General features: G+C 49.8%; 2 protein-coding genes and 1 long non-coding RNA gene across 5 annotated transcripts; 2 read left to right on the top strand and 1 right to left on the bottom strand.

Moving 5' to 3' along the window:
- The first annotated feature begins 28,692 nt into the window (after positions 1-28,692).
- Positions 28,693-33,526, top strand: LOC116968320 (octopamine receptor Oamb-like). The gene is made up of 2 exons (XM_033015062.1): positions 28,693-30,212; positions 31,862-33,526. The coding sequence occupies exons 1-2, from the start codon at positions 29,027-29,029 to the stop codon at positions 31,933-31,935; spliced, it is 1,260 nt and encodes a 419-aa protein (XP_032870953.1). The 5' UTR covers positions 28,693-29,026; the 3' UTR covers positions 31,936-33,526.
- A 2,015-nt stretch (positions 33,527-35,541) lies between these two features.
- LOC116968319 (creatine kinase U-type, mitochondrial-like) lies at positions 35,542-67,310 on the bottom strand. 3 transcript variants are annotated; one of them, XM_033015060.1, is made up of 10 exons: positions 66,996-67,310; positions 58,766-58,936; positions 52,418-52,616; positions 50,023-50,118; positions 47,153-47,374; positions 46,337-46,422; positions 45,420-45,543; positions 38,089-38,223; positions 36,436-36,561; positions 35,542-35,782 (listed from the first exon to the last, which is right to left on the bottom strand). In XM_033015060.1, the coding sequence occupies exons 2-10, from the start codon at positions 58,912-58,914 to the stop codon at positions 35,666-35,668; spliced, it is 1,254 nt and encodes a 417-aa protein (XP_032870951.1). In that variant the 5' UTR covers positions 58,915-58,936; positions 66,996-67,310; the 3' UTR covers positions 35,542-35,665. The 3 variants fall into 3 exon arrangements, with proteins under 3 accessions (XP_032870951.1, XP_032870952.1, XP_032870950.1); XM_033015061.1 differs by lacking the exon at positions 66,996-67,310 and adding an exon at positions 61,018-61,108; XM_033015059.1 differs by lacking the exon at positions 66,996-67,310 and adding an exon at positions 61,025-61,043.
- On the top strand, positions 39,875-51,218 carry LOC116968322. The gene is made up of 3 exons (XR_004410453.1): positions 39,875-39,912; positions 41,090-41,092; positions 51,206-51,218. It is a non-coding gene; the product is annotated as an uncharacterized LOC116968322 (long non-coding RNA).
- Positions 67,311-71,500: the final 4,190 nt, after the last annotated feature.

The following is a 71,500-nucleotide window of genomic DNA, read 5'->3' as shown; positions in this document are numbered from 1 at the left end:
GATTGAGAAGGGCAAGGCAGTACCACAGACGTTAAATAAAGGGCCTGGCCCACTTGCATGCGATTGCATGCGATTTGGCGCGACCAAACGTGATCGCTTGAAGCGTACGGGCACCGTATATGGCCGCGCGGGGCCGATACCTCGTAGAAGCGCGGAGTTGTGCGGGGGCTGGTCCCGAGATCGCACGGGGCTCCGAAAATCTGACAGCGGTCGTACGCAGTGTCTTGACGGCGTACGCAGCGTCTTGACGGCGTATGCCTAGCATGTGGCGTTGCGCGATGACGTCACCGCCCGGCGTGGTGTTGCGTGATGACGTCACCGCCCGACGCCATGCGACGCTCAAATTCAGTCGGCCCGCCTCCTGCCCAGCTGATTGGTAAGTATAATGCAAATTACGTCACGCGCAAACTTAGCAAGAACTCCGCTTCCGTTTGGTCGGGCCAAACGCATGCAATCGCATGCAAGTGGGACAAGCCCTTAATGTCTTCCTCCTGTATTGGTCTATTAATGCCATGTATACCAAGATACAGGGAAGCTTTGTTGATATGCTATCTAATCATACATGAGTACAATCTTGCCATCCACAAGTACAATAGTTGATGCAAAGGGAAAATTATCAGTGTGAGAAATAAAGTGTTACAGTTATAAAGAAAAAGGTCCATGGTGCGCAATGAGGTAGGTTGGAAGATTGGAATTACACCCGAGCTGATGAGAAGGCTGATAACAGTGGGGATGAAGTTGCCACCGAATCTGATGGTATGCGCTTTTAAGCTTCTGCATCTTTGCCGAGGGGAGAGGGGAGAAGAGGGAACGAATGGGTGGGAGTGGTCCGTGATTATGATGGCTGCTTTCCCGAGGCAGTGTGAAGTGTAGAGGGAGTCGACATTGTTTCGGCTGTTCTGTGTGCTGGACTTGGCTGCATCCACAACTCTCTGCCATTTATTGCAGTCTTCACCAAAGATCCCATTAGCGGAGTAAGATAGACCACTTCTTCTAAATAGATAGATAGATAGATAGCCTTTTATTTGTCATCCAGACCGAAGTCTGAACGAAATTTGCAATGGACTGACGTGTAGTACGCAACGGAGCGGAACGTTGGCCTTTTTTTCATCCATTTCAGTAACCTGACCCGACCCGCAGTGTAATCAACGTTGCGGGGGAACAGTTTGTGTTAATAAATTATAATTCTGAAAATGAGGAGAAGATTTTTACCAAATAACTTTTATTTTTACGAGGATGTTTCTGTAACCGGCTTCCGTCTCCGCACTAGTATCTTTGCTCCGCTGTGATGGGATCTTTGGTGCGGAGACGGAAGCCGGTTACGGAAATGGGGCCGAAGATTACCCATGACCGTACTACGTCTTTTTCGACGAGTTGACTATCTTGCTCGCTATAGTCTCACATTGCAATAAAGGGCCTTCACACCGAGTCCCCGCCAACCAACAATCCCCTGTACACCAACACTGTCCTACACACTAGGGACAATTTACAATTTTTTATTGAAGCCAATCAACCTACAAACCTGCACATCTTTGAAGGGTGGGTGGAAACCGGAGCACCCGGAGAAAACCCACGCAGGACACGGGGAGAACATACAGACTCCATACAGACAGCGCCCGCAGTCAGGATCGAACCGGGGTGTCTGGCGCTGTAAGGCAGCAACTCTACCGCTGCGACACTGTGCTGCCCACTGAGGTCTTCCAACACTTTGTGTTTTGGTTACATTTGGTGATGGACAAGAGGCCAGAATTGGGGGGAGATCTTGAGGTTGCAGGGCAGGTGGAGATTGCAACGATCGAGTGTGCGATCATGGAGGGATTAAGGGCCTGTCCCACTTTCACGACCTAATTCACGACCTCTGCCGAGTTTGCCCTTGACTCGTACTCACAGCATGGTCGTCACGAGGCCGTAGGAGGTCGTAGGTAGGCCGTGATGCTAGTCGTAGGCACTCGTGGCATCAAGTAGGTCGGGGCGTTTTTCTAGCCTGATGAAAAATGTCCACGAGTAAAAAAAGGGTGTGAATTAGGTCGTGAAAGTGGGACAGGCCCTTTAGTCTGATGAAATGTGAATGTTGTGTTGTTTGATGTGCAGGGATGCCTCTGGCTGGAAACTGCAGCAGATGGAGTTTGTAGACCGACTTGCCTTCACCCTCCTGCCCGAGGACATACACAGACTGCCACAGGTAGGGGTCTCGCAGACCGGGACGGTGCGGAACGCGGGAAAGGCTGCTGCATTTCTGCTTCCCACCTCTGGACATCGAGTAGACTTGTCTGGGATTCCACCCGCTTCCTCCACAAGACGCAACTACACATCCTCCGCGGCATATCGGAAACCTTCGTCCCGATGTGATTGCTTCATTGTCACTGGGTCTACATCGTAGAACTCCCCGCCCTAGAACAGAGCTGCACGGTGGCGCAGCGGGTAGAGCTGCTGTCTTACGGTGCCAGGGACCCAGGTTCCACCCTGATCTCGGGGTGCTGTCTGTGAGGAGTTTGCACGTTCTTCCTGTTTCCTGCGGGTGCTCCGGTTTCCTCCCACGTCCCAAAGACATGCAAATTTGCAGGTTAATTGGCCCTCTGCGAATTGCCCTTCAGCGAGTAGGGAGTGGATGAGAAAGTGGGATAACATAGGGCTAGTGTGAAGAGGTGATCGGTGGTTGGCGTGGACATGATGGGCCGAAGGGCCTGATTCCATGCTGTATCTCTAAACTGAACTAATCCACACCATGGGTGACCTTCCCCAGGGGGAATGCAGCGGTTCAAATAAGTATCTCAGCACTGCCTCCACATGGGTATGTTGGGATGGTCAGTAAATGCTTCCTTTGCCAGCAGTGGCGTTAGCCTGAGAGTGGCTCTTGAATGGCAACACGTCAAAAATTCTTGTCCCTGTTTCTAAATGCTTCCCTGTTGTTCCACTGTCCCCGCCCCAATTGCTGTGAACTCCTCCGACTCAATAGACAATAGGCGCAGGAGTAGGCCATTCGGCTCTTCGAGCCAGCACCGCCATTCAATGTGATCATGGCTAATCATCCACAATCAGTACCTCGTTCCTGCCTTCTCCCCATATCCCCTGACTCCACTATTTTTAAGAGCCCTATCTAGCTCTCTTGAAAGCATCCAGAGAACCTGCCTCCACCGCCCTCTGAGGCAGAGAATTCCACAGACTCACCACTCTCTGTGAGAAAAAGTGTTTCCTCATCTCCGTTCTAAATGGCTTACCCCTTATTCTTAAACTGTGGCCCCTGGTTCTGGACTCCCCCAACATCGGGAACATGTTTCCTGCCTCTAGCGTGTCCAAGCCCTTAATCTATCTATATTACTAAAAGTCTGTTCTTGACCGGTTTTGGCCATCTGTGCTGCGATTTCCGAGAGAACGCTGCCACCTACGGCCGTCATTTTTGGCCACCTTGCTCACAGCCCCCCTCCACCGCATGTGTGCCGAGGATTTTTCCCGTCGATTAAAAAGGACAGAGATATTAATGTTTTTACAAAATTCCCCATTCTCTCTGCTGCCCCCGCTGGCGGCAGGGGGGAGGGACTATAAAACCAGGAAGTGGTGTGCCTCACGCACTCTTCAAGATGGAGGAAGGCAGAGGGTCACGTTTCTCTGAGCTGTGAATAACACTGAACACATGTCTACTCAAATGTAAGTGCCCTTAGTGGTTCTAAAATGCTTGCAGAATGTGTCTATTGGTTCTAAAGCTTGCAAAAAAATGTCTATTGGTTCTAAAGCTTGCAAAAAAAATGTCTATTGGTTCTAAAGCTTGCAAAAAATGTCTATTGGTTCTAAAGCTTGCAAAAAATGTCTATTGGTTCTTAAGCTTGCAAAAAAATGTCTATTTCTATGTCTATAGAAAGGCACTACTTACTGCAAATGGTGGCTTGGTTGCTTTGGCTTGAAGTTGAAAGGCACTACTTACTGCAAATGGTGGCTTGGGAGCTTTGACTTGAAGTTGAAAGGCACTACTTACTGCAAATGGTGGCTTGGGTGTGGCTTGAAGTTGAAAGACACCACTTACTGCAAATGGTGGCATGAAGTTGAAAGGCACAACTTACTGCAAATGGTGGCTTGGGTGTGGCTTGAAGTTGAAAGGCACTACTTACTGCAAATGGTGGATTGGTTGCTTTGACTTGAAGTTGAAAGGCACTACTTCCTGCAAATGATGGCTTGGGTGTGGCTTGAAGTTGAAAGGCACTACTTACTGTAAATGGGGGGCGTGGGTGCATTGGCCTGAAGTTGAAAGGCACTACTTACTGCAAATTGTGGCTTGAAGTTGGAAGGCACTACTTACTGCAAATGGTGGCATGAGGTTGAAAGACACTACTTACTGCAAATGGTGGCTTGGGTGTTTTGGCTTGAAGTTGAAAGCACTACTTACTGCAAATGGTGGCTTGGGTGCTTTGGTTTGCAGTTGAAAGGCAGTAGTTACAGCAAATGGTGGCTTGGGAGCTTTGGTTTGAAGTTGAAGGGCACTATTACTGCAAATGATGGCTTGGTTGCTTTGGCTTGAAGTTGAAAGGCACTACTTACTGCAAATGGTGGTATGAAGTTGAAATGCACTACTTACTGCAAATGGCGGCTTGGGAGCTTTGAAGTTGAAAGGCACTACTTTCTGCAAATGATAGCTTGGGTGTGGCTTGAAGTTGAAAGACACCACTTACTGCAAATGGTGGCATGAAGTTGAAAGGCACTACTTGCTGCAAATGGTGTCATGAAGTTGAAAGGCACTACTTACTGCAAATGGTGGCTTGGGTGCTTTGGCTTGAAGACTGTAAATGCACTTCCTGTTTGCACTGTATATTGATTTTAGATAAAATGCTACCACATACGGCTGTGATTTTTGGCCATCTTACTCAGTCCCCATCCGCTGAGCAGGTGCAGAGAATTCTTCCCATCAATGAGAAATAAAAGTGTTATTAGTTTTAAAAAAAATGTTGAGAATCTCTCTCCTGTTAATCACTCCATGAAAGCCACACCTTTTCCGGTCGGGGGGGGAGGGGTTATAAAACCCGGAAATGTGGGTGTGGCTCAGTCTCTGCAAGATGGAGGAGGGAGAGGTCACGACTCGCTGACTTTAGTGGCTTTGCACCCTACTTCAAATGGTATGAAACTGCACTTGAATTTGGTGGCCTTGCACCCTGCTAGAAGTGGTAAGAAACTGCACTTGAATTTGGTGGCCTTATACCCTGCTTGAAATAGAATTTCAAGGATTAGCCGTGAGTCAACTACCAGCCCACCAGCCGTGAGTGAGTGAGTTGCCAGCACAACAGGCTTGATTGACTCAGACGCCAGCCCAAGAATCCATTTGGCGCACAATTTGCATATTAGCCCTCTGGAAACCAGTCCCTTCAGCCCATAACACCCATACTAGTGCTCCAGAAAGCCCCCCCCCCAACTGGCCACCAATATTAGAATTGGTGGAGAGGTGGAATATTGCATTGGATGACCAGCCCTCCTGTGTGTTGCTGGGACCCGACGGGTCCCACTTAGTCTAGTAATCTTATATGTTTCAATGAGATGAAACTCCTTCGCCCTCTGAGGTTTTGGTGGTACCCAACTGCAGCATGGGACAGGCCCTTTGGCCCACGTTGTCCATGCTGTCCATGCTGTCCACACTGAGGTTGCGAGGTATGTGTTTGGATTGTTTCCCCCTGTGATTGTCTCCCCCTTTCCCTCTCCCGGCAGGAGGTGCTGAACCCGGAGACGGTGGAGCTGGTGGTGCGTGGCGAGGGGCGGTGGGGGCGAAGCGAGGTGGGCAGACTCTGCCGGGGGCAGCAGAGCCACTTGGCGCGCGCCTCCCTCCTCAGCAAGAAGCAGAGCCTGGCCGTGAGCGCCATCAAGAGCATCGTGAAACAGCGCCGAGGTCAGTGGGCAGCTGGATCCAGCGCTGGCAATGGGTTGGGGCTGCGATGCGCAGAAGAGTTTGGTTATCAGTAGTGGTTTGTTATTGTCATGTGACCTGCGCCATTATCTCCAAAGTAAACTCTAAAGACTGGAAAGCAGTCTTTAGATTTTATACTGTACACTCTGGAGTTTAGAAGGATGAGAGGATATCTTATTGAAACATATAAGATTATTAAGGGATTGGACACGCTAAAGGCAGGAAACATGTCTTACAGCTCTAGAGACCGGGGTTCGATCCTGACTGCGGGTGCTGTCCGTACGGAGTTTGCACGCTCTCCCTGTGATCGTGTGGGTTTTCTCTGGGTGCTCAGGTTTCCTCCCACACTCCAGGTTTGTCGGCTAATTGGGGTCGGTAATGATTGTAAATTGTCTCTGGTGTGTGCGTGCAGGATAGTATTAGTGTGCGGGGTGATCGCCGGTTGGCATGGACTCGGTGGGCCGAAGGGCCTGTTTCCACACTGCATGTCCAAAGCCTAAAGGTGAACCTCACTTTTGCTTTTCCCCCCGTCTAGACGGCAGCCCCGACTGCATTGACATCAAGGCGACCTTCCCCGCCGCCTGGAGCAGCAGCCAGCTCGCTGGGATGGCAGATGACCAGTTTGCCGATTGTCTGGAAATTCTGGGCAGTGACCAGGACCTGTCCGTGGAGCAGCTGAAGATCCTGGTGTCAAAGGCCAAGCAGGTGGGTCAGTGCCTCTACAAGCACCCTGGGGCAAGGCTCCAGGTAGGGTTCATGCCACCAGGCCCGAGGGTGGCCTGCTGCCCAACCATGGGGGTGGGAGAGAGAGGTAAAGTGTGGGGTGGGGCTGAGGCATTTGGGAGGGGGGCCCAGGTCATTGGACACCATATCTTTGAACAGACATATTGATTGAGAGGGTTTGGAGGGCTATGGGCCAACTGCAGGAATCTTTGGAATTCTCTGCCACAGAAGGTAGTTGAGGCCAGTTCATTGGCTATATTTAAGAGGGAGTTAGATGTGGCTCTTGTGGCTAAAGGGATCAGGGGGTATGGAGAGAAGGCAGGTACAGGATACTGAGTTAGATGATCAGTCATGATCATATTGAATGGCGGTGCAGGCTCGAAGGGCCGAATGACCTACTCCTGCACCTATTTTCTATTTTTCTACGCAGGTAACTGACAATAGACAATAGGTGCATGAGCAGGCCATTCGGCCCTTTGAGCCAACACCGCCATTCAATGTGATCATGGCTGATCATCCCCAATCAGTAGCCCGTTTCTGCCTTCTCCCCATATCCCCTGACTCTGCTATCTTTAAGAGCCCTATCTAGTTCTCTCTTGAAAGCATCCAGAGAACCTGCCTCCACCGTCCTCTGAGGCAGAGAATTCCACAGACTCACCACTCTCTGTGAGAAAAAGTGTTTCCTCGTCTCCGTTCTAAATGGCTTACTCCTTATTCTTAAACTGTGTGGCCACTGGTTCTGGACTCCCCCAACATCGGGAACATGTTTCCTGCCTCTAGCGTGTCCAAGCCCTTAACAATCTTGTATGTTTCAATGAGATAACCTCTCATCCTTCTAAACTCCAGAGTGTACAAGCCCAGCTGCTCCATTCTCTCAGCATATGACTGAGTCCCAGTCCCGCCATCCCGGGAACTGGGGGCTAGCCCAGAATGCCAACTTGTCGAGCATGGTCAAACTGACCTGAGGGGTCTGTTTCTATACTGTACCCCCTCAAACACTACCTCCTATCTCCCCCTGAACATCAGACAGTTACCAACATCATTTCATTGGGAGATGTCCTTCCACAGCTCCCATCCCAACTGTGTGGGCTTCCAGCCCCCACCATGGTCTCCTGCCCTCCTGTCCAATGTCCACACACAGGGACCTTGGGCCAGGCCCATTGCTTCAGCCCATTCTCTCTCCCCTCGTTCCTTCCCGGCTTGACTCCACCCTTCCTCCTCTATCTACTCCAGTTCCTGGGTCAGTGAGCTTCTGCTCCCGTGAATGTTGTCCACTTTCTGCAAACCAGCACGAACGCCAACCTCTCCAAATGACAGGAAGCAAGTTGCTGCAATTAGCCGCTGATCGCTGGCGATAAATTGTCTGTACGTCTTTGGAGTGTGGGAGGAAAAATCTCGGAGGAAACCCACGCAGGTCACGGGAGGAACGTACAAACGCAGATGCCGCCTCAAAAAGGCTGGCAGCATCATCCAGGACCCACAACATCCTAGTCACACACTCATCTCCCCGCTACCTTCAGGTAGAAGGTACAGGAGCCTGAAGACTGCAACAACCAGGTTCAGGAATAGCTACTGCCCCACAGCCATCAGGCTATTAAACTCAACTCAAACAAAACTCTGAACATTAATAGCCCATTATCTGTTTATTTGCACTTTATCTGTTTATTTATTCATGTGTGTATATATTTATATAATGGTATATGGACACACTGATCTGTTCTGTGTTCATGCCTACTATATTTTGTTGTGCTGAAGCAAAGCAAGAATTTATTTGTCCTATCTGGGACACATGACAATAAACTCTCTTGAATCTTGGACGTCGTACAGACAGCACCCGTAGCCGGGATTGAACCCGGGTCTCCGGCGCTGCATTCGCTGTAAGGTTCGCTAGTGTTACACACTAGGGGCAAGTTTACTTAGGCTAATTAACCTACAAAACTATACGTCTTTGGAGTGTGGGAGGAAACCAGAGTCCCGGACAAAACACACGCTGGTCACAGTGAGAACGTACATAGAACATAGAAACATAGAAAATAGGTGCAGGAGGAGGCCATTCGGCCCTTCGAGCCAGCACCGCCATTCATTGTGATCATAGCTGATCATCCCCTAGAAATACCCCTTGCCTGCCTTCTCCCCCTTGATTCCACTAGCCTCTAGAGCTCTATCTAACTCTCTCTTAAATCCATCCGGTGATTTGGCCTCCACTGCCCTCTGTGGCAGGGAATTCCATAAATTCACAACTCTCTGGGTGAAAAAGTTTTTTCTCACCTCAGTCTTAAATGACCTCCCCTTTATTCTAAGACTGTGTGGCCCCTGGTTCTGGACTCGCCCAACATTGGGAACATTTTTCCTGCATCTAGCTTGACCAGTCCTTTTATAATTTTATATGTTTCTATAAGATCACCCCTCATCCTTCTAAACTCCAGTGAATACAAGCCTAGTCTTTTCAATCTTTCCTCGTATGATAGTCCCGCCATCCCAGGGATCAATCTCGTGAACCTACGCTGCACGGCCTCAATCACAAGGATGTCCTTCCTCAAATTAGGAGACCAAAACTGTACACAATACTCCAGATGTGGTCTCACCAGAGCCCTATACAACTGCTGTACAGACTCTGTACAGACAGCATCCGTAGTCAGGATCAAACTCGGGTCTCTGGCACTGTGAGGCAGCAACTCTACCGCTGTGTCGCCCGTCCACAGGTCGACAGGTCTAAAGTAAAACGAGTTAAAATAAATTAGAATTGGTAAAAAAAAAATGAATGGGGAAATTATTGGAACTGAGAGGCAACAGATCCGTAGGAGTTGCAGAGGTTTGAAGAAGGCTGTGCTGAAAATTGTGGATGAACAAGTTATCGCGCTCCAAACATTCGTGGACTCTAAAGCAGTTCCCACACGTCGCAAGGTAACAAATATGACTCCGCCGTTTGCAAAGGGAGTGAGACGGAAAGCAGGAAATGATAGACCAGGTAGCCTGACCCACAGGGCTGGGAATCCACCATTAAAAAGGTTGTCCCAGTGCACTTGGAACAAAAGAATGTAATTGTGCAGAGTTATGCCCCTGTCCCACTTAGGAAACCTGAACGGAAACCTCTGGAGACTTTGCGCCCCACGCAAGGTTTCCGTTCGGTTCCCGGAGGTTGCAGGTGGTTGCCGGAGGTCGCGGGTAGTGGAAGCAGGTAGGGAGACTGACAAAAACCTCCGGGAACCGCACGGAAACCTTGGGTGGGGCGCAAAGTCTCCAGAGGTTTCTGTTCAGGTTTCCTAAGTGGGACAGGGGCATTATGGTTTGATGAATCTGTTAAAGGTCGAAAGAGGCAGAATAGGTAAGAGTGAATCAATTGATAGATTTGGATTTTCAGAAGCTCTTTAATGAATAGCCGCACAGAATTGGGATGGATGGCCTGGGGTGTGGGTTTGCGAATTGGGTGATCAGTGGGTATAAGGGAACGACTAGGGTGTTTGCATTGAGATGTGAGGGAGAAACCTGCGGGGTGGGGAGAACTCTTGGACAAGGGGGGGTAGTCTCGCTAACTTGTGTCTGTCTGTTGTCAGCTGTTCGGCCCCATCAGCTCCATGAAGCGCTGGCAACTCCTGCAGTTGGGCAGAGCAGCCTCCCAGCTCACCGAGAGAGATCTCCAGTCCCTGGATCAGTCCGATCTCTCTCTTCTGTCCTTCCTGGGGCAAATCGATGAATGGAGCACCAAACAGGTACTGCATGGCTTTCTCCTCGTCTGAGTATTCCTGGTTTTATTCCCCCCCCACCCCCCTCCTACACTCCATTGATTGAAAGATACAGCATGTAAACAGGCCCTTTGGCCACCAATTGCACATGGAACATCGATCACCCATTCACATTGGTTCCATGTTATCCCACTCTCTTATCCATGCCCTACATACTAGGGAAGCCAATTTTACAGAAGCCAATTAACCTACAAACCTGCTCGCCTTTGGAGTGAGAGGAAACCAGAGCACCCGGGGAAAACCCACACGGTCACGAGGAAAACGTACGTGCAAACTCCACACAAACAGCACCCGAGGTCAGGATTGAACCCGGCCCTCAGGGCGATGTAAGGCAGCGACTCCACCACTGCGCCACCATGCCCCTCATTTATTAATGGAACATAAAACAGCACAGCACAGGAACAAGCCCTTTGTAGTCAACGTGCAAACTCCACACAGACAGCACCCGAGGTCAGGATCGAACCCGGGTCTCTGGCACTGTAAGGCAGCCACTCGAAAGGCGAGGAGGAACTTCTTTACTCAGAGGGTAGTTAATCTGTGGGACTCATTGCCACAGAGGGCTGTGGAGTCCAAGTCAGTGGATATTTTTAAGGCAGAGATAGACACATTCTTGATTAGAACAGGTGTCAAGGGTTATGGGGATAAAGGCAGGAAAATGGGATTAGGAGGCAGAGATCCACCTTGATTGAATGGCAGAGTAGACTCGATGGGCCGAATGGCCTAAGTCTACTGCGATAACTTGGGGACGTGAATGGTTTGCCTCAATCGGTGCATTGCAGCAGTGTTGTGTCGCAGTTGTGTGTTGGCTGCAGGTTCTGGCAGCAATCCCACCCAGAGCACTCTGCACATTATGAATCAAACGCTGATTCATTCAGTCATTGCTTGTGAGGCCTGAGTGTGTGCAGAACAACTGCTTGTGGCTTTCCCCGCATCAGTAATGATGCACTTCAAGGTTAATACATCATATTTAAAATGCTTAGAGACATAAGAAGTGATTATGCTTCTGTTTAGATACAAATCCTTTTCTGTTGTCAATGACTCAGGAAATAACATTGGGATGGGATTCAAACATTGACTAATTGTTTGATCCTTGCTTTAGTTTAGTTTATTGCCGCATGTACCGAGGTTCAGTGAAAAGCTTTTAGACAATAGACAATAGGTGCAGGAGTAGGCCATTCGGCCCTTCGAGCCAGCACCGCCATTCAATGTGATCATGGCTGATCATCCCCAATCAGTACCCCGTTCCTGCCTTCTCCCCATATCCCCTGACTCCGCTATTTTTAAGATGCCTATCTAGCTCTCTCTTGAAAGCATCCAGAGAACCTGCCTCCACCGCCCTCTGAGGCAGAGAATTCCACAGTGTCAGGGGAGATGGAAATACAGAGATAAGGATGTGTGAGGTGTGAAAATGAGACAAAGGGGATGGGGATCAAGGAAAATGTAGAATAGATCATTGTTAGTTTGGAGAAGGTGACAACAAAGCAAACAGATAAAATGTAAACGAGGACAGTCAGACTGGTCGAAGAACTGGGAAGGGGGGAGGGCTGGAGAGAGAGAGGGAAAGCAAGGGTTATTTGAAGTTAGAGAAGTCAATATTCATACCGCTGGGGTGTAAGCTGCCCAAGCGAAATATGAGGTGCTGTTCATCCACTTTGCACTGGGCCTCACTGACAATGGGGGAATCTACGTCGAAGTGAAACCTTTTTAATTTTGACAAAACCCCTGCCCTCTGTTTGTGAAATAATTCTTAACGTGTCTTGCAGAGAAAAGCAGTATTTGGCAGATGGCAAAGAACCCAACTCGACGTCACCACCCTGGTAGCCCTGGGACACCACATCTGTGGAATGTCTGTCTTGGAGATGGAAAAGATCCATCCCGAGGAATTCAGGTAACAAAGGAAATCTTTCTGACACCCCCCCCCCCCCCCCCACCCTAACCCCCTCTGCACTCTATCGCTCTCTGTAATTCCTTGTAGTCTTGGGCAAAGCTGTTGTCAAACCAAACTATGTGAGATTAAAGGCATGGGCGGAAATCCCGGGGGGGGACAGGGGGGACACACGTCCCCCTCATGTTTTGAGAGGTGGGGGACAATTTAAAAAATCTCCGCTTTCCGCGTCCAGTGGGGGTGGGACTGATGATCGAGGGCGCCGATTGGACGAGAGAGACGTCGGTCAGCAGGCAGGGGGGAGGGGGGCGGGACATGGTGATTCAGTGCGATGATTGGAGGAGGGAGGAGTCGGTCAGAGGCGGAAGTGGGGGGGGGGGGGGGGACTGAGGATAGAGCGCGGTGATTGGAGGAGGGAGACGTCATGGAGGAGCAAAGATCATAGAGCGGAGCTTGAATCGGCCTGTACACGGGGCCTTTCATCGCCCGGCTCGGCTGCGGGATCTTCCACCGTCCCGCGGTCAAATTGCTGCGTCGAGGCGATCGAGGCTCCCGATGTGGAAGCCCCCGCCGGGTGATGGAAGATCCCGTGGCCGGTTTTAAGCCGCGCCGGGCGATGAAAGGCCCCGCGAACGGGCCGATTGACGCCCCACGATTCGGGGCGGACGGAGCTGCTGTTGCTGGAGTTCGGAGTCGGTCACCAACCAGGTCAGCTCCCGATGTTATCGTCCACAGGGCCCATGGCCTCGCGCGCGCGTGTGTGTGTGCGTGAACTTTGAACCGGTTATCAGCAAAGCCTTTGAGTATGACTGAGCTGTACCTGAGTCTTCCCACTGGGCTGTCTAACACATCTCCTCTCTCTCTTACTCTCTCCAGTAAAGCCGTGCTGTTCATAGGCAACTTGGAGCTGCGATGTTCTGAAAGCCAGCTCGAAGCCCTGGCCAAGCTGACCACTCGCCCACAGGCCTTTGGGCCCGTTAATACGTGGGGGGCTGAAATCTTCACTGAAATTGGCTCTGTTGCAGGTACAAGGTCTGACAGGAGAGGGATTACATGGCCAGTGTGTGGCATCTTGATCTCACTCCGCTCAAAAATCCCTGGGGAACGCACAAAGCTTTGCACCACCTGATAGTGTTGATGTGATGGGATGATGCGGGGACAGATTTATCCTGAGCAGCTGGTCGAGCTGCTGCCTCACAGCGCCAGAGACCCGCGTTCCATCTGTGTAGAATTTGCACGTTCTCCATGCAAATGTTTGGAGTTCCTCTGAGTGCTCTGGTTTCCTCAAACATCCCAAAGACGTGTGGGTTTTGCTGGTTGTTTGGCCCTCTGTAAATTGCCCCTGGTGTGTAGGGAGTGGATGAGAAAGTGGGATAATGTAGAACTAGTGTGACCAGGTGATCAATGGATGGTGAGCCTAAAGGGCCTGTCCCACTAACGCGACATAGAAACATAGAAAATAGGTGCAGGAGGAGGCCATTCGGCCCTTCGAGCCTGCACCGCCATTCAATATGATCATGGCTGATCATCCAACTCAGTATCCCGTACCTGCCTTCTCTCCATACCCTCTGATCCCTTTAGCCACAAGGGCCACATCTAACTACCTCTTAAATATAGCCAATGAACTGGCCTCAACTACCCTCTGTGGCAGAGAGTTCCAGAGATTCACCACTCTCTGTGTGAAAAAGGTTTTTCTCATCTCGGTTTTAAAGGATTTCCCCCTTATCCTTAAGCTGTGACCCCTTGTCCTGGACTTCCCCAACATCGGGAACAATCTTCCTGCATCTAGCCTGTCCAACCCCTTAAGAATTTTGTAAGTTTCTATAAGACCCCCCCTCAATCTTCTAAATTCTAGCGAGTACAAACCGAGTCTATCCAGTCTTTCTTCATAAGACAGTCCTGACATCCCAGGAATCAGTCTGGTGAACCTTCTCTGCACTCCCTCTATGGCAATAATGTCCTTCCTCAGATTTGGAGACCAAAACTGTACACAATACTCCAGGTGTGGTCTCACCAAGACCCTGTATAACTGCAGTAGAACCTCCCTGCTCCTATACTCAAATCCTTTTGCTATGAAAGCTAATATACCATTCGCTTTCTTCACTGCCTACTTTCAATGACTGGTGTACCATGACACCCAGGTCTCGCTACCTCTCCCCTTTTCCTAATCGGCCACCATTTAGATAATAGTCTGCTTTCCTGTTTTTGCCACCAAAATGAATAACCTCACATTTATCCACATTATACTGCATCTGCCAAACATTTGCCCACTCACCCAGCCTATCCAAGTCACCTTGCAATCTCCTAGCATCCTCCTCACAGCTAACACTGCCCCCAGCTTAGTGTCATCCGCAAACTTGGAGATATTGCCTTCAATTCCCTCATCCAGATCATTAATATATATTGTAAATAGCTGGGGTCCCAGCACTGAGCCTTGCGGTACCCCACTAGTCACTGCCCGCCATTGTGAAAAGGACCCGTTTACTCCTACTCTTTGCTTCCTGTTTGCCAGCCAGTTCTCTATCCACATCAATACTGAACCCACAATGCCGTGTGCTTTAAGTTTGTATACTTATCTCTTATGTGGGACCTTGTCGAAAGCCTTCTGGAAGTCCAGATACACCACATCCACTGGTTCTCCCCTATCCACGCTACTAGTTACATCCTCGAAAAATTCTATAAGATTCGTCAGACATGATTTACCTTTCGTAAATCCATGCTGACTTTGTCCAATGATTTCACCACTTTCCAAATATGCTGCTATCCCATCTATAATAACTGACTCTAGCAGTTTCCCCACTACCGATGTTAGACTAACTGGTCTGTAATTCCCCGTTTTCTCTCTCCCTCCCTTCTTAAAAAGTGGGGTTACGTTTGCTACCCGCCAATCCTCAGGAACTACTCCAGAATCTAAAGAGTTTTGAAAGATTATTACTAATGCATCCACTATTTCTGGAGCTACTTCCTTAAGTACTCTGGAATGCAGCCTATCTGGCCCTGGGGATTTATCGGCCTTTAATCCATTCAATTTACCCAACACCACTTCCCGGCTAACCTGGATTTCACTCAATTCCTCCAACTCCTTTGACCCGCGGTCCCCTGCTATTTCCGGCAGATTATTTATGTCTTCCAAAGTAGTTATTCAATTGGTCCGCCGTATCCTTGTTCCCCATGATCAACTCACCTGTTTCTGACTGCAAGGGACCTACATTTGTTTTAACTAATCTCTTTCTTTTCACATATCTATAAAAACCTTTGCAGTCAGTTTTTATGTTCCCTGCCAGTTTTCTTTCATAATCTATTTTTCCTTTCCTAATTAAGCCCGTTGTCCTCCTCTGCTGGTCTCTGAATTTCTCCCAGTCCTCTGGTATGCTGCTTTTTCTGGCTAATTTGTACGCATCATCCTTCGCTTTGATACTATCCCTGATTTCCCTTGTTATCCACGGATGCACTACCTTCCCTGATTTATTCTTTTGCCAAACTGGGATGAACAATTTTTGTACTTCATCCATGTAGTCTTTAAATGTCTTCCATTGCATATCCACCGTCAACCCTTTTAGAATTAATTGCCAGTCAATCTTGGCCAATTCACGTCTCATACCCTCAAAGTTACCTTTCTTTAAGTTCAGAACCATTGTTTCTGAATTAACAATGTCACTCTCCATCCTAATGAAGAACTCAACCATATTATGGTCACTCTTGCCCAAGGGGGCACGTACAACAAGACTGCTAACTAACCCTTCCTCATTACTCAATACCCAGACATTTCAGCGACTGTCTTCGACCTTCAAGCTCGAGGGCACTCGCCTGAAAAACCTCGAGCAGGATCGACCGTCAGTGATGAAACCGCGAGTCAGATCGACCGTCTGCACACGTGCACACACACACACACACACACACACACACACACACACACACACACACACACACACACACACACACACACACACACACACACACACATACATCGCAAATGCGGGGGCCAGGGAAAGCGGGGGAGTGCCGTCTGGAATTCACACCCGCGATGAACAGGAAGGTAAAAGACGGCTGGCACAGTTATGGTAAGTCCTTTAGCGAGCACGGAGGGGGGGGGGGGGGTGGGGAGAGAAGGGGGGAGAAGTAGTGTAGACATTTTTAAGAAGCCAGACAACGTTTAATAAAGTTTAGCGGACATTTAACATTCCCGGTCGATTTACATACCTTTTTTTTCTCAACGAGCTTTACCTTCGATTACCTACGACTAACATGCCAACCTACTACGACCTACCTCGACTAAACCTACGAGTAAAAAAATATCGATTTTATTTCCATGGCGACCTTTTTTTACTCGTGGGCATTTTTCAGCATGTTGAAAAATATGCTGTGACCTAGCTGACGCGGGGACCACTCTCAAGCATGAAGGAGAGTTACAAAGACCTCCTAGGACCTCGTGTTGACCATGCTGCGAGTATGAGTCGAGGGCAAACTCTTCTGAACTCGCCAATTAGGTCGCCGCAGTGGGACAGGCCCTTTAGGAGCCTGTTTCTATGCTGCATCTCTAAACTAAAGTAAACCATCCCATACCCCAGGAGTGTGATGTTGTGGAAAGGAAGTGCAGATGCTGGTTTAAACCAAAGATAGACACCAAATGCTGGAGTAATACAACGGGGCACGCAGCATCTCTGGAGAGAAGGAATGGGTGACGTTTCGGATCGAGGCGAAGTTCTTTCCTACATATTTTGACTGCTCTGGGGAGGTTGGCGTGTACACAATGACCACCCAGGAGCAGTCACTGAACGGATGGGTGACCAGTCTGGGCTGTGGGGGGCTTGGTGTGGTGGTGGATGTTGGCTGTGCTTTGAGGGTGTGCTTGTTGGGTTACACGGCTCGCTGGATGGGCTGACTGACTCTTTTCCCCCCGGCAGCTGGATTGTCCGACATGGAGCTGTCATCGCTGGTGGAAGAACAGATCGAAGGGCTGACCCCTACCGCGATCTCCCTCATCCCGCCCAGCAAGTTCGCGGTGAGTTCCCGACTGGTAAACCGACGTCCTCGGTGGAAGTAACAACAGCTTAAGAAAATAAGGCAGGCTTGGTCAAGTGTAGGTGTTCCATGGCCAATGTGGTCTCGATGCTGTCAGACTGTGCGAAGCACTCTGACCCTTCAGCACAGCAAGATCCCACTGACCATGCAACTACCGTTTAGGTAGATGGGACTAGGGGAGAATACGTGTTCGGCACGGACTAGAAGGGTCGAGATGGCCTGTTTCCGTGCTGTCATTGTTATATGGTTATTGAAACATATAAGATTACTAAAGGTTTGGACACGCTAGAGGCAGGAAACATGTTCCCGATGTTGGGGAAGTCCAGACCAAGGGCCACACACAGTTTGAGAATAAGGAGTAAGCCATTTAGAACGGAGATGAGGAAACACTTTTTCTCACAGAGAGTTGTGAGTCTGTGGAATCGTCTGCCTCAGTGGAGGCCGGTTCTCTGGATACTTTCAAGAGGGAGCTAGATAGGGCTCTTAAAGATAGCGGAGTCAGGGGATATGGGGAGAAGGCAGGAACGTGGTACTGATTGTGGATGAGCAGCCATGATCACATTGAATGGCGGTGCTGGCTCGAAGGGTCGTATGGCCTACTCCTGCACCTATTGTCTATGTTTCTATGTAAGTGGGACAGGCCTTTACTCCAGCTTTTTGTGCCGATCTTGGTGCAAGGCCCCTGGTTCTCTTTACCGGTTACCGTTGTCCAGCCTCCGCCGCCGTTGCCGATTCCCCCCCCCCCTCCTCTCCGGTTCCCGGTCATCAGGGGGCGTGTAGGAGATGAGATTCCCACTCTGGGTGGGGGAGGTGGGTGGGGGGTTTCCCAGTTCCGCAGCGGGCAGGTGGGCGAGCCAAGCCTGTTGCCGGGGTAACCCCATCGGCGTCCGGTGCAATGGGCGAGCGTGGTGTCTAATAGCCCCCCGCTCTCACGGTAGGTGGTGTTCAGCGCCGATCAGCTGTCCTCCTTCACCGGAGCCCAGGCCTCGGCTGTGACCAGCGGGCAGTACAGGAGGCTGAGTCCGGAGCAGAGGGCCGCTCTCACCGCCGCTCAGTACGATGGGGAGCTGCACCAGGAACCCAGGGGTACGTGTGTGTGTGTGTGTGTGTGTGTGCCAACCACCGATGGAGAGTGGGAGAGTCTAGGACTAGAGGACACAGCCCCAGAATTAAAGGACGTTCTTTTCGGAAGGAGATAAGGAGAAATTTCTTTCATCAGAGGGTGATGAATCTGTGGAATTCTTCGCCACAGTTGAATCTTGTATTCAGCATTGTTGCCAATAATGCGTCCTCCTGACCTATTCGGCACTTAACGCAGAGTTTTATGTAAATTCACTTGGTATTAGGCTGTGGAGGCCAAACCAGTGGATATTTTTAAGGCAGGGATTGGCAGATTCTTGATTAGTGCGGGTGTTAGGGTTTATGGGGAGAAGGCAGGAGAATGAGGTTAGGAGGGAGAGATAGATCAGCCTGTAGATTGAATGGCAGAATAGACTTGATGGGCCAAATGGCATAATTCTATTATCACCTGTGATCTTATGAAAACGGGCCACGTTGGCCAACCCTGCACGGGCCGCCACAGTCACCGCTAACAAGGGCTCAGCCACACGCAGACTACGGGGTTGGACACACTAGAGGCAGGAAACATGTTCCCGATGTTGGGGGAGTCCAGAACCAGGAGCCACACAGTTTAAGAAGAAGGGGTAAGCCATTTAGAACGGAGACGAGGAAACACTTTTTCTCACAGAGAGTAGTGAGTCTGTGGAATTCTCTGCCTCTGAGGGCGGTGGAGGCCGGTTCTCTGGATACTTTAAAGAGAGAGCTAGATAGGGCTCTTAAAAATAGCGGAGTCAGGGGATATGGGGAGAACGGGGTACTGATTGGGGATGATCAACCATGATCACATTGAATGGCAGTGTTGATTTGAAGGGCCGAATGGCCTACTGCTGCACCTATTGTCTATTGTCGGCCAGAGTCCCTATGCTGTCCAGAGTGGGCCAGGTGATGGTCAGAATCTCACCGCTCACCAGCCTCACCTCCCCGCTCTTCCAGTGAATCCCACTGTCAGGCATTTTGCCCCTGCACCCATTGAATCGTCATCCACGCCACCACCTCCTCCGCCCGGCAACACCTCCAGACATCCGCAACTCGCTGCATGTAGAAACAACCTGGGGCGGCACGGCGGCACAGTGGTAAACTTGTTGCCTCACAGCGCCAGGGGCCCAGGTTCGATCCTGACCTCGGGTGCTGTCTGTACGGAGTTTGTACATTCTCCCTGTGACCATGTGGGTTTTCTCCAGACTGCTGAATAAGTCTCGACCCAGAAATTAATCTGAAGTCTGAAGAAGGGTTTTGGCCCGAAACGTTGCCTATTTCCTTCGCTCCATAGATGCTGCTGCACCCGCTGAGTTTCCCCAGCATTTTTGTGTACCTTCGATTTTCCAGCATCTGCAGTTCCTTCTTAAACACCAGACATGAATCTCTCCATTTCCCTTCACCCATGCTGCCTGATCTGCTGAGGTCCAACAGTTGTTTGTTGCTGATACATCTCTCTAGTTTAATTTAGTTCCGAGATACATTCCCTTCGGCCCACCGAGTCCTCACCGACCAGCGATCCCCGCACCCTAACACTATCCCGCACACACAAGGGACAATTTACAGTTCCACCAAGCCAATTAACCTGCAAACCTGGACGTCTTTGGAGTGTGGGAGGAAACCGGAGATCCCGGAGAAAACCAACGTGGTCATGGGGAGAACGTAGAAACTCTGAGCAGACGGCACCCGTAGTCAGGATCGAACCCGGGTTTCTGGCGCTGTGAGGCAGGAACTCGACCGCAGCTCCACCCTGCCGCCCCGGGCGAATAGCTGTTGAATGTCTACTAAGTACAACTTCTCTTTCAATTTACAGGCAAGAATACCTCTCCCTTATCGGCCTCGTTCAACCTTGCTGTCTTGAGCATGTGCCTCTGGGTCACCTGCTTTCTTGGGGAACGTTGGAGTGGGTGTCAGCTGGAATGGACTTGCATTCGATTTGGATCCTGATTTTTTAAAAAAAATTATTTGTACAAATAGTGAATAAAACTTGGACTGGAATCCTTTTGATTGTGAATAATCTGATGTAGAAAATCACCACTCCAGCATTCAAATTGCTATCCTGTTTATTCTCAGTGGATGCTGTTGGAATGTGCTGTTGGCTCCGACATGATTCCTGCTTTGATCTACAATTTAAGAAGGAACTGCAGATGCTGGAAAATCGAAGGTAGACAAAAATGCTGGAGGAACTCAGTGGGTGAGGCAGCGTCTATGGAGCGAAGGAAACCCTAACCCTATGCCTTGAGGGGCTGAAGGGCCTGTCCCTGGGCTGTATTGTTCTATGTTCTGCATTACTGCAGGATTGATCAGAAAGACACAAAAAAAAATATATCGGTCATGGAAACGTGGATGGGATCAGGCAGCGTCTGTGGAGAGACTGGGGTGAGGTTTCAGTGGGTGAGGATGTGAGGACAGAGGCCCGGGCAGCTGAAGGTGATCTACCAATGTGTGGAGCGATTTAAAATCCCGGCCTAAAGTTGTAGGACAACTTGTTCTATTTGATCTTATTCAATTGTGCACGCCAGGTTGATTGCATTCGTCGAAACAGGACGGACCACGTGGAAGGTTGCAATCTCCCCACCCCGGTTAAATTGGTTTGTCCCATACGGGGACCGCCCTTGTCCCGTATTTGACTGCTACTACTGTACTCTGTAATCACCTTACAGGCAGATCCTAAATCTGATACAACAGCGTGCGTGCGTGTTGCATGTCCTGTTGACACCACTCGCGAGTGATTCACCAGTCATCCACCCACAGGTACCCTGATGATGCGCATCAGTTGTATGTAGGGTTGCCAACTGTCCTGGGCATGCCACCTTTTGCCCCTTATGTGGGAGTGAGAAAGTTGGCGACCCTCGCCCTTCAGGTCCTGCGATTTCATTCAAAAGTTTATGTTCCATGAGCAGAAATAGACCATTCGACCATCGAGTCTACTCTGTCATTCATTCATGGCTGATCTATCTTTCCCACTCAACCCCATTCTCCTGCCTTCTCCACATAACCCTTGCCTGAGGCCATTCTTTTTACCCCAGCGCCATTTTACATAGGTTATTGAGAGGGGACGATCAGCCATGATCACAATGAATGGCGGTGCTGGCTCGAAGGGCCGAATGGCCTCCCCTGCACCTATTTTCTAAGATTGTCTATAATCCCATAGTTCTCATTCCTCCTTATCTGTGTAACCCCTCATTGGAGATTACAAAACTCTTCGGGAGGAGCTGTTCTTTCCCCAGGCAGGGGTATCTTCAAACTAAGCTGCCAAACTGTTTATCTTCCCCCCCTGACTCTCAGTCTGAAGAAGGGTCTCGACCCAAAACGTCACCTATCCCTTTCCTCCAGAGATGCTGCCTGACCTGCTGAGTTACTCCAGCATTTTTCTGTTTATCTTCAGACAGTGCGATGATGATGATAGATTTTCTCCAACCCTAGTTTGATGGGTGTTTGCTGAGAGGTCTGTGGAAACTTCAGGCACGTGGAGAGGAGAGGTTTAGGGGGCTCTGTTTACGCTGCGGGGGGGGGGGGGGGGGGGGGGGGGGGGGGGGGGGGGGGGGGGGGGGGGGGGGGGGGGGGGGGGGGGGGGGGGAGAGGGAGGGCTACACCCAGCACAACAGGCTTGGGCCAGGATGTTTACTAATACAAGCACCCGACTTCCCACAGGAAATACTGGAAGCAAACAGCTCTCCTCTGATGGGAGGGCAGGGCTCATCCCAGAGCTCTGAAATATACTCGGGAGAGGCTTGGGACTGGTAAACAATTGTGAACACTGCAGGCGTGTGAAGCACAGCATACAGAGAGAGAGAGATAGATAGATAGAGAGAGACAGACAGACAGACAGACAGACAGACGGAATGTACAGTGCCATTAAATTTGAACTTGAACTTGCATTCAGAAAGTATTCAGACCCCTTTCGCTTTTTCCACATTTTGTTACGTTACAGCCTTATTCTAAAATGGATTTAAAAAAATGTACACACAATATTCCTGTTTTCGCTTCATTCTGGGGTATTGTGTGCAGATTGATGATACAAAAAATGAATTTAAAATAAGGCTGTAATGTAACGGAACAAAATGTGGAAAAAGTGAAGGGGTCTGAATACTTTCTGAATGCACTGTATGAGGCAGACACACACATGCATGCATGCATTCCATGATAGCATCACTGACAAGCACACGCTGAGCACACACACACACACACACACACTCACTCCATCACGGTGTTTCTGTGGTGCACACAACATGCACACTTATTCCATGAAAGGATCTCTTCCTCTTTCCCTCTCTCTCTCTCTATCTCTCTCCCTCTCCCTCTCTTCCTCGCCTCTCCCTCTCCTCCCTATCTCTCACTCTCTCTCTCCCTCTCCCTCTCCCTCTCCCTCTCCCTCTCCCTCTCCCTCTCCCTCTCCCTCTCCCTCTCCCTCTCCCTCTCCCTCTCCCTCCCCCTCTCCCCCTCTCCCCCTCTCCCCCTCTCCCCCTCTCCCCCTCTCCCCCTCTCCCCCCTCTCCCCCTCTCCCCCCTCAGGTTATTCAACCGTGCATGTGTGGGTGTAAGAATATACCCAGTCTCCCTCTCCCCCACCCCTTCCTCATTCACGCTACCCAGAGTAGTTGCTTGTTTCCAGGCTGGAATCTGACCTCAGAATGAAATGCTTTGAATGTTCTCCTTATAAGTGAAAGTTGGGGGAGTTGAAAGAAGCTTGGTCAGATTTGCTTTGAAATAACTCGCGCTGCTGGCTGCTCCCCCCCCCCCCCCCCCCCCCCCCTCCCCCCTGCTGTGAAGGCAATGGATTAATAAAACAATTAACGGAACTGCCTTAAGACATTGGCGCAAAGCAAACAAGGAAATAGAGCTCGGAAAATTAACCCTCTCATTTCTTCTTTCACCCTCTTCCACTGCCTCCTTGTTGCTGGCTCCCCTGCACTGATCACTGATCACTGATCTCCCTCTAGCTCAGTGGTTCCCAACTTTTTTTGGCCATGCCCCACCTAATCACCTCTAAAATCCTGACCCCCCCCCCCCCCCCCCCCCCCCCCCCCATGTGGTGATATATAATTATTCCCGAATTGGACCTGGGTTTTTATCCGGTTTTTTGCCTCCCCCAGGAGATCACGCGGTTCTTGGGGTGGAGAGGGGTGATAGCGGTATAAAGGGGAGGGTAGTGTCTTGTGTTCTGTGTCTTGTGTCTACTGTTTGTGGGTAAGGGTGTCTGTTTAGTGTTCAGCCATGAGCGAATGGCGGTGCGGGCTCGACGGACCTGGTGGTCTACTCTCGCACCTACTTTCTATGATTCTATGATTCTATGATTAATTTAAAAAAATATTTACTCAAAATAACATCTGAAACATAAACTGCATATGTTTACCTGATGGAAAATCCAAAAAAATAAAAATCGAAAATTTGGACCCAGACCTCCTCAGTCGCGCTCAATTGCCCCCCTTAAAAATCAAATTGCCCCCCCTGTGGGGCGTACGCCCCACGTTGGGAACCACTGCTCTAGCTCATCTGTGCTGTTCCATTAGTTTCTCCATCCCGTTCTCTCTTTGCGCGCTGGTTTTCTCCACTCCATTAAGGGCCTGTCCCACTTTCCCGAGTTATTCACGGATTCTCCCGAGTTTTCAAACTCGCAGAATGTTCAAGACGCAAAAAGCGGCAAGAATTCAGGACGCAAAATGCGACCAAAATGAAGAGTCCGTGGATATATCGTAGCCGCTCGTTTTGCCAGCCGTAGGTACTTGGGGGTATTTCTTTACTCGTGGACATTTTTCATCAGGCTGGAAAAAACGTCCCTACTTACCTGATGCCCCGAGTACCTACAGGCTTAACGAGCCGCTACAATATATCCACGTCACCCATTCCACGACACCTTCTTTCCAGAGATGCTGCCTGTCCCGCTGAGTTGTGTCCAGCATTTTGTGCATTGTGCAAAGAAGATTGAGGGGGGATCTTATAGAAACTTACAAAATTCTTAAGGGGTTGGACAGGCTAGATGCAGGAAGATTATTCCCGATGTTGGGGAAGTCCAGGACAAGGGGTCACAGTTTAAGGATAAGAGGGAAGTCTTTTAGGACCGAGATGAGAAAATCATTTTTCACACAGAGAGTGGTGAATCTGTGGAATTCTCTGCCACAGAAGGTAGTTGAGGCCAGTTCATTGGCTATATTTAAGAGGGAGTTAGATGTGGCCCTTGTGGCTAAAGGGATCAGGGGGTATGGAGAGAAGGCAGGTACAGGATACTGAGTTGGATGATCAGCCATGATCATATTGAATGGCGGTGCAGGCTCGAAGGGCCGAATGGCCTACTCCTGCACCTATTTTCTATGTTCTATCTGCAGTTCCTTCTTAAACAAGCCTGGTGGTCATGGTTCCCCCCCCCCCCCCCCCCATTATCCCAGCTCTGACAATGTGCACAGACTGGAACGGGAATGCCCAAAGGGATTGGGCCGACTGGACAAAGGAACACGGGACAGAAACAGGAAACGGCCTGCTTCCTCCATCAGGAGCGGAGGAATTTCACCCAGTGACCACCAAACCCCAGGAACGGGCGCTCTCTCTCGGAGGACAGATCACCAGCGGCAGCGAAGCCCGGGCCAAAAACTCCCCGACCTGCGATCGGGGGCCACAAACTCCCCAAACTGCTCGCTCCAGGTGCCGTGGAGCAGAACTGGTAAGGGCACAAAGTTAACTTAACTTAGACACAAAAAGCTGGAGTATAACTCAGCGGGACAGGCAGCATCTCTGGAGAGAAGGAATGGGCGACGTTTCGGATAGGGCCCCTTCTTCAGACCAAAGATCCTATAGCGAGCATAGGATCTGCCTGTCCAGTGAGTTAAAGAATGTAGACTCACGAGTCACCACGGTAAACTCACGGGCTGCTACGTTCTGACAACGAGTTTAAAAGTTTAAAATGTTTACTTCAAGAGTATATTTGACTCGTGGAAATCTTTCATCATGTTGAAAGATTTTCACGAGTTAACAAGTTTCCCGAGCGCCTGCCGTTACCGTTAGCTTCACGAGTCCCGACGTTCCCGCTGCGTTAATTCTACGTGATTGCCACGAGTTTGATTTGTTTTAAAGTGTTTAAGAAGGAACTGTGCAGATGCTGGAAAATCGAAGGTACACAAAAAAGCTGGAGAAACTCAGCGGGTGCAGCAGCGTCTATGGAGCGAAGGAAAGAGGCAACGTTTCGGGCCGAAATTTATTTTGTTTTAAACTCGGGATCACTCGTGGGTGGACTCGCACCGTGAGACAGGTCCATTAGACTGAGAGTCAGGGGAAAGAGAAACCAGGGATTGATGTAACCCGAAACGTCACCCATTCCTTCTCTCCAGAGAGACACTGCCTGACCCGCTGAGTTACTCCAGCTTTTTGTGTCTGCCTTCAGTTGAAACCAGTATTTGCAGTTCCTTCCTGCACCAGTTAACAATAGTCGGGCTGTTCTCTTCTAAAGGTGATGTAAGATTTTCTGTTGAGCATCATGTGTTAACTTGCCCGGCTTTAGCTTTTCTTGGGGCAAGTACGTGTTTGAATAAAAGAGGGATTGTCATTGACTCGCAAGGACACAGAGATGTTTGGGACCAACTTTCCCAATTTTGGGAAAACTTTCCCAAACATTCCCCATTTTGTTTCTTCTAAAGGCCGGAACCTGGTGGCTTGACATGAAGTCTTCGTGTTGGGTTGGTTTGGATCAGTTGGTTCCCTTCACCCTGTTAGCCTCTTGCCCTGATACATGTTTTGATATACCTCTTCATTTACTTCTGGCTGACAAGTCACCACCTCCTCACCCCTCCCCTCCCCTCCCTTCCCACCCCCTCCCCTGCCCCTCCCCTCTCTTCCACTCCCCTCCTCTCCTCTCATCTCCCCTCCTCTTCCCAACCTCTCCTCCCCACCCCTCCCCTCTCCCCCACTCCCCTCCTCTCCTTTCCTCTACCCTCCCCTTCCCTCCCTTCCCACCCCATCCCCTCCCCTCTTCCACTCCCCCCCCTCTCCTCTCATCTCCCCTCCTCTTCCCAACCCCTCCTCCTCTCCCCTCCTCTCCTCCACTCCCCTCCCTCTCCCCTTCCCTCCCTTCCCACCCCCTCCCCTGCCCCTCCCCTCTCTTCCACTCCCCTCCTCTCCTCTCATCTCCCCTCCCCTCCCTCCTCTCCATTCCCCTCCCCTCCCCTGCTCTCCCCTCTTGCAGAGTGGATGTTTGTGGATTTTGAACACATGTCTGTGCAAAACGACTCTTGCCTGCTGCAGTGTTATAAACCAACACAGTAAAAGAGAGTGACAGTGGGGAATGTTGATTCCACTGTGGTGGATGTTTATGTTCAAGTTTATTTTATGAGCTGCCTGTATTTTCGCTTTCCACTTGCTATGGCTGTATGGTAACTCAAAATTCACTGCATCTTAATTGGTACATGTGACAATTAAATTGAATGTTGAATCTTAACGTCATCCACCTGTGACGTTAATGCCCCTGTCCCACTTTAGGAAACTTGAACGGGAACCTCTGGAGACTTTGCGCCCCACCCAAGATTTCCGAGCGGATCCCGGAGGTTGCAGGTGGTTGCCGGAGGTTGCAGGTAGTGGAAGCAGGCAGGGAGACTGACAAAAACCTCCAGGAACCACACGGAGACCTTGGGTGGGGCGCAAAGTCTCCAGAGGTTTCTGTTCAGGTTTCCTAAGTGGGAATTGTGGGATGATCAGCAATTCTGATCATCCCGCAATCCACATACAAATCTATCACGTAAAGCTCGATCCAGAAATGCCCCGAAATTGCAGTGTCTAGGGACAACCTCTTCAATGTGATTAAGAAGGAACTGCAGATGCTGGAAAATCGAAGGTAGACAAAAATGCTGGAGAAACATTTTTGCATTTTTGTCTACGTTCTTCAATGTGACAATGCACTCACGCACAGTCACAGTCACAGCAATTGTTACCAAGTTTCTAAGGCGCAGCGGTAGAGTTGCTGCCTTACAGCGCCACAGACCCAGGTTCGATCCTGACCTCGGCTGCTGTTGGTACAGAGTTTGTACGTTCTCTCAGAGACTGTGTGGGTTTTCTCCGGGTGCTCCAGTTTCCCCCCACACTCCAAAGACGTGCAGGTCTGTAGGTTCATTGTAAATTGTCCCTAGTGTGTAGGATAGTGTTAGTGTATGGGGTACTCGCTGCTCAGCATTGACTTGGTGGGCCAAAGGACCTGTTTCTCTACGCTGTAAGTCATTGAAACATAGAAAATAGGTGCAGGAGGAGGCCATTCGGCCCTTCAAGCCAGCACCGCCATTCATTGTGATCATGGCTGATCGTCCCCTATCACTAACCCGTACCTGCCTTCTCCCCATATCCCTTGACTCCACTAGTCCCTAGAGCTCTATCTAACTCTCTCTTAAATCCATCCAGTGACTTGGCCTCCACTGCCCTCTGTGGCAGGGAATTCCATAAATTCACAACTCTCTGGGTGAAAAAGTTTTTTCTCACCTCAGTCTTAAATGACCTCCCCTTTATTCTAAGACTGTGTGGCCCCTGGTTCTGGACTCGCCCAACATTGGGAACATTTTTCCTGCATCTAGCTTGTCCAGTCCTTTTATAATTTTATATGTTTCTATAAGATCACCCCTCATCCTTCTAAACTCCAGTGAATACAAGCCTAGTCTTTTCAATCTTTCCTCATATGACAGTCCCGCCATCCCAGGGATCAATCTCGTGAACCTACGCTGCACTGCCTCAATCACAAGGATGTCCTTCCTCAAATTAGGAGACCACAACTGTACACAATACTCCAGATGTGGTCTCACCAGAGCCCTATACAACTGCAGAAGAACCTCTTTACTCCTATACTGGAATCCTCTTGTTATGAAGGCCAACATTCCATTAGCTTTCTTCACTGCCTGCTGTACCTGTAAGCCAACTTTCAGTGACCGGTGTACCAGTCTAAGTACTAAAGTAACAAAAAAAATCCTCAGTGTGCTGTGTTTCTTTTTTGTTTCCAGGTGACCCCATCACTAAGAGGGCCAGCCAGTGTCGATAGACCACAATGTCAGTGGGAAATCCTGGAGTCAAGCACTTACCATTGTAGCCATGTGGAAGAATCACCAGACATCAAAGGGTTAAACCTAACGGAGGACTGTTATAAAGTTATCCAGTGTGGAAACAGAATCTTCAGCATAATTGGTCCATGCCAACCAAGATGCCCATCTATGTTTAGTTTGGAGATAGCACGGAAACAGGCCCTTCGGCCCACCGAGTCCAGGGGGACCATCGATCCACACACGCTAATACTATCCTACATACACTAGGGACAATTTTACCAATTTTACCAATTTTACCAATTAGCCTACAATCCTGTACCTCTTTGTAGTGTGGGAGGAAACCGGAGCACCCGGAGAAAACCTCGCGTCGGTCATGGGGAGAACGTACAAACTCCGTACAGACAGCACCAGCAGTTTGGATTGAAATCGGGTCCCTGGCTTTGTAAGGCAGCAACTCTACCACTGCGCCACTGTGTTGCCCCACTAGCACGATGCTAGTCCCATTTGCTCATGTTTGGCCCATATCTCTCTAAACCTTTCCCACCCATGTCCATGTTATAGCACCTGGCTGAACACATGCACCCACCGCCCTCTGAGTGACTGGGACCTTGAAGCCCGGACCCAATGGGCATTCGGGAGCTGAGGGAAAGGTTGGCTTCCATCGCTCCGGTGACATGGAGGGTCTTCCCACCTGGGCCTCAGGGGGTCTAGGACCCAACGGCACTGGGCCAGAGCAGTCGCCGGTGGAGACGGTCGCCAGGGCGTTCCTCTACCTGCTCGTCCTCGCCCTCGGGCTCCCGCTCAACGCTCTGGTGCTGACGCTGATCTCCCGGTCGCGCTCCCTGAGGAGTGTCGCCAACATGTTCGTGGCGTCGCTGGCCGCGGCCGACCTGCTCCTCCTCCTGCTGGGCCTCCCCTTCGTTGTCGCGGCGACCGTGGCCGGGGCCTGGCCGCTGGGCCCGACCGCCTGCCAGGTGACGGGCTTCCTGACCTTCTCCCTCAGGCTGGTGTCCATCTTGTGCGTGGCGGGCATCGCTGTGGACAGGTACTACCTGATCGCCCGGCCCTTCATACTCACCGTGACCAGGGCCAGAGCAAAGAGGACGATGGCCTTCCTGTGGTGGACCGGTCTCCTGTGCGGACTGCCCCCACTCTTTGGCGTTGGCCTCTACAGGTTTTCCCCTTCCAAGTGTTTGTGTGACTACAGTTGGCCTGACGGAGGTTCGAGCCTGGCTTACGGCCTCTACATCTTTATCTGGGTCTACCTGACATCTGTGGTGGTGGTGACCACCTCCTATTACTTAATATACAGAGTGACGAGGCAACGCCTCTTGGCCAAGGCCCGACGTTCTCCCCACAGCTTATCCTCTGACCACAATGGCACCCTAGTACTCCAGGAGCCCAAGGCATTCAGACGCTCCAGCCTCCCTCGAATGTGGGCAGGCCTCATGTCCTCCAGTTCCATCTTTAACCTGAGTGGGACGGGGGCGTTGGACGTGGCGATGGAAGCCAAGACGGCCAAGACCATCCTTGGGGTGGTGGCCACCTTCCTGGTCACCTGGCTGCCGTACTTCGTCTCCAACCTCCGCCGCCGCGCGCTCTCCCAGGACGGCACGGGCAGGATGCTGGAGTTCCTCGCCACCTGGTTAACCTTCACCAACTGCGTGCTGGACCCGCTTCTCTACGCCTTGCTGAACCGCCAGATCAGGCGCCGGGCCAGGGAGCTCCTGTGCCTGTGGTTCGGTCTCTCGGCCCAGCCAGTCTCGGAGGGGGTACCGAGGCGGGCGTGCCGGGGGCCGACCCGGGACCTGAGCAGATCCGACATGGCAGGGAGCCCAACTGCCTTCTCCATCACCCAAGGTACGTTGGAGGTACTGCGCGGAAACACGCCCACCGATTCCACGCCGACCGCCAACCACCGATCACTGACCCCTGCGCACTAACACTATCCTATACACACTAGAGACAATTTACAGTTTACCAAAGTAAATTAATCTACAAAACTGTACTTCTTTGTAGTGTGGGAGGAAACCGGAGCACCTGGGAAAAATCCACGTGGTCACAGGGAGAACGTACAAACTCCATACAGACAGCACCTCCTAGTCAGAATCGAACCCGGGTCTCAGGCGCTGTAGAGCAGTAACTCTACCACTGTGCCGCCCCAGGTCCAGTCACCCTGCCCACTGTTTAGTTTAGTTTAGAGATACAGAGCGAAAACAGGCCCTTCGGCCCACGTGTCCACACTGACCAGCGATTCCCGCACATTAACGCTATCCTATACACTAGGGACAATTTACATTTACACCAAGCCAATTAACCTACAAACCTGTACGTCTTTGGAGTGTGGGAGGAAACCGAAGATCGAGGATAAAACCCACGCAGGTCACGGGGAGAACGTACAAACTCCGTACAGGCAGCACCCGTAGTCAGGATCGAAGCTGGGTCTGTGGCGCTGTAAGGCAGCAACTCTACCGCTGCGCCACCACCGTGTTTGTTGGGGGGTACGGGACATGCGTGGTCTTGGACAGATAATCCAATCCAGCCCACAGCAGGGGACTGCAGATGAACACAGAACATGGAGCTGTGCAGCACAGGAGGAGGCCCTTCGGCCCACAGTGTCCACGCTGAACATAGGGCAGAACAGCACAGGAAAACACCCTTCAACCCACGATGACTTAAAGAGCAAGATAAGGCATTCCTGGTACCCTGGGCTAAATCCCACCTCGATCAATTTGCCTAAAACATTTTTTAATAGAACATAGAACAGTTGAGAAAAGGAAGCCAAAACATGCTGGAGTAACTCAGCGGGCCAGTCAGCATCTCTGGAGACCAAGGATAGGTGACGTTTCAGGTCCGGATACTTTAGACTGAAGAAAGGTCTCGATCTGAAAACGTCACCTATCCATGTCCTCCAGAGATGCTGCCTGACCTGTTGAGTTACTCCAGCACTTTGTGTCTTTCTTTGATATAAACCAGCATCTGTAGTTCCTTGTTCTTCCAGAGTTCTTCCATGAAGGAACTGCAGATGCTGGGTTAAACCAAAGAAAGACACAAAATGCTGGAGTAACTCAACGGGGCAGGCAGCATCTCTGGAGAGAAGGAATGGGTGACGTTTTGGGTCTGAAGAAGGGTCTAGGCCCAAAACATCACCCATTCCTTCTCTCCAGAGATGCTGCCTGTCCTGCTGAGTTGCTCCACCATTTAGTGTCTATATTCTACACAGGAACAAATCCTTCAGCCCACAATGTCTGTGACGAACATGATGCCAAGTTAAACAAATCTCCACCGTTCCAATGCTCAGGGATCCACGCCTGCATTTGATCCATATCCTTTCATTCCCTGCATATCCATGCGCATATCTGAAAGTCTCTTAAATGCCTGAGTCGAGCTTCTCTGACCTGTTGCTTCACTCCAGGGGGGGTCACTCAGCAGCTGTGGCCAGATGTGATGCCTTGTTGGGGAGCAGCACTAACGCAGAGTATTTCTCCATTTTTCCTGTGTGGTTGCAGAGCTCCAGCGGTCCACACCGTCTCCGTCCCCCCGGGACCCCCCGCCCCGCAGGCTCCCGCTCGCTGCCCACTGAGGAGCCTGGCAACGGGGGCCTGGCAAGTTCCCACGGCAACGGGGCCTAACCACGCTGCCCGGCAACGGGGCTGGCGAAGGAGCTCGGCAACGGGGCCTACCACCCGGGGCTCGAATGGCCCTGCCTTCAGACTGGCCTTTAACCCTAGCAACGATCGACGACCCTGGCAACCGCTCGCAACCCCTGTGATGGTGACTTTGGGCAACAGTCGGTGACCCTGGCAACAGTCGGTAACCCTGGCAACAGTCGGTGACCGTGGCAACAGAAAATGACCTAGGTGACGGATGAGCATGGCAACTGTCGGCGACCCTTGTGATAGTAACCTTGGTAACGGTCGGTGACCCAACCAACGGGTCGGTGACCCTGCCAACAGTCGGTGACCATGGCAACAGCCAATGACCTTGGTGACAGATGACCCTGGCAATGGAGGCGACCCCTGTTAGGTAACTCTGGCGTTGGCTGGTGACCCCGGCGACATGCAGTGACCCCTGCAGCGATAGTGACCCAACCAACAGACTGTACCTAATAATTATTATTGATAATCCTGTCCATATAGGGTCGGTGGTCAATAATCCAGCACCATTCACAATCAGCCCCTTCAGGAGAAGGTCAGTAACCACGGGGGTCACACACTGACCACTGATGACCACCTGGGGAATGGTCAGTGAACCGGACAGTGCCAGTGACCGGGCAATATTGTGACCCACCTCCTACCCCAGGGATGGGCACCAACTTGCCTACGTCTCCCCCAGCCCTGGGCAATGACACCGGGGCAATGGGCTATGGAACTGTGCTGATGGGCATTGGAACTGGGCTAATGAATATTGTAAACTGGGCAATGATATTGTGACTGGGGCAGTGGGCATTGGGACTGTGCTGATGGACAAGGGAGCTGGGCTAATGGGCATTGTAACTGGGCTAATGGGCATTGGAACTGGGCAATGACATTGTGACTGGGGCAGTGGGCATTGGGACTGAATCGATGAGCATTGGAGCATTGGGACTGAGGCGATGGGCATTGTAAACTGGGCCAATTGGGCATTGTGACTGGGTCAATGGGCACTGGAGCTGGGACGATGGGCATGGGCAGTGACTGGGGCCCAATGAACATGGCTCCAATGGACAATGCTGAGGAGTGGGCCTATCGCTGGGAACATCTAACGGGAAAAAGTATTGATGTTGTTTTGTCATTGTCACTTGTACCAAAATACAGTGAATACCTGGTCTTTGCGTGCTTCCCTATCAGGTCCTGTCATACATGAGTACAATCAAACCACACACATGTGCAACAGGTTGTGCAAAGAGAAACATACCAGAGTGCAGCATACATGTTGTAGTGTTATAGTTACAGGTATAGAAAAAGTGCAAGGGTAGCAGTGAGGTTGGTTGGGAGGTAACGAGGAGACCTGTAAAGAATATGCAATAATGAGAGGCTTTGATAGGGTAGACAGTCACAACCTTATCCTCTGGAAGGAAATATCAAATACTAGAGAGAATAGCCTTAAGGCAAGAGGGGCAAGGTTCAGAGGAATGTGTGGGGTAAGTACTTTGACTCAGAGGGTGGTGAGTGCCTGGTATGCACTGCAGGTGGTGGGGGGGGGGGGGGGGGGGGGCAGTTCTTGTGTTATACTGCTCTGTGTTCAATGTTATAGACAATTGACAATAGACAATAGGTGCAGGAGTAGGCCATTCGGCCCTTCGAGCCAACACCGCCATTCAATGTGATCATGGCGGATCATCCCCAATCAGTGCCCCGTTCCTGCCTTCTCCCCATATCCCCTGACTACGCTATCTTTAAGAGCCCTATCCAGCTCTCTCTTGAAAGTATCCAGAGAACCGGCCTCCACCGCCCTCTGAGGCAGAGAATTCCACAGACTCACAACTCTCTGTGAGAAAAAGTGTTTCCTCGTCTCCGCTCTAAATGGCTTACCCCTTATTCTTAAACTGTGGCCCCTGGTTCTGGACTCCCCCAACATTGGGAACATGTTTCCTACCTCTAGCGTGTCCAAGCCCTTAACAATCTTATATGTCTCATCCTTCTAAATGAGATCAGGACTGCCACCTAGCTTATGGGAGGACCGTTCAGAAGCATGATAACAGCAAGGAAGAGGCCGTTTATGATCTGGCAGCACTTGCTTTCAAGTTTTTGTACCATCTGCCCGACGGGAGAAGAGGGAATGACCGGTGTGAGAATAGTCCGTGATTTTGCTGGCTGCTTTTCCACCGGGCAGCAGGTGGGGTGGAGGCCAGTCTGCGTGCTGGACTGGGCCAGAGACACAACTCTGACATTTCTTGCAGTCTTGAGCAGAGCTGTTGCCAAACCCTGAGTGAGAAACACTCTCCGAGTCTGGGAAAGATCAACTGAAATTGTTCAGAGTTAGTGATGTGGTGATAAACACCTTAGTTATTCAGACGAGATTAAAATCCTTGAAGATAACTGGTGGAGTCCCAGAGCTGAAACAGGGAACTCAGCCTTCAGCATTCCTGGGAAAGGCAATAAACATTTATAGATCTCAAGTTCTCAGCCAAACCTTGGGTCAAATTATGTTCATTAGAGAGTTAAGCTTTTTCCATTGAGAGTAGGGAAGATTCAAACAAGAGGACATTATTTGAGAATTAAGGGACAAAGGTTTAGGGGTAACATGAGGGGGAACTTCTTTACTCAGAGAGTGGTAGCTGTGTGGAATGAGCTTCCAGTGGAAGTGGTGGAGGCAGGTTCGATTTTATCATTTAAAAATAAATTGGATAGGTATATGGACGGGAAAGGAATGGAGGGTTATGGTCTGAGTACAGGTAGATGGGACTAGGGGAGAATAAGTGTTCGGCACGGACTAGAAGGGCCGAGATGGCCTGTTTCTGTGCTGTAATTGTTATATGGTTATATATGGTTATATTATGAATGGCTTCATTGGGTTAATTTGATTCATTGGGAATCAGAGTCATTGAGTAGCACAGCATGGAAATAGGCCCTTCAGCTCAACTTGCCCACACTGACCTACATGTCCCATCTACCCATGTCTCTCCTACCTGTGTTTGGCCCATATCCCTCTAAACCCGTCCTATCCACATACCTGTCTAAATATGTATTGTGATAGTCCCTGCCTCAACTACCTCCTCCAGCAGCTCGCTCCATACGCCCACCACCCTCTTAGTGGATAAAGTTACCCCTCACTAAGTTAAGTTCCTATTAAATCTTCCCCCACCCCTCACCTTAACCTCTGTCCACCTGATTCTCGATTCCCCTACTCTGTGCAAGAGACTCTGTGTGTCTACCTGATCTATTCCTCTCATGATTTAATACCCTCATAAGATGACCCCTCATCCTCCTGCGCTCCAAGGAATAGAGACCCAGCCTGCTCAACCTCTCCCTATAGCTCACACCCTCTTGTCCTGGCAACATCCTCGTAAATCTTCTCTGTGCTCTTTCCACCCCCCAGTCTTGGTTGCACCCACATCAGAGGTGGGTCAGGGGTTGGTCTGGTGACCCAGTTAGTGATGGAACAGGGGTCTGATCCCACCCCCCCCCCCCCCATGGTCACTGGTCCACGGTTGTGGTCACCGGATGAGCCGGTCAGGTGAAGAATAAACTGACCACAAACAGCCATGTTACGGTGGGTGGAACACGGGGACTTTATTGGATCTGCTGCTGGGAAACATTCACAGAGAGCTGGAAGCCACGGTAACACGTTAACGACACGTTAAGCACACGGACAGAGTCGGGAGAGGGAGCTCAGCGTCTGCCAGAGGCCAGGGGTGAAGGGACCTTGATGTCCTGTCCCCTCTGCAGTCTCTTCTCACACTCAGTCAGGTAGTTCACCCCATCCACCACCACCTGGACCAGCTCCACCTGCAGGGGCAGCAAACCTCCTGCCGTTAGAACCCGCGGCACCCCCAGAGAACACAGCGGTCAGTGGGAGACTGACCCCCCCCCCCCCATCACCGTCACCTCCACCATCCCCCACCCTTACCACACACCCCCACCCCACCCACTTCCTACCCCAGCCCATCCCCTCCCTCCCCCACCCCACCACACCCCCTATCTCCCCCAAACCATCCCACCCCTACCCAATGCCCCACACAACCCCCTCCCTCCCCACCACTACCCAATGCCTCACCCCACCCCCGCCCTCCCCACCCCCTTCCTCCCCCAACCCACCCCACCCCACCCCCACCTAATGCCTCACCCTACCCCCTCTCTCCCACCCCTCCCTACCCCACCCCACCCCCTTCCTCCCCCAAACAATCCCACCCCTACCCAATGCTCCACACAACCCCCTCCCTCCCCACCCTGTTCGTACACCAACCCACCCCACCCCTACCTCCCCCACCCCACCCCCTTCCTCCCCCAGCCCACCCCATCCCATACCTCCCCCACCCCACCCCCTTCCTCCCCCAACCCACCCCACCCCATACCCAATGCCCCACACAACCCCCTCCCTCCCCACCACGACCCAAAGCCCCATCCCACCCCGTCCCACCATGAAAGTTCCGTGGACCTACCTCGGACTTGCCCAGCCGGTCCAGGTTGGAGATGTCGAACACGCCGCCCACAGCGGCCGTGTCCACTCCCCCCGTGCCGCGTTTCTGCAGCCGCAGGTTCTCCAGGATCTTGGCGAAGCGAGGATCCTGAAACAGGGGACCCATTTAGTTGACCCAGTGTCTACGTGCTCCAGGCAGTATTGGGACTGTACTCACTGGAGTTTAGAAGAATGAGGGGGGGGGGGGAGACCTCATTGAAACATACAGAATAGTGAAAGGCTTGGATAGAGTGGATGCGGAGAGTAGATAGAGGATGATGCTCCCTCTGCACCATCCCATAAAACACTGTCAAGGCATTGAATGCACATATTAGACACAGAGTGAAGCTACACTGTCCCACCAAACAGACCCAGGCATGGATACGTCACATACAGACTTAATGTGCAAGTGTCGGAGATTGAGGGGGGATCTTATAGAAACTTACAAAATTCTTAAGGGGTTGGACAGGCTAGATGCAGGAAGATTGCTCCCGATGTTGGGGAAGTCCAGGACAAGGGGTCACAGCTTAAGGATAAGGGGGAAATCCTTTAAAACCGAGATGAGAAGAACTTTTTTCACACAGAGAGTGGTGAATCTCTGGAACTCCCTGCCACAGAGGGTAGTCGAGGCCAGTTCATTGGCTATATTTAAGAGGGAGTTAGATGTGGCCCTGGTGGCTAAGGGGATCAGAGGGTATGGAGAGAAGGCAGGTACGGGATACTGAGTTGGATGATCAGCCATGATCATATTGAATGGCGGTGCAGGCTCGAAGGGCCGAATGGCCTACTCCTGCACCTATTTTCTATGTTTCTATGTTAACCTACAGTCCGGGTTGGGTCTGAACTGGGAGATACAGACTGAAGCTCCCTTAACTCTGTCCCACTGAACGCTGCCAAGGCATTGACAGCACGGGCTAGACAGACTCAAGGTACAGCTCCCTCCACATTGACCCATTACATGCTCCCAGGCTCTGGATAATACAAGTTGCAGACGTGTATCTCTTGGCTGTGAACATTTGACATCTGTCAGAATCAGAAGCACAATTTGATAAGTTAGGGCGAGACACAGAAAGTAAATCTTCCTCTCGAGTGTGCCGTCATTCACTCCCAGGACAGGGGCGAATGTGAGTCAGTGCTGTTAGGGTCAGCTGTTTCAACACCAGACAGGCCAGCTTGCAACCCAGCAGTATGAATATTGATTTCTCCAATTTCAAGTAACCCTTGCATTCCCTCTCTCTCCGTCCCTCCCCCACCCTAGTCATCCTGCTAGTTCCACTGTTCGCATCCAGATATCCCTCTGTTATCACCTCTTCCACAGCCAACAATGGACCATTGTGGGCTCCACCTTTCCTTGGTCATCGGTGCCGGCTCTAATTTGTTCTGAACCTTTTCATACTTCTAGTTTCCCTCTCCGCTGACTGTCAGTCTGAAGAAAGGTCTCGACCCAAAACATCACATTTTATTTTTCTCTAGAGATGCTGCCTGACCCGCCGAGTTACTCCAGTGCTTTGTGTCTTATCTCCAGAGACGCTGCCTGACCCACTGAGTTACTCCACCACTTTGTATCAGTCTAGGGTGCGGAGGTGGCCTCTGTGCGTAGTGCGTTGAGACTCGGTGCCTCTCGGGGTTACAGTACCTTGCTGAGCATGGGTAGTTTCATGTGCACCCCGGCTCGCAGTCCAGTGCCCAGGTTGGACGGGCAGGACAGGATGTAGCCCAGCCGCTCGTTCCACATAAACTCCCAGCCTTTCTCCGAGATCAGTCTCTCCACCTGGGGGAACATGGTCCACATGAGCACTCGACTTCCATCCAAACATCAGACATTTACGACATTGGTGAAAAATGTAAAGTTACATACAATTTACAGCACAGAACAGGCCATTGGGCCCCAAAGGAACTGCAGATGCTGGATTCTTCAGTAAGGGAAGATTAGAGAATGACAGACACAAAATGCTGGAGTAACTCAGCGGGACAGGCAGCATCTCTTGAGAGAAGGAATGGGTTACGTTTTGGGTCGAGTCCCTTCTTCAAACTGAAGAGGAGTCTGAAGAAGGGTCTCGACCTGAAACGCCACCCATTCCTTCTCTCCAGAGATGCTGCCTGTTCCGCTGAGCTATTCCAGCAATTTGTGTCTATCTTCAGTGCAAATAGACAATAGATAATGGGTGCAGGAGTAGGCCATTCGGTCCTTCGAGCCAGCACCGCCATTCAATGTGATCATGGATGATCATACCCAATCAGTACTCCATTCCTGCCTTCTCCCCGTATCCACTGACTCCACTATCTTTAAGAGCCCGAATCAGAATCTGCTGTTCCTTCCTACAAGGTTAGTGAATGGCAGCATATATATCTTGAAGGCAAATTGTATCCAACTAATATGATGGTTTTAAGACTTTGAGATATAGGAACAGAATTAGGCCATTCAGCCCATCGAGTCTGCTTCCCCCTTTCCGTGCGGTTCCCGGAGGTTGCAGGTGGTTGCCGGAGGTTGCAGGTGGTTGCAGGTAGTGGAAACAGGTAGGGAGACTGACAAAAACCTCTGGGAACCGCACAGAAACCTTGGGTGGGGCACAAAGTCTCCAGAGTTTTCCTAAGTGGGACAGGGGCATTAGTGTGCGGGGGTCACTGGTCGGCGCGGACTCGGTGGACCGAGGGGCTGTATGTCTAACCTAAACTAAACTGATAAGATAGACCAATTACTAAAAGTGGTGAGAGAGGAAACTAATTGCTGTTCATAGGAATGAACATATATGTCCATATGCTGTGTACATAATTCAATGCAGTAATATTATGGGAACTCATTTGTAAGTACAGGTGTCCATAGGATGGGTATCTGCGGCCACCCTGTACTGAGAGGGAGCAGGCATTAAATTGGGGCAAGGCCTTTTTCCCCTTATGATAGAGCCCTTGGCTGAAAGTATAAGAATTCATCCGAATGTTCGGGGATATAATACTAAGGACTCAAATAATAAAATTTCATTATACGCAGACGATATACTTCTAAATTGGGGCAAGGCTGATGACAACATTATTAGGCAGGAGCTAAGGAGAACCTGATCCTGTGCTGGACTGTTCCATGTTCTAATGTTGTACGTTGCATTTTAGGAGATGGAATGAGAGAATAAACATGAGGGCACAATTTTAAATGGGAAGCACACACAGAGATCTGGGCCTGTTCATGGTTGTGGCATTGAAAGGGACAGGGCAGCTTTCGAAAGTGATAAAAACCTGGCAGGAACCCGGCTACTAAAACAGTGGCAGAACCTGAATGAGCAAGTGAGTCATGGTCCACCTTAAGGGCCTGCCCCACTTGGGCGACATTTTCGGCGACAGCCTGAAAAGAGGTTGTCGCGTCGTGGTCGGGCCGTGATGCTTGGCGTCTCCCTGCCGCCCCGGGAATTTGGAATGTTCAAAAACACAGGGAACGAGGATTTCAGGAGGACACGGAAGGGTTTGGCAGGTGGGATTTCACGAGATGACTGCAGGGCCGAGAGGCTTTAATTCTCAACGAAAGTCTGACAAAGTCGGGATTGTCGTTCACTGAACAAAGGCGGTTGCAGGGAGATCAGTGGGAGGGGTTTAATATTCTCAATGGTGCGCAGTCGATAGAAACGGTTCCCATTGTCTGAGGGAATCCAGAACCAGGGGTCAGAGACTGAGGGTGGTTGGCAAAGCATTGCAAGCATAAACCGAGATGAAGAGTGTCTTTGTTTGAATTGCAGTGAGTGTGTGGGTTGGAATGTGGTGTTGGGGGGGTAGTGGAGACGGATTCAACAGTGGTGCTGGAAGTCAGCTGAATGGAAGGGCCATGGGATGGGGAGTCAAATTATTCTTCTGTAGCGCTGGTACAGACATGATGGGCCGAATGGCCTTCTAATATGACATCACCATTCTCTCTCCACTTGATGCTATCCTCTGCCATTATCCCATTCTGATCTGGTCCCCAATCGCTCAAGACCACAGGAAAAGGCTTAATAATGTTGTAATCCACTTTGCCTCCATTTAGCCTTGCCTCCACCTATATTCTCAGTATAGATTATCCACAGACACCCAACCAATGTTCACCTGTGGATAGAAGGAATGGGTGACAGAATTGCACTTCCGAATAGATCAATATACGTCCGAGTCAGAGCTGGACAAGAGATTCCCTTCAGAGAGACACAAAAAGCTGGAGTAACTCAGACTCTGAAGCAGGGACTCAACACAAAACGCCACCTATTCCTTCTCTCCAGAGATGCCGCCTGTCCTGCTGAGTTACTCCAGCATTTTGCGTCTATCTTGGTTTCAACCAGCATCTGCAGTTCCTTCCTACACTAATAGACACTGGTACTTACCAATGAGTTCCCATGATATTATTGGATTGATAAGTCACATAAAGACTCATTGGTTTCCTCTCGCTCATCATCATTTATTAATTGTGGTGTTGGAGGTACTCCAGTACTCCAGGTACTCCAGTACTCCAGGTACTCCAGTACTCCAGTAACAGCTCAGAGTCTCCTGTGCTGCTCTGCAGAGCTTCAGATATGGGGTGAAAGGAAGGACAGTGTAACGAGGAGCCCAGACTGAGTGCGGGCTACTCGGGGAACTGCTGGTGTGAGGGGCAGGGTCTACTCCGAGCAGAGTCCCGCTCAGCTGAGGGAGTCCCACACTGGCTGCGGTTCCCTCCCAGTCACATTCGTGGGGCAGAGGGACTACAGAGGAGGGTCCCATGTGCACAGGAGTGGAAGTTCCCCCCCCACCACCCCAATCCCTCATCCCTGCCTCACCCCCTCTCCCCCACCCTGTCCAGCCGAGGCTTCAGCCCACTGAGGCCACGCTGACCATCGATCATCCGCTCATCATTTCTCATCCACACCCTACACACCAGGGGCTGTTCACTGAAGGCCAGTTAACCCACAAACCCGCTCGTCTTTGGGATGTGGGAGGAAACCGGAGCACCCGGAGGAAACCCACGCAGTCACAATGAGAACATTTAAACTCCACACAGACAGCACCCGAGGTCAGGATCGAACCCGGGTCTCTGGCACTCTGAGGCTGCGGCTCTGCCCACTGTGCCACCGTGACGCTCCCATTTGATGCCTGAAGGAGGAACCCGACCCCGAACCTCTCCATGTTCTCCATAGATGGTGCCTGACCTGGTGTGTTACTCCAGTACTTTGTGGAGTACGGTGCTGGCTTGGTTATTGAGATCAAATGGGTAAAGTAACAATTCTGATGCTCGATGGAGGGGGGGGGGGATTGCATTCAAGGGCAAGACGGGCTAGACCAAGGGGAGATTCTCTTATAAAGAAGAGGATGTGGGAGCTTGGCTTGGTTTTTTTTTTGTTTAATTAGGTTTTAACTTAGAGATACAGCGCAGAAACAGGCCCTTCGGCCCACTGAGTCCGCGCCGACCAGCGATACACACACACACACACACACACACACACACACACACACACACACACACACCAATTTACAATTATACCAAGCTAATTAACCTATAAACCTGTACGTCTTGGGATGGCAGGGACATATGAAGAAAGACTGGATAGACTCGGCTTGTACTCGCTAGAATTTAGAAGATTGAGGGGGGGGGTTATAGAAACTTACAAAATTCTTAAGGGGTTGGACAGGCTAGATGCAGGAAGATTATTCCCGATGTTGGGGAAGTCCAGAACAAGGGGTCACAGTTTAAGGATAAGAGGGAAATCTTTTAGGACCGAGAAAGAAAATAATTTTTTACACAGAGAGTGGTGAATCTGTGGAATTCTCTGCCACAGAAGGTAGTTGAGGCCACAGTTCATTGGCTATATTTAAGAGGGAGTTAGATGTGGCCCTTGTGGCTAAAGGGATCAGGGGGTATGGGGAGAAGGCAGGTACAGGATACTGAGTTGGATGATCAGCCATGATCATATTGAATGGCGGTGCAGGCTCGAAGGGCTGAATGGCCTCCTTCTGCACCTATTTTCTATGTTTCTATGTCTTTGGAGTGTGGGAGGAAACCGGAGCACTCGGAGAAAACCCACGCAGGCCACGGGGAGAACGTACAAACTCCGTACAGACAGCGGCCGCAGTTAGGATCGAACCCGTGTCTCTGGCGCTGTGAGGCAGCAACTCTACCGCTACGCCACCGTAATGCCCGGGTAGGTTGTCGAGGTGGGGGGTTGGGCGAAGTGAATATAATAGAACAAAAGGGACCACACACAGGATCGAAGCATAAAGCCCACAGTCACGAGGTGAGGCAGATGCTGTGGTTGCCGGGGCAGGAGAACTGGTAACCAGAGCAACGCAGGTTTCAAATGCTGTGATTGACAAAGGAACCAGCGGGAGAGAAAGAGTTATTTTTACACCACGAGTTGTTGAGCTCCTAGACGTGGAATCCAACCGCCACTATTAAACAAAGGAGTAAATTCCTTTGGGAACTCGATTCTTTGGCTGCGAGAGACACAGAGACACAGCTGCCACCTCACAGCACCAGAGACCTGGGCTCGATCTTCTGACCTCACTGGACCTTCTACACTCTTCCTGTGACCATGTGGGTTTCCTCCGGGCGCTCCGGTTTCCTCCCACATCCCAAAGACGAGCAGGCTTGTATGATGCACCTTTAGAAAGGAGGTGAGGAGGAATGGCTTTGGCCAGAGGGTGGTGAATCTGTGGAATGCATTGCCACAGATGCTTGTGGAGGCCAAGTCATTGGGTATTTTTACAGCAGAGATTGACAGGTTCTTGATTGGTCCCAGGGTGAAGGAAGCAGAATGGGGTTGAGAGGGGATGGTAGATCAGCCATGATTGAATGGCGGAATAGACGCGATGGGCCGAATGGCCTAATTCTGCTCCTATAAATTATGAACATGTCAATTGACATCTGTAAATGTTTCTAGTGTGTCGGGATTGGATATGAGAGTGGGATAACATAGAAGAAAGTGATCGTTACCTGATGGGCTGAAGGGACTGATTCAAAGTTGAAACACCCTTGCAATAGTCTGTTCGAACTTCTACCATCCGGCAGACAATAGACAATAGGTGTAGGAGTAGGCCATTCGGCCCTTCGAGCCAGCACCGCCATATAATGTGATCATGGCTGATCATCCCCAATCAGTACCCTGTTCCTGCCTTCTCCCCATATCCCCTGACTCCGCTATTTTTAAGAGCCCTATCTAGCTCTCTCTTGAAAGCATCCAGAGAACCTGAGGCAGGGTGGAGGCAGTTACTAGGCCTTCTACGCCTGCACCTCCAGACTTAGGAACAGCTTCATCCCCAGAGCTATAGCTGCTCTGAACAGGTCCTGCTGAGTGCCCCCCCCGCCCCCCCCCCCCCATGAACTGTCTCCCTCGGATGGTCACGTCGCACTTCAACCCGGCACAGACATATTTGCACTTTATACTGCTTTAACTGTTTTTTAAATCTTGTTTCTCTGGGTGTCTACATTTTTAACTAATTAAGTTATTACATCATTGTACCTCTCGTTATACCTCTGTGCAATGACAATAAAGATATATTATTATTATTATTATTATTACATTACTTCTTGCCATAGACCAAAAGACATTCTTGGCACAGAGGGAGTACGGAGAAGGTTCACCAGACTGATTCCTGGGATGTCAGGACTTTCATATGAAGAAAGACTGGATAGACTCGGCTTGTACACGCTAGAATTTAGAAGATTGAGGGGGGATCTTATAGAAACTTACAAAATTCTTAAGGGGTTGGACAGGCTAGATGCAGGAAGATTGTTCCCGATGTTGGGGGAAGTCCAGGACAAGGGGTCACAGTTTAAGGATAAGGGGGAAATATTTTAGGATCGAGATGAGAAAAACATTTTTCACACAGAGAGTGGTGAAATTCTCTGCCACAGAAGGTAGTTGAGGCCAGTTCATTGGCTATATTTAAGAGGGAGTTAGATGTGGCCCTTGTGGCTAAAGGGATCAGGGGGTATGGAGGGAAGGGAGGTACGGGATACTGAGTTGGATGATCAGCCATGATCATATTGAATGGCGGTGCAGGCTCGAAGGGCCGAATGGCCTACTCCTGCACCTATTTTCTATGTTTCTATGTTTCTCAATCAATCAAAACTTTGTCGAGTTGATCTAAGACCAGGACACATTTCATCTGCAGGTAAAGGTTGACATTTGTCCTTCACAAGTGCCAGACAATGCCATCTCCAACTAGGGACATGATGGCGTTCAATGGCATCACCATCCCCAAGTTCCCTGACCTCCAGGATATTGATGGCAATATTGGCCAGAACCTCAACTGAACCTCAACATGGCTGGTTGATTGTAAGATACAGCATGGAAACAGGCCCTTTGGCCCGAGTCTAGAATTGGGTCTAGATTGGGTCACCAATCCCAACCTGAAAGATCACGTCCATTTCCCTGACCTCCAGAGTTCCTCCAGGACTTTGTATTTTGATCAAGATTCCGGCATCTGCAGTTCCTTGCGTCTTGGAATTATCTAACTGTTCCTTCATTATCAAGTCTAAATCTTTCACCATTCCCGCAACTGTAATGCCCCTGTCCCACTTAGGAAACCTGAACGGAAACCTCTGGAGACTCTGCGCCCCACCCAAGGTTTCCGTGCGGTTCCCGGAGGTTTTTCTCAGTCTCCCTACCTGCTTCCACTACCTGCAACCTCCGGCAACCACCTGCAACCTCCGGGAACCGCACGGAAACCTTGGGTGGGGCGCAAAGTCTCCGTTCAGGTTTCCTAAGTGGGACAGGGGCATTATTAAGGAACACTTTCATCCCGTAGTGGGCAGTGGTCCAAGGAGGCGACTTGCTCAAGGGCAATTTAAGATGGGCTATAAATGCTAGCGACGTCCATATTGTATCAATACTTTAAGGGTTAATGTTACCAGTGCTTGGGAATGGGACTGAATGGATGACTCCACCTGAGAACTAACATTAGCATGATGGGCCCCAATGGCCTCCACCACTGCACCAGGCCAGTTCCTGAGCTCTGGTTGGTACACAGAATCTCACCCACCTCTTTGAGACCTCGGCAGAACGTCTCAAACACCCTCTTCATGTTGCCCCCCTTCTCCATGGAGATGACTCGAGTGTGGTCCTCCTCGTTGACCCAGATTAGGAATGTCTTGTCGTTGTTGTGCCTGTGAGTGAGAGGGAGCCAGGCAACATTCACAGTAAACAGAGGCCTCACTTCAGCTGTATCCACAGCCAGAAATATCCACCCCTCCATTATCTGCACCATCCCGTGTGTTGTTTCATTATCAAGTCCAAATAGAGTCATACAGCACGGAAACAGGCCCTTCGGCCCAACTTGCCCATGCTGACCCATCTACGCTAGTCCCACCTGCCTGGATTTGGCCCATATCCCTCTAAACCTTTCCTTATCCATGTATCTATCCAAATGCCTTGTATGTTGTTATAATGCCTGCCTCAACTATCTCCTCTAACAGCTCGTTCCTTATACCCATCACCCTCCGTGTGAATGAGATGAATTTAGATTTACAGGCTTCAGGCTTCAATCTGCCCTCTGCTGAACCCTATCCCTCCCTCCATTAACACCCACCTCCCCTACATCCCCCTTCCATTCCCCCGATACGGACCGTGCCTGATCGTACGAATGGTACAAATGTCATTGGGTTTACCAAGGGCAAGAGGGAGTCCTGTGTGGTTGAGCACCTTGGCTTCTGGTTGCAAGGGTAGCAAGCCTTGTCCAAGTCAGGAGATGGCCATCAGGCCAGGGGGGAGAGTTAGGACCAGGGAAGGAAGGGTGGGGGAGAAGAAAGCTGGGAGGTGGAGATGGAGATGGGCAGAGACAAGAAGAAGCAAGAGGGTGGTCATCTGGAGGAAGAGAGGGCAATCGGAGCAGGTTTTCCAAGGGTCTTGGTTGACCATAACTGGCAGAGGTGGGCAGGACAGGTGGATGGATGGACTTACCAGATCCCACGGGCATCAGGCCAATCTCTCGCCATCCCGGCAGAGGTCAGCAAAGGGGACACCGGCTTGTCGAACAAGAAATGATCCTAAAGGGAGGAAAAGTCTACGGTTATTACACCAGGAGCGAGATATCACCGTAACAAAACCAGCATTGTGTAGCAACACATGTGTGGGAAGGAACTGCAGATGCTGGTTTACACCGAAGGTAGACACAAAGTGCTGGAGTAACTCAGCGGGACAGGCAGCATCTCTGGAGAGAAGGAACGGGTGATGTTTTGGGTGAAGAGTGATAGCTCACTAGACTCGTGTTCTCCCAGACTAGGGAGAGCACTGTCTAGATGTGCAGTAAATCTCCCTCTACACTGCCTCAGCAAGCACCCAGGATAGGGAGCAGTGTGGACCGGGTATATAGTGGGGCTGCTTCCACACTATCCCACCACACACACCATGGCTGCGATGGCGAGGGTCGGACATAGTGTGGACCTCCCTCTGCCTAACAGTGAAATGACTCCGGGGATGAAATGAGTCAGAGGATATGGAGAGAAGGCAGGAACGGGGTACTGATTGGGGATGATCAGCCAGGATCACATTGAATGGCAGTGTTGGCTCGAAGGGCCGAATGGCCTACTCCTGCACCTATCGTCTATTGTCTATTGTCCATTGCCCAAGCAATGTGACTCAGTCCCACAACTGCAAGAGAAATCTGTCCCCATCACAACCTGAGCCCTCTGAACTGTCTCTGTAGCTCCTGCTGTCCCTGCCCCGGGATAGTGTCCTCTCCCTTGCTGAAGATGAGACATTGGATCCACGCCTTACATCAATGAGTTGCTGCTGCTCCTTGCCGGTCATGTTGGACAGGCTGTAGTATCTTCCCGCCAGGTCGCCCTTCAGCCCAGCCAGGGCATCCACAGTCACCCTCTCCACCTCCCTCCTCTCAGCACGGGTGCAGGCGGGGGGCATGCTCAGCCCACGGATACTGCGGCCTGTCCTCACCCGGGAAGACAGGACGTACTTGTCATCAAACTGCCCGTTCCTGATCTGCAATTAGGAAACAGGAAATACAGAACATAGGTCAAAATAGAAGTCAAAATGGGTTGTACACAAAAATGCTGGAGAAACTCAGCGGGTGCAGCAACATCTATGGAGCGAAGGAAATAGGCAACGTTTCGGTCCGAAACCCTTCTTCAGACTGATGGGGGATGGGGCAGGGAGAAGAAAGGAAAAAGGAGGAGGAGGAGGAGCCCGAGGGCTGAGGAAGGGGAGGAGACAGCATGGACTAACAAAATTGGGAGAATTCAATGTTCATGCCCGCAGGATGCAGACACCCCAAGCGGAATATGAGGTGCTGCTCCTCCAATTTCCGGTGTTGCTCGCTATGGCCATGGAGGAGACACAGGACAGAGAGGTCGGATGGGGAATGGGAGGGGGAGTTGAAGTGCTGAGCCACCGGGAGGTCAGGTTGGTTAAAGCGGACCGAGCGGAGGTGTTCGGCGAAACGATCGCCCAGCCTCCGCTTGGTCTCACCGATATAGATCAAGTCAAAATAGGTTTGTGGTTTAATTGCCCTCGGTAAACTACCCCTAGTGTGTAGGGAGTGGATGAGAAAGTGGAGCTATGGGAACAGGTGATCGATGGTCGGCATGGACTTGGTGGGCCAAAGGACCCCATCTCCATGCTGTATCTTATAGATAAGCTAGGAATCATCAGAGCTGGTCACCGCAGACACAAGGTGAAGACACAAGAGACTGCAGATGTTGAAACATAGAAACATAGAAAATAGGTGCAGGAGTAGGCCATTCGGCCCTTCGAGCCTGCACCGCCATTCAATATGATCATGGCTGATCATCCAACTCAGTATCCTGTCCCCGGCCTTCTCTCCATACCCCCTGATCCCTTTAGCCACATCTAACTCCCTCTTAAATATAGCCAACGAACTGGCCTCAAATCTTGAGCAAAACACAAAGTGCTGGAGGAACTAAGTGTGGGTCAGGCAGCATCTAAAAGGGAAATGATCATGTGATGTTTCGGTTCGGGACCCTTCTTCAGACTGAGGAAATATATGCAATCTGGGTCAGGACATGGTAGGAATCAGGAGAGTGGGAGACGGTCTCATGGAACCCTCATATATGCTGCCTCACCCGCTGAGTTTCTCCAGCATTTTTGTCTACCTTCGATTTTTCCAGCATCTGCAGTCCCTTCTTAAACAAGCCTTCAAAGTCGGAAGCAGTGGAACCATAAAAGGTAAACACAAGGAACTGTAGATGCTGGAATCTCAATCAAAACACAAAGTGCTGGAGGAACTCAGCATCTGTGGAGGAAATGGACTGATGACCTTATGGGTCGGGAACCCTTCAGACTCAAGAAAATGGTTCTTTGAAGAAGGAGGAATCTGAAGAAGAATCGCAACCTGAAACATCGTCTGTCTATTCTTCCACTGAGTTCCTCCAGCAGTGTGTTCTGCTCATTCCAGACACAAACTGGAAAGGCTGGTTATCTGAAATTGTGGAGTTTAAACGGAGATGGAGAAGAGAGCAGTAATAGACAGATGCTATCTATGTAAAACAAGTTCCATTCTCCACCCACTCAATCTCATTCCACATTTCAAGGACAAATCCCTTTCATAGACAGACTCTCGCATTGAATCTCACCACCTCCATCCCATGGGCCCTTCACTGTAAATGGACACTTTGCCTCTCCTCCCCTGTTCGATCTCCTGACGAAAGGTCATTGACAATTATTGTTGTATCCATTGTAAGCAATCCTGCAACACGAAATCTACACCCCCCAACTTATGGACTCCTGGGAGGTCACCCTCAACAACCCCTCCCCCTCCCCCTCCCTAAATTGCAACTTCCTGTGTAAAAAAGAGGTGCCGCAGAGGCAAAGTTACTGCTCTATGCCCCTGTCCCACTTAGGAAACCTGAACGGAAACCTCTGGAGACTTTGCGCCCCACCCAAGGTTTCCGTGCGGTTCCCGGAGGTTTTTGTCAGTCTCCCTACCTGCTTCCACTACCTGCAACCTCCGGCAACCACCTGCAACCTCCGGGAACCACACGGAAACCTTGGGTGGGGCGCAGACTCTCCAGAGTGGGACAGAGGCATTACAGCGCCAGAGAAAGGTTCGATCCTGACTACGAGTGCTGTCCGTACGGAATTTGTATGTTCTCCCCGCGACCGTGTGGGTTTTCTCTGGGTGCTCAGGTTTCCTCCCACATTCCGAAGGTGTACAGGTTTGTAGGTTAATTGGTTGAGGTAAAACAAAATTGTCAATTGTTCCCTTGTGGGTGGGATAGTCAAAGTGTGTGGGAATCGCTGGTTGGTGCTAGCTCGGTCGGGCCGAAGGGACTGTTTCTGCACTGTATCTCCAAACTAAACGCATTCCTTCACTTTCCTGCTTGCCCAAATGTAAAACCAACCTCTTTGGTCAAGCTTTATGTTATTGAAGGTACACAAAATTGCTGGGGAAACTCAGCGGGTGCAGCAGCATCTATGGAGCGAAGGAAATAGGCGACGTTTCGGGCCAAAACCCTTCTTCAGTATCTATATGTTATTGATACTGACATTGCAAGTTAGCACAGTGTGACATTTTGTTTGATTGTGTCCCTTGAAGCTCCTTGAACCAGTTTTGTACCTTAGAAGCCCCAAGTTAACAATAATATCTTCCAGTAATTCATATTTATACTCACTTTACTTGCGTCCAAGTCCGTTGGGTGTCTCATGGCCTTTGGGTCGTATCCATTGTGCCTTTCCATAATCACAGGGTCAAAAATGTCAGCAAAGACCTGGATCAGTGGAGAAGACAGCGTTAACGGCCCTGTCCCACTATACGAGTTTACCCAAGAGCTCTCCCGAGTTAAAAAAAATAATCAAACTCGTGGTAAGTACGTAGAATGTACGTAGCGGGTACGTCGGAGCTCGGGGACGTCTCGTAGCGGCTCGTAACGCTAACGGCAGGTACTCGGGAAACGCGGAAACTTCTCAACAGTGTGAAAAATTTCCAAGAGTTAAAAAATACTCGTGATGAAGTACCACCAGGTTAATTCCCAGGATGGCGGGACTGTCATATGCTGAGAGAATGGAGCAGCTGTGCTTGTACACTCTGGAGTTTAGAAGGATGAGAGGGAATCTCATTGAAACATATAAGATTCTTAAGGGTTTGGACACGCTAGAGGCAGAAAACATGTTCCCGATGTTGGGGGAGTCCAGAACCAAGGGGCCACCGTTTAAGAATAAGGGGTAAACCATTTAGAACGGAGACGAGGAAAATCTTTTTCTCACAGAGAGTTGGGTCTGTGGAATTCTCTGTCTCAGAGGGCGGTGGAGGCAGGTTCTCTGGATGCTTTCAAGAGAGAGCTGGAGATAACGGAGTCAGGGGATATGGGGAGAAGGCAGGAACGGGGTACTGATTGGGGATGATCAGCCATGATCACATTGAATGGCGGTGCTGGCTCGAAGGGCCGAATGGCCTACTCCTGCACCTATTGTCTATTGTCTATTGACCACGAGTTTTAACTCGGGAGAGCTCTTGGGTAAACCCGCATCATGGGACAGGCCCTTAAGGAAACATTCACTGCATCTAAGTAGACAGCATTAGGAAACAGTGGTCAAGTTGCTGCCTTACAACACTAGAGACCTGGGTTTGAACCTGATTATAGGTTCTGTCTGTATGGAGTTTGCTGTGACCGCATGGGTTTTCTCCGGGTGCTCCGGTTTCCTCCCATATTCCATGCAGGTTTGTAGGTTAATAGGTTTCTGTAAATTGCCCCTAGCGTGTCGGATCGACCTAGTATATGGGTGATCGATGGTCGGTGTGGATTTGGTGAGCCACCCTTTATCTCTAAACTTAACTAAGTTGTACTTTAGAGGCAGTGCAGGGGGGATTGGCGTCCTGCGATGAAGACACTTTCATACAAAAAGTGGTTGGGCACATTTGACCTACACTCACAAGTTGACAAGCCATATGAGTAGAATTAGGCCATTCGGCCCATCCACTCCACCATTCAATCATGGCTGATCTCTGCCTCCTGATCCCATTTTCCTGCCTTCTCCCCATAACCCTTGACACCCGCTATTGGACCGTAAAAGAATGAGGGGCTGAACGGTCTGAAGCATAAAGACAGTGGGAGATGGAGAGAGAATGTTTCTCCCAGCTGGTGTATCTAGAACTAGAGTTCACTGTGTTAGAATAAGGTGTGACTCGAATCTGACAGAAATGATGAGGAATTCTTTCACTTCGACTGATGAGAATCTTTGGAATTTTCCAGCCAGGAACGCTATGGATGTGGAATCATTCAAAGCAGAGAGGACAAGGAGGTCGAGGAGTATGGGGACAGAGTGGGAATGTGTTGCTGAGGACAAGATTGGACTAGATGCGATATTATTAAATGGCAGATACAGCTCAAGAACATCTCTGGCCTGTATCCCCTCTTGATGTTTTTATTACTAAGTTCATTACAGCAGTGATCACGTGGTGCCTCATTGATTGTGAGATACTTTGTGAGTAGAATTAGGCCATTCGGCCCATCGAGTCCACTCCATCTAAGTGAGATACTTTGGGATGTCCCAAGCTGATGTGGAGCTAACGTTGGGCAAACATAAATCTATCATTAAGTGAGTCCGCTTGTTCATGAATCATAGAAGCAGACTGAGGCCATTCGGCCCATCAAGTCTACTCCACCATTCAATATTGGCTGATCTATCTTTCCCTCTCAATCCCATTAGTAGAATAAAATTTTACAGCGTGGAAGCAGGCACTTCAGTCCAATTTGCCCACACCGCCCATTTACTCTAGTCCCACCAGCCTGTGTTTGGCCCATATCCCTCTAAACCTGTCCTATCCATGTACCTTTCAAAATGTTTCTTAAATATTGCGATTGTACCAGCCTCAACTACCTGCCTTCTCCCCATAACCCCTGATACCCGTACCAATCAAACCCACTTGTGTTTGTTACATAGAAACATATAAAATAGGTGCAGGAGTAGGCCATTCGGCCCTTCAAGCGTGCACCACCATTCAATATGATCATGGCTGTCAGCACTCTCCCTGCCCAGTGATCCAGTGGAAGATAATTCTTCCTTTACCTCGTAGGATTCCTCATCGCCTGCCACCATGCCGACGGTCTTGATGAAAGGGTGTCCGGGGTTGTCCACTCCAGTCTGGATGCTCTGATCCAGGGTCCAGCCACTGGGTGTGGTCTTATCCCGAAGTCTGGCATAAATGCCAGGGGTCATGCTGGAGGACATGCAGTTGTTGTGCTTTCGAAGATCGGGATAGTCAGCACTGAGAATATAAAGAGGAACAGAGGCACAACCTCAACGTTTATGTTAGGACGAAGACACTCAAGGTTCTCCCCAGGATCATTGATAGTTATAGTGAAAATCAACAATGAATCGATGAAGGAGGTGTTAGAACCAGGTGGCTGAGAGGAGGAGGGAGGTGTGGAGAGAGGAGAGTAGTGCTTGAGGATGATGCATTTTATACATTGCCATAGATGCTCGTAAGAACTAAGAATTGAAATTATTATTGGGTCCATTCAGAATTGTTGTGTTCTCAGGGCCTTGGTCAACCCACTTTGGGATGGTCAATTAATGCCGCTGTCCCACTTGGGAAACCTGAAGGAAACCTCTGGAGACTTTGCGCCCCACCCAAGGTTTCCGTGCGGTTCCCGGAGGTTTTTGTCAGTCTCCCTACCTGCTTCCACTACCTGCAACCTCCGGCAACCACCTGCAACCTCCGGGAACCGCACGGAAACCTTGGGTGGGGCGCAAAGTCTCCAGAGGTTTCCGTTCAGGTTTCCTAAGTGGGACAGGGGCTTTATAAAGCTACCCCAGACCCAAATTCATGGGTAATGACACAGACACACACGTGCACAAACAGATACTCAGCGGGGCAGGCAGCATCTCGGGAGAGAAGGGATGAGAATGGGAATGACCCGAAACGTCACTCGTTCCTTCTCTCCAGAGATCCTGCCTGCCCCGCTGAGTTACTCCAACATTTTGTGTGTATCTTCAGATTAAACCAGCACTTGCAGTTTCTTCCTGCACAAACAGATATGCGCACACACACACACACACGCACACACACACACACACATGCACACACACGCACACACATACACACGTGTACACACACACGCGTACACACACATGCACACACGCACACATACACACACACACACGCGTAAACACACACGCGTACACACACACACCCGCGCGTGTATGCGTATACACACACACAAACACACACACACGCGCGTATACACACACACGCACACACACACGCGCACACACACACACATGCGTACACACACACATACACACACACATACACACACACGCGTATACACACACACGCGCGTATACACACACATGCACGCGTACACACACGCACGCGCACACACACACACACGCACGTATACACACACAGACACGCACACACACACACACATGCGCACACACACACACACACACACACACACACACACACACACACACACACACACACACACACACACACACACACACACACACACACACACACACACACACACACACAGTGATCCAGTGGAGTGCAAGTGGACAATGGGCACTGATAATGGGTGCGGACATTGGGAACAGGTTTGTAATACTCATTCAGCAGGCAGCAACACAGATGAACTGGCCAATTACAGATCGCTAGTTGTGGCAATTGACTGTGTGTAAATCAGGCAACTACAGCATTAATGACACTTTAACAAATGACTGTATTTAGCAGTAAAGTGCTTTTGGATGATGGAGGTTTGAAAGATACTATAGAAATACAAATGCTTTAGTTGGTCTAATTACTAATTTCAAATATATGACCATTTGTCGTGTGCGAAACATGAATACAGATCTCAAATCCATATCGATTGATCCATTATCCAATCTCCTCTCTTTAGACATGCAGCATGGAATTAGGCCCTTTGGCCCACCGAGTACACGTCGACCTGCTATCCCTGTACATTAACACTATCCTACACAGTAGGGTCAAATTTGAATAACCCATTTTTGAAGGAAATTAAACCTCCAGAGATGTTGCCTGACCCGCTGAATGACTCCAGCAATTTGTGTGGATTTTTTTAATACACCAGCATCTGCAGCCCCTTGTGCCTATCCATTTTAACAATATTTCGATTGCTCCTGGAAAACACACATAGGTCAGCATTCCAGTGTAATACTTGTCAGTGTGATACTATTATTGGCGAGATTGAAATGACTGTCAGATGGTCATTTCTAAAGTGCCTTAGATATCTTTCAGTTTGCACAAAAACACTTTAGAGTCAAAGTGTAGCTACTATTGCAAAATAGAAACGCAACAAGCAATGTGGGTGGATGCTTGCTAGGCAATTGGTATAGCGATATTGATCAGACATTCTGATTAATGATCCTATGGTACACCTTCAGACTAGAAATGTTGTACGGAACCAGGCCCTTCGGCCCATCAAGACTGTGCTAACCAGCGCTCACCCCGTACACTAGCACTATCACACACATTAGGGACAATTTACAATGTTACCAAAGCCAAGCGACCTACAAACTTCTACGTCTTTGGAGTGTGGGAGGAAACCGGAGAAAACCCACGCGGAGAACGTACAAACTCTGTACAGACAGCGTCCAAGGTCAGGGTCGAACCAGGGTCCCTGTCGCTGTGAGGCAGCAACTCTACCGCTGCACCACCCTCCTTGTAGATGACAAGGGGCAGAATGAGATGTTGATAGAACAGGAGGGACAGAACATGTTTGAAAGATGTTGATAGAACAGGAGGGACAGAGTGGGTTCTGGGCTGAATACTGGTTCATCCAGCCCTTCCTGACTGCTCCTGCTACCTATACTGCCTGCAAGTGTATTAGCTACAGCATGGGACCTTCTCCTTGCCTCATACCCGCTTATTAAGTAAAGTCATTATTGCTTCTTATATTTATCCAAAGGTATAAATCCTAGCAGAAGACTGGGTAACAGGTGCCTCCTCTCAAGTCTGTCAGCCTGACTAATCCCATTGATCTTGTATATCTCCTGTGTCACCAGAGGTCACTCCTGCATTATGTTGTACCCTGTTTCACACGGTAACTCAGTTTAATTAAATAAAGCCGGTCCAAGGTTGAATAGCTGCCAATTCTTTGCTAAGAAATAAGGATCTGTCGTGTAAGAGAGAATCATTCTCCTTCCTGTGGACTTCAATCCCAGCCTGTGTCCTTGCTTTATCTGCCTTGCTCAGATCATTGCCTGCACTTTATACTCATGCCCAGGTCAAAATCTAGATAAGACGCATCACTCTTTTAGTCAAGGGTTTTATTGTCATTTATTCCAAACCAGAACTATAAAATTCTTACTGGCAGCAGCACAACAGATATGTAAACATAGTACTCTGTCAGACCTATAATAAACGAGAAAAAAGCTACATATATATGTGTGTGTGTGTGTGTATGCATGTGTGTGTATATATATACGTGTGTGTGTGTGTATATGTGTGTGTGTGTGTATGTGTGTGTGTGTATATATGTGTGTGTGTGTGTGTATATATGTGTGTGTGTGTGTGTGTGTGTGTACATGTGTGTGTATATGTGTGTTTGCGTGTGTATATGTGTGTGTATATATGTGTGTGTATATATGTGTGTGTATGTATTTGTGTGTGTGTGTATATGTGTGTGTGTGTATATATGTGTATGTATTTGTGTGTGTGTGTATATGTGTGTGTGTGTGTGTGTGTATATATATGTGTATGTATATGCGTGTGTGTGTGTATATGTACATGTGTGTTTGTGTGTGTGTATATATGTGTGTACGTGTGTATATGTGTGTGTGCGTGTGCATATGTGTGTGTGTATATCTGTGTGTGTGTATATGTGTGTGTATGTGTATATATGTGATAATGTGTGTGTGTGTGTGTGTGTGTGTGTATAAGTGTGAGAATCAATTAGCAACCTGCTCCTATGCTCACTAAACCTGCAAAGTGAGACCTTCTAAAAATAGTTTTCCATTTCATCCATGTCTAGAATCGGAAAGCAAATTGCTGAAAGACTTATGGTGAAAGATCCCCTGTACAAATACTTTTATTCCAAAAAATAAATAAATAAATACATACATACATATATACAAATTAGCACAATCAAAGACTGCCTATGTTGACAGTTTAGGAACAAACGACCATCAAATTAATATAACGCCAACTTTATCAACCAAACTCTCAACCTGTACCCAGGGAGCTAGTAATTTGTACTAGTAATCTGTACTAGTAATCTGTACTAACTCCCCAGGGTTGAGTCTGGAGATGGATCCCGACCCGAAATGTCACGCATTCATTCGTTCGATCCAGAGATGCTGCCTGTCCCGCTGAGTTACTCCTGCATTCTGTGTCTATGTTCAATTTAAACCAGCATCTGCAGTTCCTTCCTACACAGTTTGAGCCCGACCCATTTCCATCGCAAAGGCTGCCTCGCCCACTGAGTTCCTCCAGCATCTTTGTATTTGGAAGCTGACTGGGTTGTTTCATTTCTTGAACAACTACAGCCGTAATCTTGGCCCGAGATTCCCACTGGATTACAGAGTCTAATCCCGGGTTAAAGCGCCTCGGATTTGACGCACGGCAGAGAACAGATGGGCGAGCTGTAAATAAAAACCGGCGCCTTCTCAATGTGCAATGTGTAGGAGGGAACTACAGATGCTGCTTTTAAACCGAAGACAGACACAAAAAGCTGGAGGAACTCAGCGGGACAGGCAGCATCTCTGGAGAGAAGGAATGGGTGACGTTTCGGGTCGAGACCCTTCTTCAGACTGGTTAGGGATAAGGGAAACGAGAGATATAGACGATGATGTGGAGAGATAAATCATCATGAATGACTATGCAAAAAAAGTGAGGATAATAAAGGAAATAGGCTGTTGTTAGTTGTTTGTTGGGGTGAAAACGAGAAGCTGGTGCGATTTGGGTGAAACAGTCTCACAGTCTTTGTTTTCTCGCCAGTATTTCTGCCTAGAATTACATTCCAGCCATCTCGTTTGTCCTTGCCGGACTCAGGTCACGCCTCCGCGCCAACACTGGCACAGCTAACAATCGCTACCAAGTGGACCGTGCAGAGTTGTGGTGGGACAAATGAACACAGGCAGGCAGGGGGTCAAAATGGTTTTATTCAGCGGCGGCGGTTCTCACTGGGTGAGGGGTGGGGGCGGGGAGGGATGGGGGGGCGGGGGTGTTATAGACGTTTGAGTCGTAATTAACATTCACTCACAGCCGTTCTGTAAGCCAATTTGGAAATGACTTAAGAAACATAGAAAATAGAGGCCATTCGGCCCTTCGAGCCAGCACCGCCATTCATTGTGATCATGGCTGATCGTCCCCAATCAATAACCCGTGCCTGCCGTCTCCCCATATCCCTTGACTCCACAAACCCCCTAACTTTCTCTTAAATCCATCCAGTGACACACTGATAGACACAACGTTCAAGAAAGAACTGCAGATGCTGGAAAAAGCTGGAGTAACTCAGCGGGACAGGCAGCATCTCTGGAGAGAAAGAATGGGCGACGTTTCGGGTCGAGACCCTTCTTCGGACTGAGAGTCAGGGGAGAGGGAGACATAAAGATATGGAAGGGTAAGGTGTGAAAACACAGATCAAAGGGGACGTTGATCAAGGAGAATGTTGAATGGTTCATATTTAGCTGATGGGAAGGTGACACGAAGGCCATGACGCGATTCAAACTGTTTAATGCGAAGATATTAGATTTGGAAAGGCGGCGACCCGGGAAGGGGGTGGCCAATTCGGAATTAGGTCATTCGGCCCATCGATCCGCCATTCAATCACGACTGATCTATCTCTCCATCCTTCTCCCCACACTAATCAATAACCTGCCAACCTGCGCCTGAAAGATACCCAATGACTTGAATTGCACATTGAGGAGGGGGCGAGGGTCTCAGTTCAGTTTTAGTTTAGAGATACAGCGCGGAAACAGGCCCTTCGGCCCACAGAGTCCGCACCGCACATTAACACTATCATATACACACACACCAGGGTCAATTTACATTCATACCAAGCCAAATTAACCTACAAACCTGCACGGAGTGTGGGAGGAAATCGACCTCGGAGAAAACCCACACAATCGCGGGGAGAATGTACAAACTCCGTACAGACATCACCCGTAGTCGGGATCGAACCCGGGTCTCCGGCGCTGCAAGGCAGCAACTCTACCGCTGTGCCCTTGGGTTCAGGTGACCTCGAGGAGAAGGTTGGGCAGGATTGGCCGCTCAATAAATTCCAGGACATTTACAAGCTAGTAGTGGGAACTGAATATTCAGGCAACCGCCAACAATAAATAGATATCCATCCAGGAGGAATGGCCTTAGCTCAGTGCTGGTATCGACTCTGCCCTCCCCGCCCTTTGCCGCTTCCACAGGCTCTAGAGGTGACATTGGCTTCTTACCTGGCGGGGTAGAGTTTCCTCTGCTCGCTCCCTGCCTTCACGCAGTCCCTGGCCAGCAGGTAACCGGCCGCCAGGGAACCGGCTCCCACCAGAGTCAGGATGCCGCTCGCCTTCCTGTTGCCCAGGATCCGTGAGAAGGTGCTGGCCATGTTGAGAGCGAGTCCTAGGAACCTGCGGGCAGAAAGGACGGCGAGAGGTTGAGAGCGGTGGTGGTGGTGTGGGGCGGAGGAAGAGGAGGGGAGGGGAGGGGAGGGGAGGCGTGATGCGAATGCAACGCGAGAGGCGGCGTCAACCCGATCTGTGCGCAGAAATACCGCAGTGAAACTCCCGGCAATCAGTAGCCGGCAGCTGCGAGGAAAAGGCTGAGGAGCTAGAAGCGCTCCCCTCCCCACCCCTCCCCCCTCCTCCCCCCTCCCCTCCCCAAACCCTACATACCCTCCCCACCTCCCCCCCTCCCCTCCCCAAACCCTACATACCCTCCCCTCCCCGCCACTCCCCACCTCCCCTCCCCACCTCCCCTCTCCACCTACCCTCCCCGCCACTCCCCACCTCCCCTACCCTCCCCTCCCCCTCCCCACCTACCCTCCCCTCCCCTCCCCACCTCCCATACCCCCCCTCACCACCTCCCCTCCCCTCCTCCCCTCCCCAAACCCTACACACCCTCCCCACCTCCCTCCCCTCCTCCCCTCCGCGCCTCCCCGCCCCTCCCCTCTCCACCTACCCTCCCCTCCCCACTTCCCCTCTCCTCCCCACTTCCCCTCTCCTCCCCACCTCCTCTCCCCTCCCCACCTCCCCTCCCCACCTCCCCTCTCCCACCTCCCCTCGCCCACCCCTACATACTCTCCCCACCTCCCCTACCCTACCCTCCCCACCTCCCCTCCCCTACCCTCCCCACCCCTACCTGTGTGTGTGTGTGTGTTTGCGCCAGTGTGTGTGTGTGTGTGTGTGTGTTTGCGCCAGTGTGTGTGTGTGTGTGTGAGTGTGTGTTTGCGTCAGTGTGTGTGGGCATGCATAACCCGAATTCTAGTCAAGGGGGAGTGTATGTAATAACTCGGGGGCCTCTTTCTTTATCGCGGCCGCTGATCTGTAGCACATTCCACGGCTGCTTGGCCGGGTTGCGAGCTGAGTGATGAGCGAGGCAGGCGGGGAGCGGGGCTGCTGTTTCAGCACCGCGGCACATGGACAGCGCAGTCGCCGCCCTGACATGCCGCCGCCCGCCCTCCCCAGGAATGCTGTCCGACCCGCTGAGTTGCTCCAGCATTCTGTGTCTAAAACCAAAGCATTCTCTATCTTTGGGGAACAGACGGAGGGGAACAGGGCTGCTGCCGGCCCGCCCTCAATGTCAATTCCAAAGTCCGCAGCGATATTTCAGAGCACTTTATTAGTTTTACCTCCCCACAAACAAACAGCACGATTGTTGCAGACTCGAACACGCCTCTGACCTATACAACTAACGCGGTGCCGAGGAGCCACCGCCAGCGATAGATCCCACTCAACGCGCTGCAACACGTGCAGCCGCCGACCTGATGCGGGTAAATGCGATTAGTGCCGAAGGGGTGCAGGGGGGGTGGCATGGATAACGCGGGCCGAAGGTCCTCTTTGTGTGCTGCACCGCTGTAAACTGCAACCACCTGCCCACTACTACCCCGCTCTCCCCCTGTCCCCACAGCCCCCTCGCCCCCCACAGCCCCCTCGCCCCCCACAGCCCCCTCGCCCCCCACAGCCCCCTCGCCCCCACAGCCCCCTCTCCCCCCACAGCCCCCTCGCCCCCCACAGCCCCCTCGCCCCCCACAGCCCCCTCGCCCCCCACAGCCCCCTCTCCCCCCACAGCCCCCTCTCCCCCCACAGCCCCCTCGCCCCCCACAGCCCCCTCTCCCCCCACAGCCCCCTCTCCCCCCACAGCCCCATCGCCCCCCACAGCCCCCTCTCCCCCCACAGCCCCCTCTCCCCCCACAGCCCCCTCGCCCCCCACAGCCCCCTCTCCCCCCACAGCCCCCTCTCCCCCCACAGCCCCCTCGCCCCCCACAGCCCCCTCTCCCCCCACAGCCCCCTCTGCCAACATTACAAGATGTGAATGTCCTCTGAACACAACGGAACGCAGTGTCTCGCCAGCACGCTTTCTCCCAACGTAGCGCAAGCCTTGTCGTCTAATTCGTGCTGCATCATCCGCCTTAGTCTAAACGTCCTTCACTAAATATTCATCTCCCCAGGAAAAACTCCCCCCCCATCGGTTGAATAATACACGTATAAACCTTTTACCAGCGCCCCCTCATCTCCCGAAACAGCCACACACACTGGTCGAAATCGGGTCGGTTCTCTGAATCAGGAGAATGGTTTCACCGGGATGGTGATGACAAGAAGGAACTCGCTCCCATTGGGAGAGGTCGAGCTGAGTAGCCCAGTGTAGTCATCAACTAACTCCAACAAACGAACGGGAGGAGGATGCGTTTCCGGAGACACTCGGAGCGACGTGTGTGTGTGTGTGTATCTATGTGTGTGTGTATCTGTGTGTGTGTGTGGGGGTGTGTGTATATCTGTGTGTGTATCTGTGTATCTGTGTGTGTTTGTATATATCTGTGTGTGTGTGTATCTCTGTGTGTATCTGTGTGTGTGTGTGTGTATATCTGTCTGTGTGTGTGTATATATCTGTGTGTGTGTGTGTATATATGAATGTGTGTGTATCTGTGTGTGTGTGTGTGTGTGTATCTGTGTGTGTGTGTATATGTGTGTGTGTGTGTGTATATATCTGTGTGTGTGTGTGTGTGTATATGACTGTGTGTATGTGTGTGTATATATGACTGTGTGTGTGTGTGTATATATGACTGTGTGTGTGTGTGTGTGTGTGTGTGAAAGTGAGAGAGAGAGAAAGGAAGAGAAAGAGACTGCAGGTGCATTGGGTTATATAGCGTCATAGTCACAGCGTGATACAGCGTGGAAATAAGCCCTTCGGCCCAACTTGCCCATGCCCCATCCACACTAGTCCCACCTGCCGGTGTTACGCCCATATACCTCTAAACCGGTCCTGTCCATCCACCTGCCTGAATGTTTCTTAAACATTGTGATAGTTCCTGCCTCAACTACCTCTCCGGCAGCTCTTCCATACACCCACCACCCTTTCTGTGAAAAAGTTACCCCTCGGGTTCCTATTCAACCTTTTCCCGCTCACCTTAAACCGTTGGTTCTTGATTCCCTTACTCTGGGCAAGAGACTCATAAGGTCATAGGTCACAAGTGATAGGAGCAGAATTAGGCCATTCGGCCCATCAAATCTACTCCGCCATTCAATCATGGCTGATCTATCTTTCCCTCCTAACCCCATTCTCCTGCCTTCTCCCCATAACATGAAACATGTACTAATCAAGAATCTATCTATCTCTGCCTTCAAAATATCCACTGACCTGGCCTGACCAATAAATTCCACAGATTCCCCACACTCAGACTCAAGAAATGTATCCTCACCTCCTTCCTAAAAGAACATCTTTTAATTCTGAGGCTGTGACCCCCTAGTCCTAGACTCTCCCCCTAGTGGAAACACCCTCTCCACATCCACTCCACCCAAGAGACTACCCAACATACACTATTCGGTACGTTTCAATGAGGTTCCCCCTCATCCTTCTAAACTCCAGTGAGTGCAGACCCAGTGCTGACAAATAGACAATAGACAATAGGTGCAGGAGTAGGCCATTCGGCCATTCAATGTGATCATGGCTGATCAACCCCAATCAGTACCCCGTTCCTGCCTTCTCCCCATATCCCCTGACTCCGCTATTTTTAAGAGCCCTATCTAGCTCTCTCTTGAAAGCATCCAGAGAACCTGCCTCCACCGCCCTCTGAGGCAGAGAATTCCACAGACTCACCACTCTCTGTGAGAAAAAGTGTTTCCTCGTCTCCGTTCTAAATGGCTTACTCCTTATTCTTAAACTGTGTGTGGCCCCTGGTTCTGGACTCGCCCAACATCGGGAACATGTTTCCTGCCTCTAGCGTGTCCAAACCCTTAACAATCTTATATGTTTCAATGAGATCTCCTCTCATCCTTGCTCATTCCTGGGATAATTCTTGTAAACCTCTGTGCGTCTAAACGATCTATTCCTTTAATGACATTGTACACCTTTTTGAGATCGTCCGTTATCCTCCTGCGTTCCTATTAGTCCCAGGAATTGAGGCTTGCCCAACCTCTCCATACAGCTCAGGCCCTTGATATAGAGTGGAAGAGGCTGTTGTTGAGCATTAAGACGACCAGCACTGTTGGGCCGAATGGCCTGCTCCCCCCCACATTGTAAACTCCACACCAGTCCATGATGAGTGTAACTAAGGCGTCTACAATGCTTATATGTGGCAATATGTTTGCTGAAAATGTTCCGTTCAATCGTCAGTAACGTTACTTATATGCTAAAGGCCTGTCAAAATTGAAGAGATTTGTTTACCTATATGTATAATACCTGATGCAGTGTTTGTTTCTATTGAATTCACCTGCTTCTTGTGACTCTGTATTAAGCTGGGCACAATGGGGATTGCCAAACAAGGATTACATAACATGGAGGATTTCAAAACATATTTCCGTTGCCAGCATCAATAAATAGTTAAGGCACAACGAACTGCAGATGTTGGAATCTGGAATAAAACACAAAGTACTGGAGTACTGTGGCAGGCAGCATCTGTGGAGGGAACAGATAGGTGATGGGATGGGACCTGTCTTTTGATTGATGAAATGGGGGAGAAAGCTGGAAGAGAGGTGGGGGTAGTACAAAGCCTGGCAAGTGTTTGGGGTTGACAAAAGTGCTGGAGAAACTCAGCGGGTGCAGCAGCATCTATGGAGCGAAGGAAATAGGCAACGTTTCTGGGCCGAAACCCTTCTTCAGATTGGGGTTGATCAGGGGTACTGATTGGGGATAATCAGCCATGATCACATTGAATGGCGGTGCTGGCTCGAAGGGCCGAATGGCCTCGTCCTGCACCTATTGTCTATTATCTATTTGTCTATTGATAGGTGGATACAGGTGAAGGATGTAAGAAAGAACTGCAGGTGCTGGTTAAAATCGAAGGTAGACACAAAATGCAGGAGTAACTCAGCGGGACAGGCAGCATCTCTGGAGAGAAGGATTGGGCGACGTTTTGGGTCGAGACCCTTCTTCAGTTTTGGGAGATGGATGGAGCAAGTGACAAAGGCCCAGGTAAAGGAGACAAAAGGGTGTCAAATAAGGAGTGAAATGAAAAGCCGGAGGGAGGGATGTTGGTGGAAGGGACGGGCGAGGTATCAATAGACAATAGGTGCAGGAGTAGGCCATTCGGCCCTTCTAGCCAGCACCGCCATTCAATGTGATCATGGCTGATCATCCCCAATCAGTACCCCATTCCTGCCTTCTCCCCATATCCCCTGACTCCGCTATTTGTAAGAGCCCTATCTAGCTCTCTCTTGAAAACATCCAGAGAACTGGCCTCCACCACCCTCTGAGGCAGAGAATTCCACAGACTCACCACTCTCTGTGAGAAAAAGTGTTTCCTCGTCTCCGTTCTAAATGGCTTACCCCTTATTCTTAAACTGTGTGTGGCCCCTGGTTCTGGACTCCCCCAACATCGGGAACATGTTTCCTGCCTCTAGCGTGTCCAAGCCCTTAACAATCTTATATGTTTCAATGAGATAACCTCTCATCCTTCTAAACTCCAGAGTGTACAAGCCCAGCTGCTCCATTCTCTCAGCATACGACAGTCCCGCCATCCCGGGAATTAACCTTGTATCAATAGAATGCAGGTACTATAACAATATTTAAAAGACATTTGTTCAGGTACCTGAAGCCTCGTGCTTTAGACATGCTCACCATGGGAAAAATATTTTTTCCTCTCTACCTTCTATATTCTGTTAGAGATATAGCGTAGAAACAGGCCCTTTAAACCGTTACAACATCGACCAGCGATCACCTATACACTAGTTCTATCCTACACACTAGGGACAATTTGTAGAAGCTACAACCTGTACATCTTTGGGATGCGGGAGGAAACCGGAGCATCCGGAGGAAACCCACGCGGTTACAGGGAGAGTGTACAAACTCTGTACAGACAGCACCGTACAGTCAGGATCGAACCCGGGTCTCTGGTGCTGTGAGGCACCAGCTCTACCACTGCCTCCCTCGTCTCCATGATAGTTTTTTGTGCACTTTCATCAGACACCTCCTCAGCCTTTCAGCTTACCCAACTCCAGGGAAAACAAACCCAGCCCCATTCCAATCTCTCCTTGTGGCTGCAAAGCTCGAAAACAGAAACTCCTCTGTACTCTCCCCTCCGCAAGTTGAGAGCATGTGTCATGTTCACCAACATAAGTGGAGTTTTTTTTTTGAATGGAGGGAATAGCGAACTCTTATCGAAAACAAATGAACACTCTGTGGCAGAAACAGACTGAGCCCTCCCGGATATAATACAATCGGATAGTGTATACTTAGGGTGCGGCAATGTGACAAAGTCCAACTGGACTCTGGCCAGCTGCAACCATACCAAAGGGTGGTGGTTGTATGGAACGAGCTGCCAGAGGAGGGAGTTAGGGCTGGGACTATCCCAACGTTTAAGAAACAGTCAGACAGTTACATGTATAGGACAGCTTTGAAGGGATATGGGCCAAATGCAGGTAGGTGGGACTAGCGTAGCTGGGACAAGTTGGCAAGTTGGGCCAAAGGGCCTGTTTCCACGCTGTATCAATCTATGACTCTAGAAAGGACAGCAAGCTTTTAGATACTATAAATTGTGGAGAATGTCGATGAAAATTCCATTAAAGTATAAATTTCTTTGACAAATAGCAGATATTCCAATCTAAAAATAAGCCAAAACCAATTTAACTGATAGCTCGTGGTTAGGAAGGAACTGCAGATGCTGGAAAATCGAGGGTACACAAAAATGCTGGAGAAACTCAGCGGGTGCAGCAGCATCTATGGAGCGAAGGAAATAGGCAACGTTTCGGGCCGAAACCCTTCTTCAGACTGATGCTCCTTTTGATGCCTGTTCTGTGCAGTTTCAACTGCAATTAAACCGATTGAAAATGTCTATAAAATCTAAATCTATTTAAAATAATAATTGTGGGATTTAAAGTAAGGTATAAACATTGAACTAAGGGGTTCAATGTTATGTCTTTGCACTAAATGTTGCAACCTTTATCCTTTAACTTTGCACGGTGTGTGGCTTGAATGTAATCATGGAATCTTTTCTTAACTAGATAGCTAACAAAATCTTTTCACTGCCTCTCGGTACACATGACAATAATAAACCAAACTAAACTAAATCAGTGCGAACAGGTAATCGATGGTTGGAGTGGGCTTGGTGGGACGAGGGGGTCGATTCCTTGCTGCATCTTTAAAATACAGTGTGCCAGTGGGATTAGTTGGAGAAGCCTAGACTGAGAAATGACACAGGAGAAACTCAGCGGGTGAGGCAGCATCTATGGAGCAAAGGAATAGGTGATGTTTCGGGTCGAGACCCTTCATTTCCCACTAAAACTCGGCTCGGACAAAACTCTGAACATTAATAGCCAATAATCTGTTTATTTGCACTTTATCAGTTTAATTATTCATGTGTGTATATATTTATACAATGGTATATGGACACACTGATCTGTTCAGTATTCATGCCTACTATGTTCTGGTGTGCTAAAGCAAAGCAAGAATTTAATTGTCCTATCAGGGACACATGACAATAAAGCTCTCTCTCTCTCTCGTTAGTCTGAAGAAGGGTCTCGACCCGAAATGTCACCTATTCCTTCGCTCCATAGATGCTGCCTCACCTACTGAGTTTCTCCAGCATTTTTGTCTACCTTCGATTTTTCCAGCATCTGTAATTCCTTCTTAAAGAAATGACACCTGGTGACATGCTGAATAGTTTCCTTGATCCCCATTCCCTTTGTCCTATTTTCACACCTTACACTTCATTTTCTATGTATCTCCCTCTCCCGACATCAGTCTGAAGAAGGGTCCCGACCTGAAACGTCACCCATTCCTTCTCTCCAGAGATGCTGCCTGTCCCGCTGAGTCACTCCAACATTTTGTGTCTATCTACAGTTTCTTTCTACTTTGTACATGTTCATACATTCTCATTGCTACCCGATGCTGTCACAGTTCAAGCCGCAGGAGATCGCACGCAAGTGAAACATTTGCACCTTATTTTGGAAATAAATAACCAGAATTTAATTGAACAAAAGATAGCGAAGCAAATCTATCAATGGGTTCATGGTACACAGTAAAGTGAATACTCACACTGAGGAATGGCTGATCGATCGAAGGTAATTTTGCACCTTAAGAAAGAGTCCACAGGGCTTGAGTCGGAAAATCAGTGCGGATTGGAAACAGGGTGAGGTATTTGTGTGCCCTTTGCTCCAATCAGGATGACGTTGATATCACCTACGTAGCCACAGTTGAGTTTGTAATCAGATCTGTTTTTTTAACAATGCATTATTCTTTCCATTATTTATTTTCCTCCCTTTCATTTATGTCTCCTGGTGGTTGAAGCAACCAATTATTTCCTCAGGGCTCGCGGTGTACGAAATAGAAATGGTGTTACCTACCTCCAAGCTGAAGGGGGAGGAGAGTTATGTATGAAATATAATGAACATACTTGATGTCTTGCACAATGGTACGCATGCGCAAGGGGGAGACTCAAGGTGGCATTCAGATTAAAGAAGTTTGTTAGTTGACTCCCGTGTCCGAGTGTTATTTAAAGTCCGTTCCAAGCAACAAATACACAACAGAATTTTGAAGAAGGAGTAAAAGACTATTGGACATCTTAACATAATGACATGATTGCCCCATGCACAATTCCACAACCCTCCCTTGCCTAACAATTCCATCCGCCATAAAACTCCGGTCATCTGCTGGGGAGAAGGAATAGGTGACGTTTCGGGTCGAGACCCTTCTTCAGACCTGAAGCATTTTGTGTCTATCTTCGGTGTAAACCAGCATCTGCAGTTCCCTCCTGCACATCCTGTCTGTCCGATGACTCAGAAATCCTGTCGGAAGGAACTGCAGATGCTGGTTTACCTCGAAGGTAGACACAAAAAAGCTGGAGTAACTCAGCGGGACAGGCAGCATCGCTGGAGAGAGGAATGGGTGACGTTTCGGGTCGAGATCCTTCTTCAGAAATCCTGTGGTCAGCTCATCTGTGCTTACCACCTTCCCAGAAACTGAGCTGGACCCCGGTTCCTGCGCTTTGCTCAAACTACCTGGGCCCTGGTTTCCACACAAACCTCAACACCTTAACAGCAGAATTAGGCCATTCAGCCCATCGAGTCTACTCCGCCATTCAATTATAGTGCAGGAGAACCCGCTGGCTGTACTGTACCTAATAATAATAATAATAATGGATGGGATTTATATAGCGCCTTTCTAATACTCAAGGCGCTTTACATCGCATTATTCATTCACTCCTCAGTCACACTCGGTGGTGGTAAGCTACTTCTGTAGCCACAGCTGCCCTGGGGCAGACTGACGGAAGCGTGGCTGCCAATCTGCGCCTACGGCCCCTCCGACCACCACCAATCACTCACACATATTCACACACAGGCAAAGGTGGGTGAAGTGTCTTGCCCAAGGACACAACGACAGTATGCACTCCAAGCAGGATTCGAACCGGCTACCTTCCGGTTGCCAGCCGAACACTTAGCCCATTGTGCCATCTGTCGTCCCTCAAATGAAACCAGGTATACCCTCTTGGGAGCTGTCGGAGCGGACAACACGTCAAGTTTCATTGACATCAGGGCTGTGACTCCGACCCTGGTGCTGAGGCTCAAAAGGGAAGAGTGGCATCAGGCAGTGCGACCCGATAGTCAGAGGTATGGACAGGAGATTCTGCGGCCACAGGCGAGACTCCAGCATGGCATCCTCAAGAGGGAGGGGGAGCAGCCAAGGTTTGCTGTGCATGTTGGCACAAACGATATTGGTAGGAAGAGGAAGGAGTTTCTGCAACATGAGTTTCAGCAATTATGTAAAAGGCTCAAAAGCAGGACCTCCAGGACAGTTATCTCTGGATTGCTTCCAGTGCCTTGTGCTGGTGAAGGCCAGAACAGGAAGACATGGGGAAATGAATGTGTGGCTGATTGATTTTTCTGAAGACATGATCAAAAAGGTCGATGAGGGCAGATCTGTAGATGTTGTGTAGATGGATTTCAGTAAGGCATTCAACAAGGTAGGCTGCTCTGGAGGGTAAGATCGCATGGGATCCAAGGAGAGATAGCTGAGTGGATAGCAAATTGGCTCCATGGAAGGAAGCAGAAGGTGATGGTGGAAGGTTGCTTCTCAGACTGGAGGCCGGTGACCAGTGGTGTGCCACAGGGTTGGGTGCTGGGCCCGACACTGTTTGTCATCTACATCAATGATTTGGATGAGAACATACAGAGCAAGATTAGCAAGTTTGCTGATGATACAAAAGTGAGTGGTTTTGCAGATAGTGAAGATGGTTGTGACAGATTGCAGCAGGATCTAGATCGATTGGCCAGGTGGGCGGAGGAATGGTTGATGGAATGTGATACAGAGAAATGTGAGGTGTTGCGTTTTGGGACGTCTAACAAGGGCAGGACCTACACAGTGAATGGTAGGCCTCTGGGTAGTGTTGTCAAGCAGAGGGATCTAGGTACATGGTTCCTTGAAGATCGAGTCACAGGTAGGTAAGTTGGTCATAAAGGCTTTTGGCACATTGGCCTTCACCAGTCAGAGTATTGAGTATAGAAGTTGGGAGGTCATGTTGCAGTTGTATAAGACGTTGATGAGACCACATTTAGAGTATAGTGTTCAGTTCCCATGTTGTAGGAAAGATGTTGTCAAGCTTGAAAAGGTTTTGAGAAGATTTACGAGGATGTTGCCAGGACTAGAGTGTCTGATCGATAGGGAGAGGTTGAGTAGGCTGGGTCTCTACTCCTTGGAGAGCAGGAGGATGAGGTGTGATCTTATAGGAGGAGAGCCTCGGATTGGAGGGAACATCCTCAGAAGAAAATAACATACCTTTAGAAAAGAGATCAGGGCAAGAGCCAGAGGGTGGTGAATCTGTGGAATTCATTGCTAATGGCGGTGTCATTGGGTATTTTCTAAGCGGTGATTGATATGTTTTTGAGTCAAAGGCTACAGGGTGGAAGATTGCAACCTTCACGTGGTCCGCCCTGTTTCGACTAATGCAATCAACTTGACGTGCACAAACGGAAGATCAAATAGAGCAAGTTGTCCAACAACTTTAGGCTGTGCATGCCACACGAAAGAAGATCAAAGGCTACAGGAAGAAGGCCCGAGAATAGGGTTGGAAGAGAAAGATAGATCAGCCATGATTGAATAGCGTAGGCTCAATGAGCCAAATGGCCTTATTCTGCTCCTATGACATGAACATATGCTCAGTGGTACTGAGCATATGGTACATAAAGAATACAGATGGGAGCTCTTTATTTAAGACTCAACCTATGCCATTTGGGTCAATGCATATGGTCCATGGTTCTATGTCCTATGGTCCTCTTCTCTTTGTGAAGGAACGAACTGCAGATGCTGGTTTACACCAAAGATAGACACAACATGCTGGAGTAATTCAGTGGGACAGGCACCATCTCTGGCAGTCACCCATTCCTTCTACCCAGAGATTGTGCCAGGCCCCTTCTCTTTCCTTGATTACCCCCCTTGTCCATAACACACTCAAAAACTGTCTTAGGATTTCCCTCGATCCTGCCTGCCCGTGCTATTTCGTGAAATCTCTTCAAACTCCGAGTTGCTTTTGCCGGAGTTCCTCGGCACTTTCTCGCCCATTTTCAGTTCCCTATGTCTGACATAAGTCTCACTTCTGTTGCACGGGTTTTGTAACATATGAGTGTAAACAGTCACGTAGTTACCTGGGCGAGGTATATGCGTCACTTTGTTTGGACAGTGAGTGGAGACACAGCCCTAACTGGCTGATCTGTGTAACTGATTATAAGCTCAACCTGAGACGTGTAGGTCACTCATTCACACATCTCCCCATTCAGAACTTGACATAGAAACATAGAAAATAGGTGCAGGAGGAGGCCATTCAGCCCTTCGAGCCAGCACCGCCATTCATTGTGATCATGGCTAATCGTCCCCTATCAATAACCCGTGCCTGCCTTCTCCCTATATCCCTTGACTCCACTAGCCCCTAGAGCTCTATCTAACTCTCTCTTAAATCCATCCAGTGACTTGGCCTCCACTGCCCTCTGTGGCAGGGAATTCCATAAATTCACAACTCTCTGGGTGAAAATGTTTTTTTCTCACCTCAGTCGTAAATGACCTCCCCTTTATTCTAAGTGTGTGGCCCCTGGTTCTGGACTCGCCCAACATTGGGAACATTTTTCCTGCATTTAGCTTGTTCAGTCCTTTTATAATTTAATATGTTTCTATAAGATACACCCCCTCATCCTTCTAAACTCCAGAAACATGTTTCTTAAAACCAAAATACTGCAAATGTTGTTAATGTGGAATAAAGCTACTCAGCGTATATTGGTACTGGTTTATTACTATCAGGTGCACCTGTAATACAGTGCTGTTGAGAAAGATCAGGTGAGTTTTGATCCACGTTGTACTTTGTCACTGTGTATGTGCAATATAACGACTCCTTGTTAGTGGATTATTACAGGTGTCAGGGGTGGTGGGGAGAAAGCAGGAGAATGCGGTTGAGGGGAGGAGATAGATAGATTAGATTAGATATAATTTAGATTAGATTAGATATAATTTATTGCCACACAGCCAGGCTGGTGGAAATTTGGGTTGTCTGCAGCGAT

This window comes from Amblyraja radiata, chromosome X (genome assembly GCF_010909765.2).
Source record: "Amblyraja radiata isolate CabotCenter1 chromosome X, sAmbRad1.1.pri, whole genome shotgun sequence".
In the NCBI taxonomy this organism is placed as follows: Eukaryota; Metazoa; Chordata; class Chondrichthyes; order Rajiformes; family Rajidae; genus Amblyraja; species Amblyraja radiata.
The sequence above is the reverse complement of the archived record's forward strand: the minus strand, read 5'-3'. Positions and strand labels throughout refer to the sequence as shown.

Bases quoted from the DNA above. Each gene is read 5' to 3' on its own strand.
- LOC116968320 (XM_033015062.1), top strand. From the start codon at position 29,027: ATGGAGGGTCTTCCCACCTGGGCCTCAGGGGGTCTAGGACCCAACGGC. The intron at 30,213-31,861 runs GTACGTTGGAGG...GTGTGGTTGCAG, and splicing joins TGCCTTCTCCATCACCCAAG to AGCTCCAGCGGTCCACACCG.
- LOC116968319 (XM_033015059.1), bottom strand. The intron at 50,119-52,417 runs GTAAAGGAAGAA...CCACTGATCCAG, and splicing joins GCGATGAGGAATCCTACGAG to GTCTTTGCTGACATTTTTGA. The intron at 36,562-38,088 runs GTACTGTAACCC...CCCCTGTTTCAG, and splicing joins AACTACCCATGCTCAGCAAG to GATCCTCGCTTCGCCAAGAT.